Source organism: Euphorbia lathyris, chromosome 7 (assembly GCF_963576675.1).
Source record: "Euphorbia lathyris chromosome 7, ddEupLath1.1, whole genome shotgun sequence".
NCBI lineage: Eukaryota > Viridiplantae > Streptophyta > Magnoliopsida > Malpighiales > Euphorbiaceae > Euphorbia > Euphorbia lathyris.
In genome coordinates this window covers 64,835,978-64,908,066 of record NC_088916.1, presented here as the reverse complement: position 1 = coordinate 64,908,066, position 72,089 = coordinate 64,835,978, and the positions used below count along the sequence as shown (strand labels likewise).

Sequence of the window (72,089 nt, the reverse complement as noted above, 5' to 3'; positions counted from 1 at the left end):
AAGGTTGAAAATTGGGATATTTCAAAAATATCGCCAACAAATTATTATTATAATATTTATGTTTGTTTCGCCAAATATAATTAGAAACTTCAATTATTCTCAAATTTTCATATTCATGCATGGAAATATCAATATATATAATGGTCAAAAACTTGTTAGTTTTTTTGTTCGTTTTTCCCGTTTTCCCGTTTTTCCGTTTGTTGCATTTTTCCTGTTTTTCACGTTTTTAAGTTTTCACGTCTTTTCCATTTTCCGCTTCCGCATTTTCACGTTTTTTATATAATGGTCAAAAACTTGTTAGTTTTTTGTTCGTTTTTCCTGTTTTCTCGTTTTTCCGTTTGTTGCATTTTTCCTGTTTTTCACGTTTTTAAGTTTTCACGTCTTTTCCATTTTCCGCTTCCGCATTTTCACGTTTTTTTCATTTTTTGTGTTTTTGCGTTTTTCATATTTCATGTTTTTTCTCATTTTTCCATTTTTCGTGTTTTCGTGTTTTCATGTTTTCATGTTTTTCTGTTTTCACATTTTCCATGTTCTTCGTATTTTTTATGTTTTTCTCACCGTTTAATAAGAATTGTGGATAATAAATATAAATAATAAAAATATATATTTGGGCTAGTCGTAATGGAAACTCATGCTTATTTTTTTATGTAATTGTAAAAAAAAATTGAGTGATGTAATTATGATTCCATTACGACAAAAACAATATGACTTTTTTTTTTTGAAACAACAAAAACCATATGACTAATTCAAATATGATAATGAATATCTATTATAATATTCATTACAACGTACCAAACGAGATCTTAATAGTTTGAGTTTTAATGCACATGATAAATTTTAACTAATAAAAGAAAGCATTTAAAAAGTATCTAAACAAATTCTAACCGATTAAACAAAATAAATAACTATTTTTTTTTAGTCTTTACCATATACAACACTTTCACACTTTCATTAACTAAAATTGACATTAGGTGGATCCAAATCTATCAAAAACATGTTTATTTTTAGGACGGGTTTAGAATTTATAAAAATAGAACAGTTCTAGTTATCTTTTTTTATGAACATTGTAGTTATTCTGGTTTGACCTATTGTTTTTGAAAAGGAATTCTGCATTAATGAGCCCTTAACGGGCAAGAGAGTAGCATATTAGGAATCACAAAACTCGGTAAACTATTAAAAATAAAAGGACAAGTAATGAATCGAGAAGACTGTGTTGTCGCATGAGCCAACCCATCCGCTTGCCGCCGAATCCATCTGACTGAGTAAGAGTCGTTTGTTTCAAGAATCGCCTTGCATCGTGATATAGTGTCTCCGAACTCCGAATCATCTTCCGACGTAGAAAGGACTGCGTTGATTACTTGTTTTGCATCGGATTCGAAGATCACTCCTTGTACGTTCTGATTCTTAAGCCACATCATTGCCCCAAGCAGCGCCTCTGCTTCACACTCCTTAGCACTCGGGCATCACTCTAATTTTTGAGCACGCCCCATCACAAGTCTGCCTTCTGAGTCACGAACCACTGCACTGATTCCGGAGCATCCCTCTTTGTTAAATAGCGCTGCATCAGTACAGCATGACATGATTCCATCTTCGGGGGTATGCTAAAAATCACAGGTGTGATTCGGTGGGGATCCGCTGTGCGTCTGTCGGGCTCGCGTGACTGCTTGCTCATGGCGCAGCCTTTGCGCTTGTCTCCAGTCACCAAGAACCGTTCGCGCCACGAAGGAAATCTGGGCAGGCGGAGTTAGTTTCTGAGTCCAAGTGCTGTCATTTCGAGACCGCCATAGGCTCCATAAGTGCGTTAGGAATAGGGCAGCCATATCAGGATTTGAGGAAACTACACAGCGCCAGAACCATGCTGTGAGGTTTTCTGCGTTTATCGAATTTTCTGATACTAAGTTCCAAATTCCAGCGTATTGCCAAACTCGAACAGCTGTCTCGCATTCCAGAAAAGTGTGCCAGGCGTCCTCCCATGGGCCATTGCACGTTTGACACTGAGTATCAATCTGTAAGCCCCTCTGCTGCAGATTGCATTTTATTGGGAGGCAATTGCTGGCTAGTTGCCACCCGAAGTATTTAATTTTGTGCGGCACCTCCAAAGACCATAACACATCCCAGTGACCCGCCACATGTTGTCTTTCCCCATCCTCTAGTGATGTCTCCAGCTGGTAGGCTGTTTTAATAGAAAATTTCCCAGAAGGATTCAAGCTCCAGATAACTCTATCACTGATATCTCCCCTTCTAAACGGCAGTTTTGTCATATCCCGGATGTCTCTATCATCAAAAACTTCCTCCAATAACTCATAATCCCAGTCACATGAATTTGGAATAAACAAATCGCAGACTTTCAGCTGTTCTAAACCCTCTACTACAGATGTTTTAACACAACCGTTTGCTCCTTCTCTCAACCATTGATCTGTCCACACATTAACAGAATGACCATCTCTAACCTTCCATCTGATTCATTCTCTGATAATTAACTGAGAGCTCTAGACACTTCGCCATATAAAGCTTGGTGAGTGCCCCAATGAGGCATCCAACAAATTTCCCCTAGGATAATATTTAGCTTTGTATATTCGGCTGACAAGCGAAGTGGGATTGTTAAGAAGACGCCATCCTTGCTTACCTAACATGGCAAGATTAAATGCAGTAAAGTTGCGGAAGCCTAGACCTCCAAATAGCTTAGGAGCACACAATTTGTCCCAGGACAACCAGTTCATACCTCTTTCTCCAGATTTCTTTTTGCCCCACTAGAAAGAGTTCAACATTTTTTGCAACTCATCCGCTGTAGAGATAGGAAGTAGGAAGACACTCATAAAATAGGTAGGTATAGCCTGACCGGCGGCTCTTATAAGAGTAGCTTTACCTGCCTTTGAGATGCCTTTACCCCTCCAGCGTTGTAACTTCTGCCACAATCTGTCTTTAAAATGCCCAAAAATAGCTCTTTTTGTTCTGCCCATAAGAGATGGTAAGCCCAGGTATCTGCCAGTGTTAATTGGGTTATTGACCCCAAGGATGCTGGAGATTCCTTGGTTTAGCTCCCCGGCCACATTCCGACTAAACATTATACCTGATTTATTAAAGTTGATAGCCTGTCCCGAAGCCCTTTCATAAGTGTTTAGTAACTCCTTCAGAGCTCTAGCTTCTGCTATGTTAGCCTGACAAAACAGGAAGGCATCATCTGCAAACAGTAGGTGGGTAATAGCCGGGGCTCCTCTACTGACTCTACAACCATGTATTAGGCCTTTGTTTTCTGCATCAGCCAGTAGACTAGTAAGTCCTTCCACACAGATCAGAAAAAGGTAGGGGGATAAGGGGTCCCCCTGCCTTAAACCACGCTTTGGGATGATGGGACCTGCTAAAGCATCATTTATTTTAACCATATACTGAATAGAAGAGACACAGATCATAATCAGTTGAACCCATTTTTCAGCAAAACCCAATTTCAGCATCAGTTCTCTGAGGTAATTCCAATCAACCCTATCATAAGCCTTGCTCATATCTACTTTCAGAGCCATGTCACCCTTCTTCTTAGCCACATTGCTATTAATGCTATGAATTACTTCAAAAGCAATTAAAACATTATCATGGATTGACCGTCCTTTTATGAATGCAGATTTATTTTTAGATATAATAGACGGGAGCAGCGATTTTAGACGGTTTGCTAAGACTTTAGAGATAATCTTAAAGAAAACATTACAGAGAGCAATCGGTCTATATTCATTCAGTCATATCCGTTGGACTTTCACATTTCGGAATTAAGGTAATGATAGTGTTATTCAAACCAGGTGGAAAAGTACCTCTTTCAATCCAGGCTGACCCAGCTGTGAAGATGTCGTCACCCAATAGGTCCCAAAAGTGTTGATAGAATCCGGGGTTAAAGCCGTCAGGGCTTGGTGCTTTCTTCGAATGCATATCGAACATCGCTTTGCGGATTTCATCTTTACTGAACGGTGCAAGCAATTTATCGTTATCCCTGTCAGTTATGACCTATTATTAATTATTAAATTTACATATTAAATATTTATTTTTATCTATAGTATTTATTTTTATTCTTAAAAATACAGTCTTTTAGATTGATTTATTTGAATTGGGTATGAAATTGGATTCTTAAATCCAAATTCGTCTAAGTTAGAAGTAGAATATGGACTATGCTTGAATTATACTTGGGGAAAATTACATATAAATTCATCTTTTAAAAACTATTTACAACTATGTCAAGTCATAATATTTTATTATATCAAACTAGTAAAATTAATACTTTTAATATATTTTAAGGATTAGAATTTATAAATTGAAAGTCTAGAATATATTTTTCAAGAGTTTATAATTTATAAACTGGAGCCTAGAATTTTTAAATTATGATATAAAATCATAATATATAGAGAATAATAACATATTAAGAAGATGTTTGTTTTAGCTTTTCGGAGGAGCGTTTAGCGTTTCACTCCAAACCGCAGAAAAGATAGCGTTTGGTTAGGTTTATATAACCGCAGCGTTTAACATTTTTTCTGGAATCTGCAGTGTTTTGGAGCGTTTCATGAAAAGCTCATATTTGAAGCTTTTCATAAACAGCTGTTTGTAGTTATTTGTTATTGACAAAATTATCCTTTTTATTTCCACAAAATATGTTTATTTTTTAACATTATTTATATTTCTACAACATTTGTTGCGTTCAATAAATTTTTTATTTTTTATATAGATTATTTTTATTAATGTAACACATTTATTTATTTTATAATAGGATAAGGTGCAAAAATGCCCCTAACATTTATAGCTAGGAGTAATTTACCTTTAACGTCTAAAATGATGCAATTATACTCCTAATGTTGGCAGCCAAAATCAATTTTACCCTTAACATTGACAAGTTGGGTCAATTTGAGAAATAATAATTGAACTTTTTATACAAGCTGAGGGAGCTATCGGGACACTTTGAAAGTTCATGAAGTTCATGGGGCAAATGATGTATTAAGCCAATAAGAACTAAATATCTATGTTTTCTAATAATATTTGAAATCCACCCAACTTGCCAATGTTAGGGGTAAAATCGCTCTTAACTGCCAGACGTTAAGAGTAAAATTATTCCTAGTTGTAAACATTATGGACATTTTTTCACATTTTCCCTTTTATAATTTCATCTATGATTAATTTAAAACATGTCCATTTTAGATATTTTAAATCTGAACAACAACAATTCAATATAATTTTACCAAAAACTAGTAATTAAACAGCTAACAACTTATTGCAACTACAAACAGCTAACAGCTTACTGCAACTGCAAACAGTTAACAACAATCGCAACAGCTATTAGCTAACAGTTGAACCAAACGGACTCTAAGAATTAAGTTTAGTGATATGACTTAGTTGTAATTTTGTACTTAATTATGATATTCATGTATTTAACCCTTGTACTTGTTGAAGAGATGGTAGCCTGTCCAAGCCCGTCTTTTATGAGTTGGGCTTGTATATACTTATTTGATATTTAGCTTGATCCAGTCAACTCTTATATTATTTATATTTTATATATTATATCCTTAAGTTAGTGAAAACTATATATTGTTGGGAAAATTATACATAAATTCATTTTTTAAAAACTATTTATAACTAAGTTGACTTAAATCATAATTTTAAATTATGTAAAACTAATAAAATCAGTACTTTTAATATATTTTAAAAATTAGAATTTATAAATTAAAAATCTAATATTTAAAGTAAGTTTGGAATAAATCTTAATTATATTTTTGACAGCAAAGCAATGTTATTCTTGTTGGATTCTTTTTCAAGATTAAGTTTGGGATATAAATTATTCATATTATCATATGTGAGATATTGGTGTGAATTAGCTCCCAATTTCTGATGTATGATATACTTGATATAACAAATATGTTTGAAATCATTTGTTAGCTGAATCAGACCGGATTTATAATTGGATCATAGGTGATTTGGTCAAATCGGATGATTCGGATTGGTCGAATCGGATGACATAATAAATAATATTTATATTATATATATATATAATTAATTTGAAATTATCTTTATAAATTATATACAATTCAATATATCAACATGATATGTCAATAAAGTAAACATTTTTGTAATATAGAGCCAAGATATTAATATTAGGGTTGCTTATAATATTGATAACATTCCAAATTAATAGAAATAATGACACACTGTTATTCTTTCTAGAAGAAGGATTAATAATGATTAATGCATAGTCAATATATAATTAATGATAATTGATGCATGATTAATGCAGATGTAAATATACAATAACAAGGGAAAAGAATAAGCCTTTAAACACTATGACACGCCATCTGGATCGACCCATGAGAGCATCTCCAATAGAGGGTGCCCAAAAAAGTGACAGCTGATGTGGCATCAGGTTTGGCAACTTTTGAAGGGTGCCCATTATTGGAGTGATTGTGGGTGCCAAGGAAAGTTGCCAATTTTTGGCAACCGCTTGGCAACTTTGTTTAATTATTTTTTTAATATAAAAGTGGTCCCTCTCTTAGAAATAATAAAATCTGGAGCATTTTATTTTTAATATTTATAATAAAATAATAATTTGCAGGATTATAATGACAACTTTTCAAGCAACCTCTATTGGAGCATTTTTTAAGTAAAAGTTGCTAAAAGTGAAGTGGATGAAAGAGACAATAAAATATTATATTTTAAGATTATGTGTTAAGTTTTGGCACTCTTTTAGGCACCATCTATTGGAGATGCTTTGATAAGACACGTCATGAAATATTTGTGAATGTGTAATTATCAGTTTCCATTATGGTCCTGTTTGGTAAATAGTTGTTAGCTGATTACATTAACCGTTAGCCGATTAACCTTTTCGGTTAGCTGATTTGACTAGCTGATTGTGTAAATTTGTTTTTGTAAAACTTAGATTATTGCTAATATATGTTTATGTAAAGGCTTAATGCTTCTCCAGCCCCTTTAACTTGTCCAAATTGGTCATTTTACCTCTCCAACTCATCGAATGTCCTATTTACCCCATTAACTCCATAAAAATGGTATTTCCCAGCCCCCTAACTTGTCCAATTTTGTCATTTTACCCATTCTCAACTCATCGAATATCCTATTTACCCTCTTAACTCCATAAAAGTGGTATTTCTCACCACTTATGATCCTATTTACCCTCTTAACTCCATAAAAATGATATTTCTTATCCCTTTATAGTAGTAAAAAAAGTTAAAAAGATAAAGAACGAATAAAAAATACAAATAACAAGCACATTAATATAAACAAGTTAAATACATTATATGCAGAGATAATGTACTAAAATATGCCTATGATTTTTTGGGAAGTATCAATTTAGGTTCCACTTACAAAATAACATAAATATAGGTTTAACGTTTAAAAAAAGTTATCAATTTATGCTTCGATAACGGATTGTAAAGGGTGAAAAATACCACTTTTATGGAGTTAAGGGGGTAAATAGAACATTCTATGAGTTGGGGGGATAAATGGATAAGTTGAGGGGGTGAGAAATACCACTTTTATGGAATTAAGGGGGTAAATAGAACATTCGATGAGTTAATGGGGTAAAATGACCAATTTGGACAAGTTAAGGGGGCTGGGAAAGCATTAGGCCTTATGTAAAATAACAAATAAAAACATAGTAAAATCTTTATTTGAGGTTAAAGAGTAGCAATTAGAGGTAAAAATATATTTCAAAAGAGATTGAACAATAAGCTAACTGAAGAAGCTCATAAAACCAGAATTTTTCAAAATTAGCTTTTTAGACTTAATAAGCTGTTTGAAACCTTTTTCACCAAATACCACTATTAGTCAAATATTTAAAATGGCTCAAACCTCTAATTTTATTAGAAAAAGTTGTTTACCAAACAGGATGCGTGTATATATGAAATTGATCTTGTAGAGGCAGCGAACAAAAGTTGAAAACTTAGGGTCCGTTTGTTTTATCTGCTGTTTGCTGTTGCTGTTGCTGTTTGCTGTTTCCTGTTACGGTTTGCTGTTTGAAAAGGCTGCTGTTCCAAAAAGTAGGGATTCCCTGCTTTTATAAAAAGCTACTTTTCGGCTATAAAAGGTAAACAGGAGGTGTCTAACCAAACACCTTAAACTCTCCTTTTTAAAGTGAAAAGGCAAACAGGAAGTTGAAAAGCAGGTACCAAACACCCCCTTAATCAGTTTAGTAGAATCTATACACCATGTGGATCTACTATTCAACAATGAAATGAAATGAAATATTAAGAAAAAATTTAAATTAATTTTAAATTTAAATTTATTTTTTAATATAAATATACTAGTTGGACGGGTGATTAGGTTTGAAATTTGTTCTTTTAACCTAGCACAAGCCTGATGTGAATATAATGCGACTAGGTTAGGTTTGAATAATGGGTTAAGGTGTAAAAAGACAGCTAACGTTTTAGGTGAGGAATAATTTTATCTCTAACTTCTAAAATAGTGTAATTTAACGTTGGAAGCCAATAACAATTTTATCCCTAATGTTGGAAGCCAAGAACAATATTAAGTTTAGATATTTGTGAACTAGCATTAAACTATATAGTTTTCTATTAAACTAAAATTTGTTCATAAATGTTCTAATCGAGCCTGCTCGCAAGCTTTCGAGCTGAGCTTTAGCCTACTCAAACTTGGATTGTTTACGAACTGAGCTAGTAAATCATGCTCACCAACGACTCGTTGATAAATTGAGTCGAAACCTATAAAGTATTCAAACCTTTAATTTTAACCAAAAATCTCCTTACCAAAGGGAGCCTATGTGTTTTCTTTTCCCCCTAAAAATAACAATAAATGAATGAACAGGAGAGGGTAGGGGCCCAAAAATGAAAAAACTAGGGCAAATGGGCAATGGGAGAGGAAGGTGAATTAAATGTGAGATTGATTCCAGCAAAGGAAGCCAATTAGAACAAGTTAAGTTAGGTTTGAATAAGAAAAAGACAAAAGAGCAGTAATTAAAATAGTGATTTAATTAACCCTAATTAAGAAAGCAGTTGAGAAGAAAAAGAAGTAAATGCAGAGGGAGGCGTTATGGAAGAAGATGAGATTCCTTAGCATTAAAGACTCTTCTCTGCACTTTGTATTTCTATGGTCCTCTCCTCTTCCTTTTCTTTTAAGAGAGAGAGAGAGAGAATATTAAGTTAAGGAGGTGAGCCATTAATGAAAGGCCTGCCTGCCTGGTCCTAACCTAGGTACTCGAGGAAGGAACGAGGGTTTTTAATGCTCTTCTGCTCAATTTAAACCCTATTCTCTCTCTCTAACTTGTTTATATTCTAAACCACTTGTTCCCATTTTCTATCTTGTTCTGCTGCAATCTCTTGCTTGGAAGTGTCATTTTGATGTTGGCTCGGTTCACTCAGACTAAACACTTCTGGTTTTCCTCTGATTGAGCCGTGCCAATATCTTACTGCTCTTTCATTTTTCTCTTTTTCCTAATTCCGGTGAGCCTTCCATTTTCTGTTTCTTGCTTTCTTTTAATTCTATTTTCATCTGAAATTGTATAATTCTTTTCATTTTTCAACTAATCATCTGGTATCACACAAGTTCTTGTTTTCCAGTCTGTCAAATTTAAATTAGAATTCATTTTTTTTTTATCATTGTTTAAAAAACTAAAAATGATCTAATCTATGAATTGTTGAATCTAATTGATTCTAAATAATAGATTATTTTTTTTTGATGGAATATTCTAAATAATAGATTAAATGTAGTTTCTTAATCTTATGAAATTTTTATTCTTTGAGTGAACTAAAAAAATTTCATTGGAAGTTTATAAATATGAGACAAATAGAATGTCTTTTGCTAAAAAATATCAGATGTAATGGATTGGTGGAGTAGAACACAGTTTCATAATTGTTTTTTAATGACAGAAGAATCTAGATATAAATTAATAACAGTAGTAGATGATAACAAATGTCCTAAAGGTGTAGGATTTGTATATGTCTATTTTAATTAGATAGCGAGTCTCATACTTGGAGAATATAATCAAAACTCCGAGATAAATTTATCTTTCTCATCTCACTACTTAAATCCTTATATTTATATTGATTTGAGCATCAGAGTATCTCTTATTACGTAGATTCCCCACATTTGGCCTAGAGATATTTGGATTAAAAATATTCAGCTTTTATTCGAGATTAAGTCGCATCAAAGGATGTTATTAGATGTAACTGAATTATCAGGAGATAAAAAAAAATTTGAGGAAATTAGGAGATAAAATTAAAAGACTAAATAGATTTGGTAGTTAATTAAGTATTTTGTTATGTATAAATTTAATTAGAGGATGTAGCAAATTATAATTTTCAGTATTTATATTATTATTATTATTTATTTTTTAACTTAATTTTCATTATTTATAATATTCAAAATGATAACATTTGGATTACGTTTCATGTATCGGCATTTTTTGGTTTCAATAATTTATGTATTTGTAACAAAAATTAAAGAAAAAAAATGTTTTTGGATAAATTATCAATATAATAGAACGTCATTTTGGGCGTTGTGTGCAATTAATGAAAGATGTATTCGCTTTGAATTTATGTGGGAAGACATAACTAATTAATTAATTACTATACTAAAAAAATGTCTAAAATATTATACTTCCATCCGTTACGTATATGCAGTTGTCTATCCTTGTCATGGAGATGGATCTGTTGCTGTTATATATCTTTTTTTTTTCTTTTTAAGGAAAATGCATTAAGGGACTAAAATGTTAATGGCATCTACAAGAAAACTAGGTAATTTATCTTTTTTTTTTTAACAAAAACCATAAGGTTATTAGTAGGATGAGACTCTTTAGCTAAAATATAATACAAGCAACCATATTTATCTGTTGCCGAATAAAAGTGACGGAATAAGAGTCATATGAACATATAAGGAAAGACATTTTGCAATTAAGTCTCTAAACTCTGTGATATCAGGACTGGAGGAATGAATCACTTCGACCACAACTTTAGCATCAGATTCAAAAATAACTTGCTAATATCCTCTTAAAGAAGCCCAAGAAACCACGTCCAACAATATACGACAGATAAAGGCTGCTATAACCCGTCCTTTTGAGTCTCTCACAGCATTGCTTGATCCGAGAGCGAGAAGGGGGTTGGATCCACGTTGCATTTTAGCGAACCTGTAGAAGGAACATGCCACAATTGAGACAACAACTACACCTCTTGCATTTAATAGTCTTCTACCATCTTCAAAAACACTAACAGAGTTCCTGGTCTGTAATTTCAGTACCAAAACCGAAGGAAAATGGTAGGATAATTTTTTTCTGTTCGAAAAATTCCACGAGTAAACTTTTATTTTTATTTTTTTTAAATAATAATTTAATAAATATTTAAAACTATTTGAGTCTTTGTCTTGTTAGTAAATTTTGTAAACAGCAGAATTGATAAATTTTGTTTGGTTTTTTTTATGAAGTCTAATTAACTGGAATTGTGGAATTTTCGTGGGCTGGACAACTCACAAGTAATACGAATTTCACTTATTATGGTGAATCCTGTATGGAGTATGTATATAAGTATTTTAGTCAATTTTGTATAAATTTAATGTGAATCAATTATTTACTTAATATTTACAATTTAATTAAATATAATAATTATTTTGAAATAAAGGAGTAATAAAGAGAGATAAAGAGTATTCGGGTTAATACACATATTTGCTCCTGTATTTTCACGAAAAAACATAAATACACTTATATGAAATAAACCTACAAAATTATCACTGAACTTTCCACACCTGCAATTATACTTTAATCTAACAGATTTGTTTATTTGGCCTAAACGGCGTGCCATATCATTATGGCTAGAAGAGAAATAAAATAAACATTATACCACGTACTAAAAAAAAATAACCCCTGAAAATAAATAAAATAAATATTGCAAATTTAATAATTACTTCTAAAATCTCATGTCATCTCTCTTTTCCTACATCTGCCCTAAAACAATATCATCTCTCAACTTATCTCTCTTCGGAAATAGAACACCACCATCATAAACGTTACTTCTCCATTTGCTTTCCTTCGTCGGCACCACCACTTGGCACTTCCCCATTTGTTATTTACCGTCCAAACACTACCGGAGTAATCTGATTCAATTAATTTGACAGGCAGTTATGGCGTTGAGATCTTGTTGCTCGATAAAGTAAGTAGCGGAACCTGGTCATAGATGTGAGTGAGAGAAGAAGAGTCTTGAGTATCAGTTTGGCTATTATCTGAGTATCCGACGATTGATAATGAATCGCCGAGGAAGTCCTTGAGCTTTGGTGCTTGATGATGATGGGTTTCTGAGTCGATAAAGCTTGTGAGAATAGAGGTTTCTGCCATTGTTGTCGTCCCTTCAACTTCTTTAGAATTTCCCCAACTTGTAAATCAGTACTCACAAACAATTAGACTGCCTACTTGAATAAACTTAACTTCCATTTCTAAACTGGATTCAATCAATTAAACTTACAAATACTAAATTTCATGGTGCATCAATCGATTTTATTTTTCAATCAATACATTTTTTCTAATCAATTTAGACAGTAAAAATAAAAGAACCGAGAAAGGAAATGAATAAGTTGGCTGTATAGATGGTTGAGTCGGTAATGATGTGGCATACCGCCAAATAAATAGTTGTTAGATTAGGGTATAATTACAGGTTTTTGAAAAGTTTATGGATAGTTTTATGAATTTATCTGATACAAAAAATATATCTGTTTTTTCATGAAAATATAGAGACAAATATATATATTAACCTAAAGTATTCTATCCATTTCACTTTGTAACTTATTTTAGGAAGTAAGTTTTTTTTTTTAAAACAAATGTCATTTAAAATTTCAATAGTCTTTTCCCATTTTTATATTTCTGTTTATTATTTTATTAATGACTAATCATTATTTTAATATTATTTATTTACTTTGATTTTCAACGTTGGTAGTGACATTTTTTGTATTAGAGAGACTTCATTCGTGAATTTAGAGAAAAAAATAAATGAAGAGAATGGAAGATAGAGTTCGAACGTTTTGTTTACGATAGAGTGTGTTTTCATTCTCTTTTTCAATGAAAATTAGTAATTTGATTTTAAATTAATACTAGTATTTTTTAATTTATATGAAATTCTCTAAAATAATTTATAAGATAAAATGGAAAGAGTAATTTAGTCTATATTTTATAAATGGCTTAATATATTATTTGCTCTTTGAATTTGTTTAAAAAAATTAATTGATTCCCTGAATTTTTAAAGTGTCTGATAGTTTATTCACTTGTATAAAATGTTCAGTTAGCCTCCTGAACTTGTATAAACTGTAATCAATTAATAACTCGATTGCAGAAAAAGTAAATTAAATACAGAAGATGTATTACACGTGCTTTAGAATTACATAATTCACAGAATAAATTAAAAAGTTAGTTCTTACTTGTTCAATTCTAAAATTTGTCTTCTTTAATATTAGAACCACATACTCCGACCTTGGTCGTTTTATTTTTTTTAAGACACGTGCAATACACTTTTTTTTTTTGCAATCGAATGATTAATTAATTGCAATTTACGCAAGTTTATGAGACTAACTGAACATTTTATACAAGTTGAGTAAATATTGGGATACTTTGAAGGTTCATGAGGCCAATCAAACTTTTTATATAAATTCAATAGACAAATGATATACTACCTTGTATAAATTTAATACAAATCAATATTTTATTTAATTAAATGTAACAATTATTTGGAACGGTGATGGGAGTATTTACAAAGATTATGCAATATTGTTTTATTTCGGAAAATTATAAATCTGGACCAATCCAAAAGTCCATTGACATATATTTAGTCTAGTTCTTCGACTTCTTACCAATCTACACACTATAATCTTATTTGAACAAAAATACCCTCACCTTTCTCATTCCTCATCTCTTCAAACACGCGATAGCAGAAGTAAGAAACAAAACGGTGAAGAGCGAACGATTTGCAAGCGATTTCACCACGAATAGAACCTCCGACAACCTCTCTCCTCCAGAAACAAGTAATTTACAGTGTCGTTCTCATGGATAGGAAGAAAAACGAAGACCGCAACAAAAGAAAGGTAAATAATCTTCATGGTTTCGTTTTATACAGTACATTGTTGTATAGTTATATGATTTTACTGCAAATTTAGACAATATGTTATCAAAACCCATTTTGAGATTGTTATATGTGGAAATGGATGGATTTACAAGCGTCATTTGTTGTTGCTGCGACAACAATGGTGTTTGTTACATTTAACGGGACAACATGACAGATAACATAAGCTAAACTATGTCGCATTACATTTAACACGACAATACGACATAGTTTAGCTTATGTTATTTGTCGCGTTATATGGAAACGCGATAAATAATAGTTTATATATTATGTCACGTTATATGACAACGCGACATATTTTAGCTTATATTATCTGTCGCGTTATATGAAAACGCGACAACGTGATATATTTTAGCTTATGTTATCTGTCGCGCTATATGAAAACGTGACAACGCGATATATTTTATTCCTTAATTTTTGTCTTGTTAATTGTTAACGCAACAACATTATATATGCAGCATGATCAGAAGGCAACAGAAAAAAAACAAAAAGAGAAAGAAAGAGATAAACTTCATGTACCAGTATGCCATAAATTTGACAGTGCAAGTATCTAACATGTTTAATTTGGCCTCACGTGACGTTATCAGTAAAACATTGACCTCCAAACAATGCGAAATGTTTAGGGAATCATGTTTCAGACCTTATTTGGATAAATCATTGCCCCCTTTTCCTTGTTTATACACACCTTGTTAACTAGACAGATAAATCTGGTTGAACAACGTGATAAGGAGATATGTTTCAACGTTAGTGATTGTGGAGTTGAGATATACTGGAGATGAGTTTGGATTGATTACGGGATTACCCGTTGGAAGCACAAAGACAATTATGAAAGAGGTGAAGAAGATGGAGAACAATGGAGGATTTAGAAATAGGTATTTTGGTACCAAGGCTCAATTAAACCACCAAGACATAAGCAAAATTTTACTGGTACAAATTGGGCCAAGCAGGAAGCACAAAGACAATTACGCTGTGATTAGGAATATGGGTCAGGCCGATAACAAATCCCAGCGGGCCAACACAACATGACATGCCTACTAACAATGTCTATAAATACCTCTCAATAACTCCCACAATGGTATGATGAACTCTTTCTCTCCCTCTCTACTTTATTATTTGGCACCTCGCATAAGCTAGTACTAACTTGATCGTCGGAGTGTTCCCAGGAACAGATGCCCTCACAAAGACGTCGACCCCGGTAAAAGCACCTCGGAACTACTCCAAAGGCACCCCACTGTTATTGTTCAGTCTGATACCTAATTACGTTGTATGTCTATTCCTTCATCATTTCTTCGTGGTATAAAGGTAACATATAGAGGAATCAAATCAGTCAGATTCGTATGACAATAGTCTATAAAACACATAACATCCTCGTCATCTTCAATTGGTGCTCTTCTTCTCAGAACTTTGTTTGGGTCGTATGCTGACTGCATGGACATATGTAGATCAAATGGGGTTGCATCAACACCTACTGAAGTGTAAAGTTTCTTTTTTAACTTTTGCAAATCGGTGTTAGTTGCAAAACGGAACAACTTCGATTGACCGTCCATGTATGTCATATTATCTCGAATGATTTTCCAATGTCTGTGTCGCGATAGTATACATGGAACAATTCCAGTCGACATACTTCTGCATTTCACAAAAAAAAACACATTAACAAACAAAACACAACAATATTTTAAACAACAGATATTGTCGCATTATGATAGAACGCGACAATGCGACAATACTTTAAACATTACATATTGTCGCGTTATAATATAATGCGACAACGCGACAGTCCGTTAAACATTACATATTGTTGCATTATGATCTAAACTCGACAATGTGATAGTCTGTTGGCTACTGAAGTTTGTCGCACTATAACATAACGCGACAATATTGAAATCACTTCTCATTGTCTTATTAGGTCACAATATTTCAATGCGATAAGTGTCGGGAATTGCAGAGACGTACTGATTTACGCCATTTTCAACAATAATGCGAGTTCCAATGGGTTTTCTGGGTTCGATGTTACTGTTAACTAAGCTAATTTCATTTGCATTTGACATATATATCAAGTATCCATCATCTTACAATATTGTATGAAATTGAAATGTAGGTAAGGATCAACCCAAAACTTATGTGATTTTTGAGTGAGAATGTTGGATGAACAAAGATTTCCCTCTTGGATTGTATTGTTCTCTTGATTGTTGTAGAAAATGAAGAGAAAGAAAAGAATGGAAGAGGGAAACCGATAAACAGGGCCGGCCCTGGACCTAGGCCCTGGGTGCGCCGGCCTAGGGCCTAAGGCCGGAAGGGGGCCCAAAAAAAATTTGGTTTTGTAAATAAATTTCTTATGTTTTAAGTATTATAAATAAATTCAAACTAGCGTAATAGTATTGCATTGTCTTCCCAGCTAAAGAGGGCATGAGTTCGATTCCCACATTTGTAATTTTTTTATATATTTTTAATATATAAATGTTATGGGTAGTCAAGAGTAAGAAGACAAGTTTCATTTTATTACCTCATTTTAGAATAACTATTTTTAATTTGATTAAATTTAAAAATTAAAAAAAGTTTCATTTTATTACCTTAAACTGATTAAATTTGAAAATTAAAAATTAATTTATGAAATGATATTAATAAAAATCAATTAGTAAATTTTATATTAAAAGGGCTCTTACTGTTTGTTTTGCCTAGGGCCTCTAAATTATCAGGATCGGCCCTGCCGATAAGAAGGGAAGAGGGAAACCAAGTTCTTTGATTTTGTTTGCAGTAAAGGGAGAATGAGAAAGATGAGAGTATTTTTGTCCAAATGAGATTAAAGTGTCTAAATTGGTAAGAAATTGGAAAACTAGGGTAAATATATAAATGAGCTTTCAAATTGGCACAGATTTGTAATTAACCATTTTTTTAATTCTTTTAGGATTAATTAACAGTTTGAAAAATAAAATTAGATGATATATTTTCATTAATGGTAGAGATAGGACGAGGTAAAATAGAATGCAAAAAGCATCATTAGGCCATAATGATTTTTCATTTCTTGGTTCATTAGTCCTTGATTTTTATTTGGATACATTAAGCCACTGATCATTTATTTTTTGTTTCATTAAGCCCTTGATGACCAAATTAGTAAGTTGTGAACATTTAATTTTATTAAAAATACGTTATTAACTTCATCTGTATTTGAAATTATTAAAAAAAAAAATTACAGTTTTTTTTTTTAAATTACGCACAATACGCTTACATTAAAGAAGAAAGAAAAATCTCCACCAAACCCGGATGTAATTCGAACTCATGACCTCTCTAGTCATAGATAAGCTCTCAACCACTAGGCTAAGAGATTCACCACAAATATTTTTTACAGTTTGAATCAAGGTTTGTACAGTTTTCCTATACACACATTACACATCCAAAATTACTTTCAAACAATTAAAAAATACAAAATTCGAATGCAAGTACAATGAATAACAGTCTGTTAACCGAATTTTATGTTCAAAATTACTTTTTTTGGTCATCAATGGCTTAATGAGATAAAAAATAAATGATTACGGACTTAATGTATCCAAATAAAAAATCAAGAGCTTAATGAACCAAAAACTGAAAGATCAGAAGGCTAATGATGTTTTTTTTTTTTGCCAAAATAGAATAATGTTCTTTCTTCTTTTTTTTTTTCGAACTTTTGGAGGGTGGGAGAATATTTATTTATTAACAATGTTAAAAAAAATACAAAAGGGTAGTTGAGAGAAGTAAATATGAGAGGATGGGAGGATGGGTAAAGGAGTAAATACTGTGACAGAGGAAGCGGAAAGCATTCGTTTTGCATTTATTAACAAGAATGACTGCTCTTCTTCTAACAAAGATTCCCTCATTTATTTCTCTCTTCTGCCCCTTCCTTCACTATTCTTTTCTTTTCAAAACACCACTTTATTTCTTTTCTCTATGCATTTTATTAATTACTCCCTTCTTTTTTAAATCACATATACTTTTATTTTAAAATAATTATCATATTCAAATATTCATATAATTTGGATTATATATTCCATGTTTCATTTCTTCAAGAAAAAAATATTCTACATGTTTCACAATACACAACTTCTTTTTGAGAAATTTTTTCATTATTATAATGTTTTAATTCAATCAATACAATCTTATCCCTTTTTTTTCTGTTTTTCAGGTATAAAAGACAAACACCGCTTTAAAAACACCTAGGGGGCATTTGGCTCGTGCATAAGTAATGGAATGAAGTCAAGAAAGGGAAACAATGAGAATGAATGGAATGACTGTAAATTCTCTTATCTGTTTGTTTCAGTTCCACAAATGTAATGATATACACCTGATTCATTTTGTGGTTGTTTAGTTCAAATGAGGTAATAAACCATAGTTGTGTTTTTAACAACAATTTCTATACATATATGTGTCTCTATTAATATTATATAAGAATTCAAATTATTTTTCAGGGTAAAAAAGTAAAAATAAATAAGTATAGGGATGAAAAGTGAAATTAATCTAGGGATAAAAAAGTATAAATAAATAAGTACAAGGATCAAAACAAAAAAAATAAGTAAAATTTAGTTTAAAATAGTTTTTGAGGAAAAAAAAATTAATATACAAGTACAAGTATCAAAAGTGAAATTAATCTAAAAATATATGGATCAAAATAAAAATTAAAATGTAAAATAGAGAGTAAAGTAGAATTTTATGAGAGTAGAATTTCAAGTTAGTAAGAGAGTGGAAAGAGAATAAAAAACCTTAGGGGGATTGGGAAATAAGATTAGAGGAGTTAGGGGTAAAACAAAGCTAAAAAGTTAAAAAGAAAGGTTAAGGTGCAAAAATACCTCTAACGTTTTGGATCAGGAGCAATTTTACCCTTAACGTCTAAAATTATGCAATTTTACCCCTAATGTTTGTAGCTAAAAGCAATTTTACCGCTAACGTTGATAAATTGGATCAATTTCAGACACTATTCTAAAATACAGTTATTTTTTTTCTTTGTTTTGCACCAATTGCATACCAATTTGTTCTAAAAAAAGGATATAATTTTTTTTTTGTAATTTAATAATAAAATTGAAGATTAATATTTATAAATTCGGTGAATTTTTTGAATTTTTTTTGTCTAATTCGTACAAAAGACAGTATATTTTTCTTATTTTTTTCACATCCCAACATATGTTTGTGATTTGCTACTAATAAAATAACGTATGTGTGAAGTGTAGATGACAAGATTCATGAGCGAGACAGTTTGATGAATTATTTTTCAAATTGACCCAATTTATCAACGTTAGGGGTAAAATTGCTCTTGACTTCCAACATTAGGGATAAATTTCACCATTTTAGAGGTTAGAGGTAAAATTGCTCCTGATCCAAAATATTAGGGGTATTTTTGCACCTTAACCCTAAAAAGAATGATTGAATTAAGGGATAAAGTGCAAAATAACCCTAACATTATAGCCAGTAGCAATTTTACCCCTAACGTCTAAAATGATATAATTTTACCTCTATTATTGGCAGCCAAGAGCAATACCCTAACGTTGGTAAGTTGAGTCAATTTCAGACGTTATTATAAAATACGGATATTTTGTTTCTTATTTTGCATCAATTGCATATTAGTTCGTTTCAAAAAAATCTTATTTTCTATGATTTAATAATAGAATTAAAGATTAATATTGATAAATTTGGCAAAATATTTTGAATTTTTTTTGTCCAACTCGTATATAGACAATGTATTTTTAATTTTTTTAAATTTTTTCACATCTAATCATATGTTTATAATTTTTTTACTAATGACTGATAAAATGACTCATATGTGAATTGTAGATGACAAGATTCCGAGAATACAGTTTGATAAATTATTTCTCAAACATTATGAATAAAATTACTCTTAACTATTAATATTAGGGATAAAATCGCACCATTTTAAATGTCATAGATAAAATCCTAATTATAAACGTTAGGAGTTAGGAGTATTTTTATATTTTATTTTTTTTTGCCTTTGCATGGCAACTTAAGTTTTGTTTTTTCTCCGTGTCTTTCAATTGTATCAATTTGTTATCTTATTTAGAACATTCTATTTGTTGCTTTGTTAAACTCATAAGAAATATTTATTTGATGATGCTTTCATTTCATTTTTTATTATTTCTTTAGGGGGCGTTTGGTTCATAATGAGTAAGGGAAAATGAATCAAGAAAGGGAAACTAAAGGAAAGAAAAGGAATAAGTATTCATACCCCTATGTGTTTGGATATGCTTAGGAAAGGGAATGCAATTCCACTCCATTCCTTTTGTGGATGTTTGGTTCAAATAGGGAATCAAAACTATTTTTTTTAACTTCATATGTAATAAAAAAAAAATTCAACTCTTTTACTATAGTTTCCATAAAACGTAAAATAATTTCATATATAATCTCAAACAATCCAAAACGCCACTCACTTGCTACCCTTAATAATATAAAGTTCATACAAATCAAAATTATTTTTCAAGGTAAAAAGGTAAAAATAAATAAGTATAAGGATCAAAAGTGAAATTAATCTAGTGATAAAAAAATATAAATAAATACAAGGATTAAACAAAAATAAAAAAAAAGTAAAATTTAGTAAAAAAAAGTAAAATTTAGTCAAAAATATTTTTTGAGTAAAAAAATTAAAAATATATAACGAAAATGAAATTAATCCAAAAACATAAAGAAATGTAAAAATAAAAAATATAGAGACCAAAATAAAAATAAAAAAATAAAATAGAGAGTAAAGTAAAATTTTATAAGGAGTGTAGAAGTTTAAATTAGAAAGAGAGGGGAAAGGGAATAGAAAACCTTAGGGGGAAGTGGGGAATGGGTTAGAGGAGTTAGGGGTAAACACAAAACTAAAAAGGGGCAAAGGGAATCATTGAATTAGCAAAACAAACACCAACAAATGGAATGAAACCTCCCATTTCCCTTACCCTTTCCTCCCAAACCAAACGCCCCTTGTTATATTGGATTTGAGTTTTTTCGTTTTTTTTTTTGGTATATATTTTGTATTTCTGCTCAACCAAGGGATGCACTTTTCCTACCTTTTCTGGTAATTGTTAATTTTGCTTTGTTTAATTTAATATGTTTGCTTTCTAAAAAGTAAAATAATGGCTGACTACTCTTGCATTGGTTTCCATTTTAACTTTGAGATTAGGTGGATGATAGTAGCTAATATTCACATTTAGTACTTTATTATATCTTAAATTAGACAGATATCATATTCCTAATTACATTCACACACCTATTCTTATACGGGATAATTACTAATCTAACCCAATGAAGGACCCCACTTTACATATCTAACACACCTTCCTTTCATTTTACCAAATTAGACAAATAAACCCATTTTGGACAAAACTACCCTTATTTTAGTTTGAAGGTTCATCTCCTACCTACCGCTGCTTCCACTTCGACTTCCTCACCTGACCTTTCCCATTCAACTTCATTGTGGTTCATCTTCTTCAGTTTCAGTTAGTTTCAACTGCATTTTACGTTTTGAACTCATCACTATATATAAGCTGGGTTGTTCTTCTCTACATTTTCATTTTTATTTTCATCTCCTACCTCGACACCAGTTCCCGTTTCGTTCTTCTGCGCGCGGAAGTTATGGCGAGAAAACGGAAGGCGACGGCGGCGGCGGCAAGCGAAGAGGAAGGACGGACGAAGCATAAGGTAAGCATGCATCATCTTCTTCCCTGTTGTTACCGCCATTAATGAAGATTAAATGCGCTCGAATGCGCTTGTATGTTAACTGTATGTAAATATGGTCGCATTTGTTACCTAAATGCGTTCAAATGCGACAAGGAATTATACGTGAACATAGTGTCGCATTTGTTACCTAAATGCGACAAATGCGACGAGCCATTCCATTAAACTGTCGCATTTATTACCTAAATGCGCTCAAATGTGACAATCTACACCCTGAAACATTGTCGCATTTGAGCGCATTCACAGACGAATGCGACATGATTGTAAGACTTATACATAGAATATGTCAGTTTTGTTAGAGAATTTAATGTGTGTATGTTTAAAATTGTTACAGCATGATCCCAGTGAATCTAAAAAGAGAAAACATAGTTCCATTTTCAAATATCCCAAGGCGGTTAATTCGGATGCTCAAGTAACAGTGAGGTTTAACGTGGATTCTGGGGTCATGATAAAGAAGTATTTAAGTGAAAAGCAGTTAGAAATGTATAGAAAAACATGTTTTGGTCAATATTTGGATATGAAGGTTGCTAGTTTCTCTTCTGGAATAGTGCATCATGTCCTATCACGGGAGATTAAACATAAAGAAAGGAAACACAGGGAGATGTGGTTCAGGGTGAGGGGAGTTGATATGCGGTTTGGAGATTGGGAGTTTGGCTTGATAAGTGGTTTAAGGTTTAGGGTAAACATTGGGGAATTCATGGAAAGAATGTATGAATTAGAGATGCCGCATAGGTTGCGAAATAAGTACTTCAAGCAATACCAGACAATAACGACAATTAACTTCTTGGAAGTTTTGCAAAGTGTACAATGGAAGAAGAAGGATGCGATTGACAGATTTAACCAAGATGCTGTGATGATTGCCATGTTGTACTTTGTGCATGGCAATGTATTGGATAATGCTAACGAGAGGCATGCAAAGGATTGGGTTTTGGATCTTGCAGATTATCCAAGACTGTTTAATGAGTTTCCATGGGGGACGTTGGCTTGGGAGGAGACATATAGGTTCTTGGACTGGGCCATTAGCAAAAGACTGAAGCAATTAGAGGCAAGTGCAGCGGGAAATATGAATCGTGTTCTATATCAACTTATCGGATTTGCACACGTATTCCAGGTATGATTTGTGTATATATGTTTGGTGTATGAATGCGCCCGAATGCGATTACCAAATTTGCATCTGTGTCGCATTTAGTGTTGAATGCGCTCAAATGCGACAAGGTTGGGTTGCTAACCTTGTCGCATTGGAGCGCATTCAAATATAATGCGACATGATTGGGTTGTAAACCTTGTCGCATTCGAGCGCATTCAAATGGAATGCGACAAGATTGGGTTCTAACCTTGTCGCATTCGAGCGCATTCAAATGGAATGCGACAATGTTATAATTCTTATCAAGGGATACCTCTTATTTGCAGACTTGGATTCTTGAGTTGTGGAATGTGACTCATGCATATTACACGATGAGAAGTGGCAACCCACTTCCACGCTTGCTGAGATGGACCCAGAGAATAGTCACATCAAACAAAGCAATCAGAGAAACGTTTTCTGTAAGTGGAATGAGATTTGTATGTTTCTCTTTATTTTGTATTTGTTTACCAATACATTGCTATTTTTATTTTTTGCAATGTAAGGTTGCTGATCCTCCAGACGCGCGTCTTGTGGTTGAGGATGATGAGAAAGAGTTCGATTGGTACACGTATTTGGTGGACCATGTTGAAGGACGGGAAGCTGATATAAATGCAATATTTGCCCCAATAATGAAAGGTAAGGAGAAGGTTGAAGCTGAGGAAGAGGAAGGTGATGGGGAGGAGGAAGGTGATGAGGAGGAGGGGGATGATGAGGAGGGTGATGATGAAGAGGGAGGTGATGGAGGTGATGGAGGTGATGATGAAGAGGGTGGTGAGGAAGGAGATGATGAAGTTGATAGATATATCATTGCATCATGGTCACAAACGACCAAGATAAAACAACTTCAAAAAGTTCTAACGGATGTGCTTGATAGGCATCATAGGTGGTGCAATGGACAATTTAGCAAGGTCGACAGTAGGGTGGGCAACCTAGATGAACGAGTATCATTGATTGAGGGGGATATAAAAGAATTAAAGGCGATGGGTCGACCCAATGCTAATGTGGAGAATGAGGAGGCTGAGACCAGTAAAGTTCGGGAGGAGCCGATGGTCCAAGAGGAGCCGATGAAAGATGGAAAGGAACAAGAGGCAGCTATGGTTCAAGAGGAGCCGATGAAAGATGGAAAGGAACAAGAGGCAGCCATGGTTCAAGATGATTTGACCAAGGGCAATGAGGAGGTTGAGAATGTTATTGTCGTACTAGACGATTCTGTGCCCGAGGAAGTTGCGCAAGTAGATGAGGTTGTCCATCTTGATGATTCTGTGCTTGAGAAAGTGGCACCAAAGTTGCAGCAAGAGGTACAAGTTGGTTGAATTTATACATATGCGCAAGAGGTACAAGATGTTGCATTATAGCTTGTCGCATTGGAGTGCATTCCTCTCTAATGCGACAAGATGTTGCATTATAGCTTGTCGCATTGGAGCGCATTCCTCTCTAATGCGACAAGATGTTGCATTATAGCTTGTCGCATTGGAGCGCATTCCTCTCTAATGCGACAAGATGTTGCACTATAGCTTGTTGTATTGGAGCGCATTTCTCTTCAATGCGACAAGATGTTGAATTACAGCTTCAAGGATGAATTATTCATTACCATGTTTTTCCTTTGTAGGTGGTTGCTCCAAAAGAAGATCAAGGTAGAGGGACCGGGAAAGATGAAGATAAGGAAAATACTCGAGGAGGTATAGTTCCAACCCGAGGTGGAGGCACAGTTAGAGGAAAAGGAGCAGCACGTGGAAAAGGAGCAGCACGTGGAAAAGGTAAACGGGTTGCTAAGGTTAGCAAGTATTTGAATTCGCCGTGGACCGATCCATTAAAGTACACCGATCTAGTAGCATTATATGGTGGCCAAATCAAGTCCGGATTTGAGGAAAGACCAGCTATTTGTAATGTTGATGATCAGCGCCACCGAATAGATGCATGTTTGATAGAGGAGCTAGAAGCGTGGATCAACGGGCCTGAATCAACTGAGGGAATACGTTTGAAAGGTTTAGAAATGTACAGTTTAGATGCAAAAATTTTCAATACACTTCGGGATGTGGGGACGTATATCTGGAATGAGGTAACATTAATCAATCCAATATCCTATTCATTTGTAATTATGTGACTTTTACTGTATTAAATGTTTACATAATCTTGTTGTAGCATATCAATGGTTGGCTGTATTTACTGAGACGACAGTCAGTACAAACTGATGTGTCTGCAAAATGGACTACTGTTGATACTGACTTTTTTGGATGTATGTGCCAAGCCATGTTTGTGAGGGGGTTCAATGAACCGGGGTGGGATAGTGAAGACTATTTCGTACGAAGAGTAAAAGGTGATGCAGATAATTTTGTACGCCCTTGGCACACAGTGAAGAGAGTGTTTATTCCGATAAATTACAAGAAGAGCACTGGATCATAGGAGTGTTAGAGTTGCGGTCTATGCACTTATATATCTATGACAGTCTTGTATCAAACATGTCGGAGCAACCTTTGGATGCGGTCCTCCAAACACCCTTGCAAGTCATTGTTAGAGTAATGGAATTGAGTGGCTATTTCGTAGATGGACGGGAAAATGTGCGACGGATGATCACTTGGAGTAGAGTTCCAGGGGTGCCACAACAAATGTCCGGCTCAAATGACTGTGGCGTTTGGACTTGCATAAACGCACAATTCTTAAGTGGATTACATGATCTCCCGCATGACGACTCTTATGTATATCCATACAATTCTACGGATGGCACTTTCTTTCGTTTACGACTTACGGTTGAGTTGTTTCATGGACGTTTGTTAGACTTCAAATGATATTGTAATCTGATTCATGATCTTGTTATATATGTAATATTTATGTAATATTTGTTATAAACCTTGTCGCATTTGAATGGAATGCGCTCAAATGCGACAAGAAGTATTCACACAAGGAATTTGCTGAACCGCATTTGAGCGCATTCAACACTCAAATGCGACTAGGATTGTTATAAACCTTGTCGCATTTGAATGGAATGCGCTCAAATGCGACACGAAGTATTCACACAAGGAATTTGCTGAACCGCATTTGTGCGCATTCAACACACAAATGCGACTATGATTGTTGTAAACCTTGTCGCATTTGAATGGAATACGCTCAAATGCGACACGAAGTATTCACACAAGCTAAAGTATTGTCGCGTCAAATACAAGATAAATTTGTTTGTCCCCAATAGAATCATACAGTATTAAAACAAGCACATGCTAAAGACAAATGATATTAATGAACTCGATCATAAATGCTTCGAGGTAGTAGTGTTAGAACAACTTGCTGAACTTGAGATTACACTAGGAAGCCGAGTAATGTTTGGAAGCATGGATGGACAATTCAAACGATTATGACCGATGCTTCCGCATCTGCTACACCTTGTGCGAATTACATCTTCACCCACGGATGGCCTTCTTTTTTGACCTTTTGGTCGACCAGCAGACCGCCCCTCCTTCTTGGGAGGAAGCACTTTCATAGGATTCTCGTTCACTTTCCATTCTGATTGATGACCAAGTGGATATATCGACTCACCCCATGCCAACTTAAGTGACTCGTTGGTGTAGTAGCGATGCACCCACCTATAGGCGTTATCCATCCTATGTTTGGAAGCAACTTTGCATACGTGTTCACATGGAAATTGGGCTAGTTGCCATTTCCTACACGTACATGTTCCTGCATTTAAATCAACAAGTCCACCCTTAATCCGATCACCGATTTGAAAGGTGTGATTATCCACAGGGAAATATGAACAACGTATCGCTGCCCCTACACGCTTTATCATCTTTTCTTCCGGCTTCCTTGCCAAATAGCCCACACGTTCTTCTGCAGAAACATATTAATCTCGTAAATAATTACGTATGTATAAATAAAATAAAATAAAATAAAATACACGTTTATAACCTGCTTCTGTACGTCTCTCGTAAAACCATTTTTGTAGTGTCATGCGTATGAACTCAACCAACATTGTGATTGGTAGACGTCTAGCCTCCACCATTAACGCGTTGAATGATTCTGCGACATTCGTTGTGATAATGTTATACCGACGACCACAGAAGAATGCACGGGACCATTTCTCTTTTCCAGCTTGCAGTAAATATTCGGCAACACCGGAATGTAGTGAACGAAGTGTTGCAAAGGATTCCTCAAAATCAGATACCCGATAGGATTTTGCACATTTCCAAAACGCCTCATCTATCTTACGAATTCCATGAAATTTGGCCTTAACATTTTGTTGCAGATGACGAGCGCACACCCCGTGAACAGCATTAGGAAAAACCAAACTAACTGCATGTATAATGCTTTGGTTCCGATCTGATATAATGGCTAGATCTTCAACATCATTCAGACACTCTTTCAATTTATTGAAAAACCAGAGCCATGATTCATTACTTTCTTTCGGTCCAACTCCAAATGCAACAGGAAAGATCATTTTGTTCGCATCAATACCAACTGCAATGTATAATATGCCGGGATATTTACCTTTTAGAAAAGTTCCATCAACGGCAATGACAAGTCGAATATGTAGTTTAAAACCTCTCAATGATGCACCCATAGCCATAAAGAAAAATCTAAATTGATCATCATCATCTGTCTCGATATGTGTCACGGTACCCGGATTTGTACTTTTCAACATCTCACAGTAGTCCGGCAACAACATGAACGATTCCTCCGGCGAACCACTTTGTGCTTCCAATGCCCAGTGTCTTGCTCTCCAAGCTTGCATATAAGAGAGATTAACGGAAAAATCTCGTTCAAAATCGAAAACAATATCCTTTGGTCGATGCACCCGATTTTCCAAATCAAACCTGCTTCGGAGTAGTATCCCTGCAACACGTTTCCCCGCTTGCCTATGGTGCGGACATATCTGATCTCTCCCACAAGCGTGCATGTCCATACCATCTATTCTTGAAAGCCTGAACAAATTAGAACCTGGAATGACGATCCCTCTAGCCCTCCATTTACATTTGCCCACATCCTTACATTTCACCTCAAACAAAGACTTGTTTGATTTGTAAACCTTCCATTCAAACGAATTTTCAATTGCATATTTTCCAAGTGAATCTTGCAATTCAACTTTGTTTGAAAATATATCATTGACCCTCAAAGTAGTACCTCCGTTTGATTGTTTAGGTGCAATCATATTCACGGGCGCATCGCATGGCTTTGGACACCATCGAAACGGATCAGTCATCCTTTTCATTCTATCTTCATCGCCATCCTCATATGGGATACGTTGGACGCATTCAGATTGCTTAACTGTTTCATGAACACTTTTAAAAGGAATTTCATTCTGAGTGGTATCTTCATTCTCCACATTGTCACCATTATCGCAACAATAATCATTATCATAATGCTCATCATAATGATCATGATTATCATTATTCATATAATCATCGATACCATTTCCACAATCGTTGTCATCCTTACCATGTATAGGAGCATCCAATTCGATGGTGGGATCATTACTTACTACTTCCGTTGGTTTGCTTTGACCAACATGTCCATCCTTGTTAGGTCGCAATGCTGAAGCTTGTATTGTTCGCATGTTTAGAGTAACATACAATGGAAACAAATCGGTCGGATTCATTCGGCAATACTCTATGAATCCCATGACATCTTCATCGTCATCAATATCTGTTATCCCACCACGCAGTTTATTTGGACCATATGTCGCCTGCATGGACATTTGGAGATCATACGAGGTTGAGTCAACGCGAAGTGCACCATAAACTTTCTCTTTCAACTTTTGCAAGTCAATATCTGTTGGCAAAACCAACAACTTCGCTTTACCACCCACGTATGTCATCACAGTTCCTTCTGTGGTCCACAGTCCGTTCCAAGATAAAAAAACACGTACACCTCTCTTTGGTTGACATACTTCTACATTTAGTAAAATGGACACGTGATCAAAACATAATAAAGCCAATTCATATGTAAATGATGCTCAAATGCGACATGATACACCAAAATGCGACTCAAATGCGACATGATACACCAAAATGCGACTCAAATGCGACAAGCTATACCAAAATGCGACGGCCAAATGCGACATGCTACATCAAATGCGACCGCCAAATGCGACCGCAAATGCGACATGGATATGAATGCGACAAGCTATATGTTAGTCCTTGTCGCATTTGATTCTCTGTGTCGCATTTGAGCATCAGAATGCGACACATAGGAGACAATGGAGGAATCGGAAAATGTCAAGATTCAAGCAAATGTATTCGCATACCAACTGTGTATTTCTAGTAATGTGAATGAAAAATGAAGGAATGATACTTACATGAATTTGAATGGGGTATGGATGTCTTTAGATCTTGGGTTGAGTTGATGAATTTTGCTGTGAGAATGTGAAAGTAAATGAAAGGGAAAGAGGAGATGGTTGTTATATGAGAACAAGGGTAGTTTTGTCCAAAATGGGTTTATTTGTCTAATTTGGTAAAATGAAAGGAAGGTGGGTTAGATATGTAAAGTGGGGTCCTTCATTGGGTTAGATTAGTAATTATCCCTTCTTATACTTCATTAATAAATCATGCAGTAAATGTCATACCCAAATTGGTCCAGCCATATACCTCTCAATGTAAAGTTCGTCCGTACAGGATTATAAGGCACCAATCGATTTCATTAAAAAAATTGGGTTTAAGATTTATATATATAAGTTAGGATCAGTCTGGTTATCTACGATTTGATGTTGCAGTTGTTGGAAAAAACTGCTTTTCTAAAAAATAGGAATTCATAGTTTTATGAAACGCTACTTTTCATGTATAAAAAAAAGTAAAAAAGAGATATATAACCAAACATGTAAATTTTTTTTTTTTTTTTAAATGAAGACATGAAAAAAAAAATGAAAATAAACAACACCTCTTTAATTACAGTAATACTATCACGGTCCAGGGTTGTATGAAAATAATATATTTTTGCCATTTCCTATAATATAATATGCACATCTATTCTTTTATTTGATATACTGAATTTTCATATAAATATAATAATTAAAAAAATTTATCAAGAAAATTAGTTTATCAACTTGGATTAAAATTGTATTACTCAATTCATTTGTATCTTAAGAATATATTTTTACCTTTTAATTAAAAACCACTCCTTCTATATCTTCGATTACTGAATATTTCCCTGCTTTTCTCAAGACTTTTATTTGCTCATTTTTATCTTCAGGAAGAGTACATGTGGTAAGATAAAAAAAAAATTGGAAAAAAACCATTCTTTTGTCAAGTCAATTACTAAGATCTCTTCCTGGTTAATACTGGCCATGGAAATTCATTCAATGTGAGAAGAACCTAAATGAGATCTGTTTGGGGTCGAAGCTAGATTTGCCAAGTGATCAGCCTCCTCATTCTCCTCCCTTGGGATTCACTGAATTTCTAGACTTCAGCCTTCAAACTTTCCTTCTTGCAACCATGTTTTGATCATAGTCAAATATTCCTTCATTGCGTCAATATGAGCTTCATAGTTTTCAGATTGACAGACCACGAGCTTAGAGTCACTCTTTAAAATAGCTATGTCCAGCTTTATGATGTGAAGGATTCGAAGCCCATGAAGTAAAGCTTCATATTTAGCTACATTGTTGGATGCAATAAAATCTAATGTTGCAGCATACCGAAGTTTGATTCCATTGGGTCCTTGTACAAAAACTCCAATGTCTACCCCATCCTTGTTTGAGCTAGCATCGACGAAGATTTCCCAAACTTCCGAAATCTTTAGGATAAGACCATTTTCTTTTGGAATCGGATGTCAAATTCTGTTAACTTCAAGGCTCATTCAACAATTCTCCCCAATGTTTCCGACTCTACAGAAACTTCCTTAAAGGCATATCAGTTCTGACAACAATAGAATGACTATGAAAATAATGCCTTAATTTCTGTGCAGCAATAACCACACCAAAAGCAAGCTTTTCAAGCTTCAAATATCTAACCTCCACATCCTTTAAAACTCTACTATATAATACACAGGGAATTGCTTCGTCCCCTCCTCTCAAATTAAGACCATGCTAATTGAATCTTCGGCCACACTTATATACAAATACAATGTTCCGGGTCGACTAAGTAATGGAGGCGAAGCAAGACAGCTCTTTAATTGTTCGAAGGACATTTGACATCCAGCCGTCCATTCAAAGTTTTTTACTCCTTTCAGGCTCTTGTAGAAAGACATACCGAATGTCTTGATATCTCCACCAATGACGACAGAGTTGGAACAAGCCTATGGTAATAGAGACATAATGCATTGTAGGCCTTACGAGTACTAATATTGACGGAGCTTTCGGTATCGATGAATACCCTACGAACCTTGAATTCCTCCAGCAAAATTTCAATGACCAATACATCGTCTGCATGTCGCGCGAAGTTGCCGAAAGAAAACTCAAACTTTGATTCGGCTATTTATTCCTGATCTTTATGAATTCTCCATCGTTTTACTGAACGATCTTCCTTGGCCCTCCGGCAATGACATTAATGACTCCACGGGGAGCCCTTTTTTCATGTTGTTTGCCTTTCGAATCCTTTGATTTGATTGCATTTTTCAAAAATCTATCCAATTTTCCTGCTTCGGCCATTTTATTCAGTTCCGCAGCTAGTTGTTTGCAATCTCCGTATCATGGCCTTCGCTTTTATGTTAAATGGGATGGGTATTGGATGCAAAAACTATAGATGTTAGGGTAATGGGATGGGTACGTGTAACTAAAAAATAAACGGGTAAGAGTTTAGGATTGACACTACCCACGATGTACCCTACCCATTGTCATCCATAATGGTATGATTGTAATTAAGTAAGAAAATAAAATAAAAGATAATAAAATTAAAATAATAATAGAAAATTTTAAAAAAACTAAGTTCTCGTTTGTTTCTAAAAAACATTAGTTAAGAGAAAATTTTGTGTTGCAAAATAAAATATTTTCAGTATTTAACTACAACAGTGAAAAACATGAAAAAATTGTGGGTGACTGCTATTTTCAAATTGGCAGAAATGAACGGTTCCAAAAGTTTAGAAAAATGTATTGCTCTTTTCAAAATGGTAAAACATTTTCCTCACTTTTTTTTTTCAAATTTTCCTGTTGACTAACCTAAAATTTTCCGTTGATTAATTTTTCTAAATAAACAATTACCAAAAAATCATGAAAATATTTTTCTGCATAACATTTTCTGACAAACACGCAAAACCTAAATATAGAAAGGGTTGTCGAAAATGTAATTAAAGAAGCATAAGAGATGGTCCATTCAAGACAAGGAAAGGAAAAAGAAATTGGGTCAATTACATGAATATCATAATTAAGTACAAAATTACAACTAAGTCATATCACCAAACTTAATTCTTAATATGTCATTATTCTCTATATATTCTGATTTTACATCATAATTTAAAAAATCTAGACTCCAATTCATAAATCATAAACCCTAGAAAATATATTCTAGACTTCTAATTTATAAATTCTAATCTTTAAAATATATTAAAAGTACTGATTTTAATAGTTTGACATAATTCAAAATTATGACTTGATATAGTTGTAAATAGTTTTTAAAAGATGAATTTCTGTGTAATTTTCCCAAAGAAATTTGGTTGGACATTTAACCCCACCACAAAGTCGTCCAGGATGACGCTTGGGTCATGGGTTAATGATCCATAGGTCGATCATTGACCCAGGAACCCTATATCCTTTCTGATGTTGTTTCTCCGACCCTTTATTTTCTTCGTTGAAATCTCGAACCTTTTGATTCTTTCAACGACTTCCAATCATTTCTTTGAACTCTATGTCATAAATTAACATTCTCATTACGATATTTGATGATCCCCATTGCTTTGATTTGAGCTTTTTTAACTCGATTTGGATCAATTATATGTTTAATATATTTTTTTTATCAACTTTATACCCTCATCAAGAGTCAATTTATTCATTCATCCATTATCATCTTTTAGAATCGCTATTTACTTGGACATTTTATCTTGATATAAGCCACTCCTAACTAAATGATTCCATAAAAACTGCTTAATATATAAAAATAAAAATATCAAATACTTAGGATCTGTTTGGTTCAACTATTAGCTAATAGCTGTTGCTATTAGCTGTTTACGGTTGCAGTAAGCTATTTGCTGTTTGTTATTAAATGTTTAATTATTATGTTTGATAAAATTATATCGTAATGTTTTTGTTAATTTATAAAATGTCTAATATGAACATGTTTTAAGTTAAGCAAAACAAATAAATTATAAAATAAAAAATATATTATACAAATTGATAAAAAAAAATTCTAAATAAATCAAAAAAAATTAAAATTAAGTTTTTTATTCTCTAGATGTTATAGAAATAGTTAAAGAAGAAATATATTTTCAGGAAATAAGAAGGATGTTTTGTCAATAGTAAATAACTACAAGCAGTTGTTCATGAAAATCTCCAAAAAAAGATTTTTCGTAAAAAGTTACGAACACTGTAATTTTTATAAAAATATTAAACGCTGCTGCTATATAAACCTAATTAAATACTACATTTCATCCGGTTTGAAATGAAATACTAAACGCTCCTCCAAAAACCGAAACAAACCATCCCTAACTAATAAAAATTAAAAACATCAATACTTCGGATTTTCAATTATTTCTATACACTGAACCACGAAAAGTATATACTAAAAGAGAATAGTTTCTTTCTTCAAAAAAAAAAAAAAAAAAAGTTTCTAGATGAACCCAATTCATGGAACAGGACAATAATACTTTTCTAATTCGGTGGTGAGCAGCAGCAGTTTCTCTTATGTAAGCATAACTTGGCATCAAGTGTAGTATTCCATTTGCCCATCCTTCAGGCCTTATCTTATCTACCCAATTAATTAATTGAATGGGATTGCCTTTTCAAGCAAGCTGATTTTAGATTTGATTTGATTGTAGGATACACTGTATAAATTTATAGGCCAACCCCAAAAGAAAACACACAAACAATGTCCAATTGGGCTGATCTTCCCTCAGAATTACTTCAAGAAATTGCAAGAAAACATACCGATTACGTCGATTATCTTTATACTCGAGCTGTTTGCAAGTCATGGAACTTAGCCATAGCAAAAAGACCACGCAATCTTTCATCTCAACTTCCATTTCTGTTACTCCCGTACTACCGAGAAAACCCAGGCCATCGAGGGTTTTATAACGTCGGCGACGAGAAAACGTATTCTCTGGAATTGCCTGAAGCTTTGGAAAAGCGCTGCTGCGGATCATCCCACGGATGGCTAATAATGGTGGAAGACACTCCATCGATTTTCCTCTTGAATCCCTTAACCAGAGCTAAAATTGAGCTTCCTTCATTGTCTACTTTCCCTACTTTCCCCACCGATTTGGTGTATTTGAACTCCAGGAACTTGAACGAGAATTGCATCATGAGAGAAAAGCTCCATATCCGAGATACTTTTATAGTGAAAGCTGTGTTATCTGCCGATCCATCAACGGCGAACGTTTTCATCGCGGCGGTTATATACGGATTCAACGAAAATTTAGCGTACTGCAGATCGAACGATAGCGAATGGAAAATCATAGATCCGCATCGTCGTTACAAGGATGCGCTGTTTCGTGAAGGAAAACTCTACACAGTTGATCAAATCGGCAGAATTTCAGTATTCGATGAGGAATCGAATTCTATGATTCATATCGCAGATCCGCCGCCGGTTTCGCCGAAAATCAGATTACGGCAATGGTACTTGGCGAGCTGCAATGAAGAAAAAGAAGTGTTAGTGATTGCTAGGTACAGAAAAATAGTTCCTGATTATGAGTATAAAACAGAGAGATTCGAGGTTTACAAATTAGAAGAAAGCGGGTGGAGATATATGGAAAGCTTGGGGGATAAGATGATCTTCTTGGGAAGCAATAGCTCACTATGCATCTCAGCTGATGAATACAGTAGAAAATGTAAAGGAAATTGCATCTATTTCAGCGATGATTATGTGAGATTAGGCAAGGATTATGCTTGGGAAGGTCATGATTTCGGAATATTCGAGTTGGAAGATGGAGAAATCAAAAGCCTCGGATTACCCTCTTTTCCGATGAAGCAGCCATGTTTTCCTCACATTTTTTATTTCGAGCTCAGCCTTTACCGCACTGCAACTTCTTTCTTCGTCTTGCCTCCTCCAGTTTGGGTTACCGTTAGTCCATGAATCATACTAAGTGGAATGGGCCTTACTTTGGGCCTAACTTTGAAACTCAATGATAAATGAATGTAAAATATAAAGTTTATCTTTATAAGAGTACTTTCAAGTTTGATTATCGTTAGCAAGTTTGGAATAATAATATTTAATTAAAGGAGGAAATGTAAACTTTTGTAGTTTTATATAAATATTACTTTTGTGGATTTCAAAACTATGTAATTAAATATTAAAAAAAATTTAAATAAATATAATTAATGAGTTGTTTATTAGTAAAGTTTATAAACAGACTTAACAAGCTACTCACGAGTAGCTCGCGGTCAGGTCATGAACAAAGTGATGAGCTCGAATTCATACAACCCTAAATATACCAAATGCGAATTGGGTGGGCTTATAAATTGTTCTAGAATACAATAAGGTTCTATTATAATGCTAGAAGAGATTCATTTAAATATCTAAAAAATTGTAGTGCTTTATCGTTAGATTTGTTCACAATTCTGGATACCTGATCTGTCCAGTGTCCGTTTAGGTCCGTGTTTTCTAGACCGGGTTTGGACATGAAAATTTATCTTTAGACTCACCTCGGTCCAGACCTGTCTCTGTTTTTGGACGGATTTGAGATTTATAAAAATAACACGCTAAATTTATATATTTATATATTAATATTTATTTTTAAGTATAAATTTAATTTTTTATTGTTAAAAATTATACATATATATTTAGGTGGGGTTGTGATTTGATTTTTGAGCCTGAACCCGTAAAATAACAGCGGACTGGACTAGACTTGGGCTGAGCATTTTTAGACAAAAACCCAACAGGTCCAATCCGAGCTCTGTCCAGTCCGACCCATAAACAAGTCTACTTATCGTTAAGGAATGAATAGAAATTTGAATCTATTCAATAGATGTCTATAATTAAATACAGAAATCGACATAACAAAAGGTTCCATAGTGCTTCTACATCCAAATTCACTTTTAAAAATTTATAGGTTTATAAATTAAGGATTTAAAATATTTTTTTAGAGTTTATAATAAATTGAGGTATAGAGTTTTTAAATTAAAATATAAAATTATATTTTATATATTATATATAGAAAATAGTAACATTTTAAAAATTAATTTTGATTATATGATTTGATTTAGTTATAATTTTATAATTAATATTGATGTAAAAAGCCTAGGAAGAATCCGTTTAGCCAGTTAGGCTTTTCTGTACAATGTTAGGTCTTATCGTGGACGGTCCACATTGTTGTGTCCAAGCCCATTTTGAGCTGAATTTTCTTTTTATTATGGGTATTGCTGCTCCGGAATTACTTACTACCGTCTCTTTTTTACAATTTCGCCTTTTATATAATTTTGAATAAAAATTGAAAATTTTCTCTCCCGAGCAAAATTGATATTCTTAAAAAAATGGATCCAAGAATTTCGGAAATGGACGATTTCAAAAATGAGTAACAAATCAACCCGAAAACAAATGGTAACTTTATCTCCACCATTATGGTGCACCTAGGGCGGTAACGGTGACTGTTCCTATTCCAAGCTTAGAAGTAGCCCTTTGCATGGAAATGTGTTCAACTATACCTTTATGGGTAATTATTACAAAAAAAAAAAAAAAAAAAATGCCCCATTTAGAGGATTAACCCAGATGGGTCGTGGTGAAAGTGTAATGGACCTATAGTTACTGTGCTCTGTTTAAAAAAGATAGAGCATCGGTTGTGTAATTAGCCACGCCTCCAAAAAAGGAGAAGTGTAAAAAGAACAAAAGAGATTCTTTTCCTGTGGTCTCTCTCTGGTGTCTGGAAATCGCCATGGAAACTCTAAGCTCCTCTCCTGCTATCGTCTCTTCTTCTTCCTCCTCCTCTCCTATCTCCTTCTTTTCACCTAAGAGAATGGATTCTCCTATCAGACTCCTTCGATTTCAGACCTCTTCCAAAAGTAAGTTCATCCCCCTCCCTCTCTGCCATCTCTAATTTATTTGTTTTCATCTTCATTTTGTCTTGCTTATTTGTTTTGTTCAGAGAACGAAAACGATCCTGATCTTCGATCTGATTCCAATAATTCCGCAATCGTACCCTTCTTTAACAACCCCACCCTGTCTAAGGTGAATTTTAATTGTCGTTTCCGTTCCTTTCTGATTCGTTTCAGCTCTATTTTGATGTTTATTACTCATTCATGGTTTCGAATTGTGAATTAATGATCTCTTAGGACGCGGCGATGGGATTGGTTCTTAGTGCTGCTTCTGTTAGAGGCTGGACTACTGGTTCCGGCATGGAAGGACCCTCGGTGCCCGCCGGAGCGGACGGCGGATCCAATTTGGAGAACATTTCGACCTTACCGTGGTCTCTGTTCACGAAATCTCCACGCAGGAGAATGCGCGTTGCTTTCACCTGCAACGTTTGTGGTCAAAGGACTACTCGGGCTATCAATCCCCACGCCTACACCGATGGTACTGTTTTTGTTCAGGTGGTTCTCTTTCTCTCTTAGGTTTTTTAGCCTCTCATGATAGCAATTTTATCCTCTTCTAATTTATAATTTGTTTGTTTCGATTGTTAGTGCTGTGGATGCAATATTTTTCATAAGCTAGTGGATAATTTGAACCTGTTTCATGAGATGAAGTGTTATGTGAACCCTAGCTTCAATTATAAAGATGCAAAATGGGATGTGGGATTCAAGTTATTTGATATGGATGACAAAGAGGATGATGGAAGTGATGCGTTTCCAATCTAAAGAGGTGAAACGTTTGGTTTACATTGTACATTCAAATCTTATCTTGGAACTGTTATGTATATGAATTGTTATTGTATATAGGGTCTTTCTTTTACAATGGTGGATTAGTGTAACTAATAAAATTGGATACATTTCAAGCTGAATAATCTCATACTTTGAAAATAGAGATTTGGAAAAAAGAAATCATGAATTCTGTTGATCATTCTCGCATGTTCAATAACTTCTTAAATTGCTAACTGAATATATGAAATTAGTTGGTTTATGTTCTGCAAAAGGCATGGGCATTAGAAAACAGATCTTTTCAAAATGATTAATCTTCTTGACATGTTTTTTGTGAAGTGAACACATGTTTCGAATGTGCCTTATGCAACTAACCATTTGCATTACGTATTGTGATTGCTTGATCAATGAGAGATAGTGTGAAGTAGGGGGCATTGTTAACATTGATGAGGTGTTTGTTAGAAGGGATATAGGAGGTGGGATAGGGATAAAAAACACGAGATAAGTTATCCCGTGTTTGTTTGGGAGATAGAAGAGTGAGACAGATGAGGGGTAAGTCTCTTATCCCTCAAATTCTATACCCGGGAGGGGGTGGTATAAGGAGGTGGGATAACCTCCTGCTATTTTAATAGGATGGAAAAGTCGATCTTATCCCTCAAATTAATGTTATGTAGTTTAAATAAGTTTAAAATAGTAAAATGTATTATTTTATCTCTATCCCTATCTCACATACCAACCATTGAATAATAATTCTCGACTATCATATTTTTATCCTTATCCCAACCATTTATCCTTGTCCATATCCCAACTTTTATCCTTATTTCTATCCCAATAGAATACCAAACGCCCCATGAAGACTTTTCTGGCTCACTGTGGGTGACATTGTTAATTACTATGTTAGAGAAGTTGGTCTTGGTTAGCATGTGCTATGTTAGGGAAATTATGTCAATTATACAATAATGTTATCCATTAGTTCTTGCTTTTTCTTTATCTGATGCAACATTCTTTTGTATTTTATGTCTGTTACATTTTAGGACTTGGTTTGACAAGTGATACTGGTCTGCGTTGTTGTTTCCGTTTTTCCTATGAGCAGTCCCTTGTACTGGAGAATGTGGTTTTGGAACTAGAGTTAGGGTTAGAGAACAGTATTTGGCTTTTGGATGTCTGCACTTTCTTCAATTAGATTAGGTTTAGTATATCAGGGCACTCTGTACTTGGCCAAATAATCCAATTGACCTCGTAAACTTTGGAAATGTCTCGTTAGCTCTTTAAATTTGCTTAAAGTGACATGATTAGTCCTCTAACTCCTACATGGCACCTTAAGTGCAAGATTTGGGTAAGTTGAAGTCCATATCACTTCAATCAAGTTCAAGAAACCAATAGGTTACTTAAAGTAAGTTCAAATGGCCAATAGATCACTTTAAGCAAGTTGAATGAGCTAATATGTCACTTTAAGCAAGATTATGGAGCTAAGTAGACATCTCCAAAGCTCAAGAGGGCAATGGAGAGTTCATTTTAGGGAGGTTCTGCATACTTTGAAGTTAGATATCTTGCTTTTCTGGCACTGAAATTCATGTGCTTTTCCGCAATGAATGCATAAGCTCAGTGGATGTTTAAATTCTATAGAGAACAATCCTTGTAGGCAGTAATTTTTGGTCTACAACATGAATGGGGGAGGGTTTAGAACGCAAATGATTCATATGGAAGTATTGCTTTGCAATTCTGGGTTTTGTTAAAATTTCCATTGAAGGCCCGGAGTGAGTCGTAATTTCTCAATACGTGTTCCATTTTTACTGCTTGTTCGTATTGATGGAGAAATTTATGCAGTGGCACATCCTTCTATTTTTTGTTTTTTTTGAAGTTTATAATCACGGATCCAGGAGGCAACCACTTGTCGTTGGAAAATGCTAGAAACTGTGTACAAAACTTTCATAAAAAGCATTAAAAAATATCAATTTTGGCATTATAGTCGGATGGTTTCCTCTGGATGGGCCTTCTCATCATTTTGACAAATTGCTCTCGGCAGCTTTTAAAATATCTGGAGAGAGTTAAGCTGAACCACATTTTTGTAAGGTTGTAAAGCATGTGACGAAACATGGTGAAAATGCCTGCATTTGTGGAAGCTCAAACTTGTTGAATTTTTTGTTTGGTCCTAGAATTGAGTTGCCAATGTTGATCCTATCCACTCTTTTATAGTAGAACATTCAGTTGCTCAAAATAGGCTATTCATGTATAATCATCTTTGCCAAATGTTTGGCCCAAAATTTGGAAAAGTTTGTTATTTCGCCTTGGCCTTGAGATTGCAATCTAAACAAAAAGGCATCCTAAACCATTTTATCATTTGTGATCTTTTAGTTTTGGTTAAAATAAACCTTTTTTTCCATACTAGTTAGTTATAAATATCCAATTCAGTTTAAAAAAGCATTTCTCAATGTATTTTTTCGAAATACAGTTCGAAATAAGGTTTTAACAGTTTTCATCACACAAAATGTTTCCAAAATGTAAAAAGTGCAGATCTTCGAATACATATAAAATGAGGGTAATTATATTTATGGCACCTCAACTTTTCCCTAACTTACATTGTGGCCTTGACTTCAAAACTAGACATTATAGATTTCGAACTTTGCAGATAAGTCTCCATTGTAGAGTTGGGGAAAACGATATTGTGTTTGATGTCATTTAGATGTTAATCCATCCGTTTTATATTACATGTCTTTTTAGAGAGTTGTATAGAAATTAAGAATATTAGGAAAAGACTTTGTTGCTCCTTATTTATCGATTCCACTATTTATTTATTATACAATAAGTCCATTATTCTAATTACTCTCTATAAACCCATATTTTATAGTATAAAGAAGTTGACTTAATGTATATTGATCATATCAAAATGATATGTATTATAAAACAAAAAAAAAATCTCTAGAAAAATATGTAATATGAAACAGAATAAGTATTTGGTTAGAAAAAAGAAATTGGGTTATTTAGAGAGAGTTTTGAAAATGATGATTTCCAAAAATAAAAACTGGTAGTTCCATTAGAAATGTGGTTCTAAACAACTTTGATATCTAGACTTTTCCATTTTGACGTTTTCATCAGTCATTTGGACTTGGTCAGCGGTAAAAAAAAAAAGGACCATTATGTTACTAAAGTTCAAAGTTCGGAGGCTATTAATGTCCGATTCTAAAGTTTAGGAGCCGAAATAAAAGTAAGAGAAAAATTCAAGGGCTACCAGTGTAATTTACCCTATAAAATGAGTAATGACTAATCCACCAAAATCAGAACCATGTATCATTTTTCCCCCTATATATCTTTACTTTTCAGTTTTCACCCATACATCATACATGACATTCTGAATCCCACTTGGACACTCAAATGTATCAAAGCCAAGCCATGTCATCAAAACAATATCCAAACTAGCCAATAAGAAAAAACCCTTCATGGATAACCCTTATTCACCATACCATCCATTATCTAACATTCCTGAAATCTAAACCACACAAAACACAAAATCTCATCCTCCTCACCATTATAATCCAACACACCCAATTCATATCAAAAGGGCGACAATCAACAAGAACACACAAAACCCCCCTTCCAAAAATGGCTTCCATAACCTCAGCAGCAATTTCCATCCCATCTTTCACAGGCCTCAAGACATCAAACATCACCACAACAAAAGCCAATCCCACTGTCAATGTCAAGGTTCCATCAAAGCTTGGAGTGAGAGCTTCAATGAAAGAGCTTGGTGTTGCAGTGGCAGCCACAGCTGCAAGTGCAATCCTTGCAAGCAATGCTATGGCAGTTGAGGTTTTACTAGGAGCAAGTGATGGGTCATTAGCTTTTGTTCCTAATGAATTCTCTGCAGCAGCAGGTGAGAAAATTGTGTTCAAGAACAATGCTGGGTTTCCACACAATGTTGTTTTTGATGAAGATGAGATTCCTGGGGGTGTTGATGCTACAAAAATTTCTATGCCTGAAGAGGAGTATTTGAATGGTCCTGGGGAGGTTTATGCTGTTACTTTGACTGAGAAAGGGACTTATAGTTTTTACTGTGCTCCTCACCAGGGTGCTGGTATGATTGGGAAAGTTACCGTTAATTAGTTTTGTTTCTTCTGTATGCATAATCTCATTTTTCTATGAGGTAGGAGAGTTTTATAAGTCTTTTTATGGTTTGGAATCATAAGATTGTTAATGTATGGATACATCAATTTGTATAATGCCTTTTTATGTTTTTTACTTTTATAGTTTGACATTCTTTACTGTTTATTCCTTTGTTGTTCTTAGGAATAAATGTATAAAACTGTGCAATGTTAGCCCTAATGTTCCATAGAACAAATTAAAGGGTTTATATAACAAGCGGCCCGTGCTTAGAGGACACCCCACAAGGAAAAACAACACATGTCCTTTCCGCTAAAGGGCGGTGATCTTTGTGAGGAATGAGTGCTTATAATAATCTTTCCAATTTAGACTCTACATATGAAAGCATGTGATATCAAGTAGAGCTTAAAGATAGCACAAACATGCAGATAATGAATTTCTATTGAATATACCGTTCGTGTTAACATTGCACAATTTTGTATATTGACTCTAAATTTGTTTTCCCTTAATAATCATATACTAATTTTGTGTTAGATGAAGCAATTTAAGATTATTAACGGCAAATCCAATAGAAATCAATTTCCTGTTAATTTAGTTCCACATTTGCGTCACCTAAACTACAAATTTAACCAATGGTTCTTGAAAAAGAACTGTTTAGATTCCATGAATGAAAATGTACAATATTAGCACTAACATTTGTTTCATTTATAAAACGTTAGTGCTAACATTGAACAGTTTTATACGTGGAGTCTGAATTTGTTCTCCCCGGTAACTTTGTACTTTATACCTAATTTATATGAAGCTCAAAAGGATCAAAAGCAGGATATAGAAGCAGAATATGTTTATTATGAACTCTGCATTCCTATAATACTATACAAGAATGATACAGGGGCATTCATTCATTCTGTTCTACCATCAGATTGGACTGAAAGCTCAAAAGGGCTCCAACAGTCTCAAACCATAGACAGCGGCTCAACAATCAATGCAACACTAAAACTAAAAGCAGAAAAAACTGGGTGAGTTTCTTTTCTATGTAGTTAATGAATCAGGAAGTGTTGATCGAGATCCAAGAACTTTTCCACCAACATCTGGGAAATTTTCATGTCCAGGCAAATTGCTTACTTTACCATTGTTATCTATCTCCAATGGGTATTTTAGAATATGCCCTTGAAGTGGTGAATATGTCTCATCTGTGAACCTTCTCCAGTTCTCTTCTGCAACTTTGTTCACTGTCTTCACACAATCCAAATCTTCTGGCACGTCGAACAATTTATCCACTAATTCCAAATGTTCTGCCCACAGTGACATTCTGTATCCATATACCTGAACCCACATCAAGTTTGAATTGGTTAAATTCGGGTTAATTACATCCATGTTTCTTCAATTATAAAAAAATAAAACGGAATTGCTGTAAAGAGAAACCACAGAGGTGAAGTTGGTTCGGTCCAATTCGGGGAATTGAAAATCTCTAAAATTGTACCTAGTGGGAGTCGACGGTCTAGTTCAATCCAGTTTTGGATCTTTTTATTCGAGTATTCTTCGGTTCGGTTGAAGAATCACCAACATAATTTTTCAGCAATAGTGGAAATTTGGAAATCTTCTAAATTGTACCTAATTTAAGTCAATAGAACAATTCCGTTTGGTTTTAAAAAAAGTCAACCGTTTAATACAATTTTTAATCTTTTATTCTCATATTCGGTCCGATTCAAAAATCTCTAATATCTGTGCTCAGCCCATCGACTTTTGTTTCTTCTGTTATACTTTTGACTGAAATAAGCAAACTCTTTTACCGGAGATGCCACTTGGGTGCCATATCAACTAGTTTTAATTTCGTAGGATATGAAAAACCAATAAAAATTAAATCTTTTTCTTGCATTCATAGTTCTCGTATAAAAAAAGGTATTGACTCGAGATCTAGGTGGTATTTTCGATAAACGGGTTTGCTCATTTCCGCTCAATAGTACAGCAGAAGAAACAAAAGTCAAACGGGGAGTGAATTATCGCTGGTAATTAAAGTGTTATGGTAATTTCTTTCCATTTCTAATAGTTGCAGAATTCATCCAATTCATAGCTAAACGACAGGCTAAAGTTGCAAAATCAAGTAACATTGAAGTTGCAAATAGATACCTGGCCTTTAGGATGCCTTTTCTTATTGCCCCAAGTATGATTGGGCTGATATGCGCCCATTGCTATTTCGGTATCTCTTGATCCCGCCATCGACCGTTGATTAATGTTGGCAGAGCCGACGATTACATATTCATCATCAATGATCATTCCTTTGGCATGAACGTAAATCATAAAACGTTGATACTTTTGAGAGGGCGTAACCTGAAATGTGGTTATGTCAGAATCATCACAACTCAAAAGGAAATTGGTGTTCTGAATTCTATCCTATTGCTTTGCAAAAGAACACGAGAACATGCAATTGAAGAAAAAGATAGAGAAGCATGAGTGTCACTTAAGTTTGGACAATGTCTCTTGCATTTTGTATCAATAAAAAACTTTGAATACTTCTAGGCCAAATTCTCGTTGGAATTACTGACTATGGCGCTTAATCAATTCTCAGTGATTGCTTTGCATAAGACCACACAAACAGAGAAGGATAAGAACAGCTCTTTGCATGCACCAAATATTGTTAACTAACACATCTTACGTCTATATGGGCTTTTAAATCTATTCAGAGAAACATAAGTTCGAAATAGTGTAGTTACCAGTTCTCCGGAAACGTTAGCTTTATCGTTTGAATTCGACTTTCCTTCAGGAATTTCTTCCCTATTTCCAAGGCAATAGAAATTTAGGTAGTCTTGTGGATGGGAATCCTCCATATTCATGGATTTTAATTCTTTTGCTATGAGATCATACATCATTCGGATTGTTTGTCCCTGTAAGAGCAAGAAAATTTGTCAGTCACATGGCTAAATTGCATATTCCAAACAAAATCAGTCATGATTCTGCCATGGAATTCATATTACAGCCCTTAGAAAGACAAGTTTTTGACAGGTACGGGTAAAGCTAAAATTACTACTCCCTCTGTTCCTTTTTATCGGTCACTTTTAAGCAAAATCCAAATTCCATTTATCCATTGCTTTTAGACTTTCAATGAAATTTTCTTTTTTTTTTTCAAGCTCACTCTTATTTTAGGGATTTTGATAGTGTCTTGGTATTTAGAAAATGTATTAAATCCATTGTTTAGAACCAATTAGATTTAAGTTTTTGGATTAAAAAAAATTCAGTGTTACTAAAACAAGAGTAATTTAGTCTTAACCACTCAATTTTATCCCAAATTTAGTGTTATTAATTGTTCTTCATCCTAACGAAAACAACAAAAATGACATGTATAAAGGAATGGAAGGAGTAATTAGCTGTAAAAATGGGGTGTATTGTGCATTTTCTTTTATCAGTACAGAAAACATAGTTTCCCAACAGAAATACAGAAGTCTCTTATTCTTCAACTTTGTTATCCCTAAACCTAAAGCTAATCGGTAACCCATATGTCACTTACCTGCCAAAATAGAATTTCTTGCACAGCGACAGAATTGGGAACACCCTCAGGCCACATTGGAATGACAACATAAACAGCGAATCTCTCCTTCGCTCTGATTTTACTAATAATCTTCAATGTCAATTCCATAGGAATTAGATTATCAGCCCCTAATGATACCAAAGAAAATAACTTGACGATACATAAAAAAGACCAATTTATAAGGGGCAAAGAAATTTCAAAAATTGCAGAGATGTGAAGTATATGCATTTATGGATTTAGTTGTAAAGAACAAAATCAGCATGTGTTTTAAGCCAAGAACATTTTTGCTTACATGTTTTTCCTATGATTGCATGCTTATTCGCGCAGGAAAACTTATGATTTTGTTAGAATATACTGTACAAATTAATGTAAAATGGAGGATGTTAAGACCTGCTTCCTTGTAAGCTGGCCATGCATAGGATGATCCAATGAAATACTGATTCTCAATATATACGAAGTGTTGGGCAGATCTGATGGCCTGAATATATGCTGTTTGAATGCTCTGATCAATCACCAGACTTTTCGCACAAACAAGGTTCTGCAACATTAAAAGAATTGCATAAAATTAATCAAATACAAGACGTAAAAGGATCATGCAAAGCAATGAAGAAGTCATTATTTTATTATGCTAATCTACCTGAGCTTCAGCTTGATGAACAGACTTAGGAAACCCTTTCAAAGATCCGGAATCTATAGATCGAAAAACCTGTCGGTTGAGCAAACCGGTAAGATTACATATCATAGTAGAAATACACATAGAAGCTTTAATAGGGGAAAAGCATACTAATTAACCTGAACATTCCAATTTTCAGGATCATCTTCAGTGCACACCCATAATCTAGGATCATCTTGTGGCAATGATGGACCAGGACTAAGAATCCATGATATTCGTTCTAACTTTATTAAAGAATCATCATTCCAATGAGTTACCCTTTTGAAACGTCGACCGAACTCCGACCATTTTGAGGCCTTTTTCCAACGCTGCTCAAAGTTTGTAAGGATATCATATGCAGCGGGTCCTTCAATTTTGCAATGCCAATCATGCCACGGTTCCCTTGGACCCTTACTTCCTGACTATCATTTAAGAAGAGAATGAGAGGAAACAGAGACTTCGTCTTTAAAGCTTAATACATGGCGAAGATGGAAGGAAAATGATAAATTTTCACTCACAGGAAAAGTTGGATTATGAAAATCATCCTGAAATACAGTGTCAAGATCCCGGAACAAGCGATGCTGAGGTGTATCATATCGTCCATCACAAAGATCCAGACCTCCCGTAAATGCAGTTATCTTCCTATAGTTTCCAGATGCTTGTGAATCAACTATCACACATTTCTGGTGATGTGTAAAGAGGGTTCCAACAACCTGAACATATACATGGCCACAGTGAAAAGAAATAAGATACTAACTTTATGATTTAACTAATTTGATGCATGCGCATTTTTTGAATAAATGACACATTGATTTGGACTTTTTTTTTTTTGAAACAACATTGATTTGGACATTATTTTAGTTAATTTGGAGAAATAAGTGAATGATCAGATAACTAATGCTAAGAAAGTGATAACAAGTTCCCAATAAATCACTGCCACGTGGACCTGCGGTACAGAAAAAGGTCTCACCCATCACGTGGATACTTAGCCAAATAGGCTAGAATGGAAGAAAATCTAATGTCCCCGTTTCAGTGTCCCCTTCCATGTCCCTCTCACAAAAAGTGGTCCCGTTTTATTGTGTAGGTCCCCTTGACTCACAAAATATATTATTTTAATTAAGTAGGGACCATTTTTTGTGAGAGTGACATGGGGACAACAGATTTTCTTCCGGCTAAATGATGCCCTCCCTATCAAACTTAACAAGTGTGCTCATCACACTTCTACATAAATCAAGCCATCAATACAAAGCTTCTCAAGGTTAAATTACGGGTCACTAGAAAAATGAGACCCAATATGTAATGATGATTATATCTAGGTAAAAGAAAAAATACTCCCCCTAAGTTAATGAACACCTTCTCTTGACTAACCTAATCATAATTGGTCACCGACTCTATCCTAACTCTACATCTTGCAATTCAATACCAAGAAACTGAGGCTCATACAAGAAATTTATTAAATCACCCCTTTCATTGACATTAGAAAGCATTATTAATTAATCATTTATTAGCTAGGATTTGTCAAAAGGAAATTAATAGTGAAAAGCAAGTAGGTAATTAAGAAATGATAGAAACAAAAAGTGGAACACTGTATAAGCATGCCTGTTGCTTGAAAATGCTAAGCTTACTGCTGGCATAGCGTGGAGCTAACACACAATTCACGGAAGAATGCTTGAAGAACTTGCGTGTTTCTTCATCATGTGTTTGCATCACTCCAGCCTACATCACAAATTCCATTTTCAGAAAACGCAACCAGAAATTTGATAAATATAATCAAAATCTGAAAAGGAAATTAATACCGTGTTAATGAAAAAATTTCTATGAGAAGTTTTATCATCCCAAACAAGTAATAGAACTCGAACACCTTCTTGAGTTTTGTACTTCAATAAATCCCCCAAATTTAAATGCCCTCCGTTCGGCAATGGCTTCGACGGCTCCCTCACTAATTTCACCGGATGATAAACCGACCAACCCACTATATACACCATATGATGCGCCTCCAGTATCGCGTGACATATATCCTCCCAGCATTTCTCGTGTTGGAATACCTCTCCTTTATTATCCAATTCTATCTCCGGCAACAACGCGTCCGGCACGTGTGCGTCCTGATACAGAGTAACTGAATTCCCGTGCCGGACCGGGAAATAACAATTGTGAATTCCATATTCCTTCGGACTTGCGCCAATACCTAATTTATACAACGGATTCTCCTTGCATTGCACAAATTTCATTTCCACACGAACTGCACAGTCTGGTTTCGGCGGTTTTCCGTGAGGACCGACTATCGGTAACCAATCACTAATTGTTTCCCCCGACATAATATCCTCAACCGGTACAGTTGCTATTCCGATCATATCGGCGCCGAAAACGTCATTATCCTTGACATGAAACTCCACATGAGAGGCCGGATGAGCCACCGGAATCTTAAAATGTTCGTTCCAAAAAGGACTTTGTGAATTCGAAATAACACGAGTACGAGCCACCGTTGCTCCGGCGAGGCAAACTGTAACATAAGGATCGCTGGTGATAATTCTATGGTGGTGGTCACGTTTCTTCTCCAAAGGCTTCCGGCATTGGTCGAACGCAAATAGAAACCGCCGTATACGCTCCGTTAACAAATCCATGTTCGGCAACCACCGAGCTTCAATGATTTTCAAATCAAGATCGCCATAGAGATAAGTTGTTGCATCCAAATTTTCTTCCGACATTGATATATAATAAATTAATTAAAAAAAATCCTATAATATATATAGAAACGGTAGTGTGGAAAAATGGAGTTGGCTAAGTGAAAGAAAAATCCGAGAACGACGACGAGATTGTCTCGGTTTAATTCTCCGACGAAGCCAACTGCGGAAGAATGCAGGTAGGGGGGAAGGGGGGAGGGGGTTGAGGAAAATAAGAAAGGGGGAAAAACTGCAAGAGAGATGGTAGGGGTGAACACGTGGATGGGTGATATTGACGAAAATTAGGGATATATAATAGGAGATTGTTTCAACATGGTTGAGTTGAGACTATTTTAATCAATTTCCTTCTGTTTCTCTGTTCTTCTTCTTAAATTCAAGTATGCTTTGCCATAACAAACTTCAAAGCTTTATTGCTCCATGTGACCTCCATTTCCCATTTCCAGACTGTTTGTTTTTGTTTTCGATGCCGCCGTCGCAGTTTACAATTTATTCTATTCTAAAACCAATGTTGGGTAAAATATGTTCCATCCTAACTTTATTTCAAATTGGAAAGTTGGTAGCTAGATTCAGTTTAGCACAGTTTAAAAGTTGAGATATTAATTCAAACTTAAAATTTAATAAATTTGTAGCTTAAATTTGAGTTAATTTGTAAAAAAAATTTAGGGAATTATAAATTTAAACCAATTCCATTAAACCAATTCCATTAACAAAAAAATACTATTAATTCTATATAACCTAACTTCCAACAATCTCATCTTCCTTTCCAGTTATTTCAAATTATTAAAACAAAATTCATCAATCCAACCCAAGATCTAATCATACTCGTACATCATTCAAGTTCAAGTAAGTATTTTTTCTTCATTTTACACACATTATTCAAATACGCAGTTGGTTAGTTGAATGTTGTTGCGTTGAACCCGTCATTTCCGATTTCCGATTTCTCCATTTCTCTCGATATGTCGCATTTAGTTGTTGTAAATGCGACATATGTCGTCGCATTTGCGCCAACATTGCCCCTGTTGCATTCTGCGACAACAAATACCAACCTATTTCGATGTCGCATCCAAGCGCATTTGCGACAACAAATACTAGCCATCTGATGTCGCATCCAAACGCATTTTTGGCAATTGCTTGTTGTAGCATTTGTTTGTTCCTTGTAGCATTTGTGACAACATTGTTTTGATTATGTGTTTGTTTTATAAATGCAAAAGTATATCAACCAAAGTTAAGTGTAAGTGTTTTTTTTTCTTGGAACGACCAATGGAATGTAGTGAGAGATGTGATGACATACGTCGGTGGTAAATCGAAATTGCTGGTTTTGTCAATATCAATTGATTTGTAAAAGTTTATACTGCCATGCGTGTTGATTCAACCTCATACGACCTACAAATGTCCATGCAAGCAGCATACAGTCTAAATAATGTGTGTGGAAGAGTAGCACCTATTAATGACGATGACGATGTTATGGGATTCATAGAGTATTGCCGAATGAATCCGACCGATTCGATTCCACTGTATCTTACTCTAAGTCAACGAACAATAGATGCGAAAGTATTGCAATATCATAAGACTTAACAAATAAATGTCGAATAAAGATGTTTTTTTTTTAAAATTTCATTCCCTTATGAAACCATTTCATACATGATTCGCTTTGTCCCGTTAGAGTGTGATAATATTAGGTAGCCACAAAACTTATATTCCTTAAAGCATTTCTAATAGAGGGCGTTTGAAAGAGTGTTTGGTGATGTGATAATAGTTTTGATAACTCTTAAAAAACGTCTATCCGTTGAAATCATGGTGAGTGTTTGAAATGCAAAGTTGCTTACTTTTTTTAATATAAAAATGATTTAGTTGCTTGATCTGTTTTTATGATAACATTTTCATGAAAATAAATTATATATATATAGTAACAATTTGTTGAAATGATGGTGGAGTGCTTCAAATACAAAATTGCTTATCTTTTTTTAATGTAAAAATGATTTAGTTGCTTAACGATTTGTTGGGTCATAATGTCAATTTGCTTGTGTTTTTTAATAAAAGTTAGGCAAAAATGGTGTGGATGAGTTAAAAATGAAATGTTATATTTTCGTATAATATATTAATTTTGGGCAATGTTATAACAACAACCTCTCTAAACTTTACAAGTTGAGCCAAAGGCTCTTAGAAATCCTTGTGGGGGGAATGTATTCTAATGGAAATGAGAAGAATAACAACTGATGACATTGTACTCCTCATCTACAATCCTACCTCAAATCATAACCGGAAAATATATTTAATTAAATTTGTTTTTTGCCTTGGATTAATTATTAGGGAAAAATCAGTTCAACATTTATGAAAATTAAATGTTGGGTGGGTGAGATTTGGTGCGATTAATTTACAGGTATGGCCGCTGGGGAAACCTGGAAAATTCCAACTTTGGAGGATGTCACATGCAATGCAACTACCACAATTTTATAATATTAAAAGATTTTTTGCTATCTGCATTTTTCATACTTATACCATAACAGCTGGTGACAATTTGGAACCAATACCAAATAATTATTCTCCAAATCTAATTCATGTTACTCCTAAAAACATAATCAGCATTGTGAAATTGAATCTTGGGATTTTTCATTACAAACAACAAAACACAGAATGGCAATTAAATTTACATTTTGATAGAATCTTACAGACCCAACATTTTAAAACTGTATCTAATACAGCAAAAATTTGTTGTTATCAGCAAACTCCCCTTCACATTTATAGAGTGAGTTCACTACAAAATAGAGCAAACATTGCTTTTAACACCTAACTATACAATTCCTAGTGTTGTTTTCACTTTCCACTAATTACCATCCACAAACTACATTTGGAATCTGCATCCTCATTCTTTTTCTCAAAATGCTAATTGAATGAGATAGCAACGGCATCGCTTCTCGAAATTCTGTTCAGGAATTTCCTATATCTATAAATGCACACATATATAGTGGGAGGTTTTCCATACCAAGGAAGAAAACAAGTTGCGGCTCGAGCCTTCCTAGGCTTCTGCGTAGTCGCTATTGTGTGCTTTCTCCTCTGCAATTGGAGGCTCCATCCTTATCATCATACTTTGAATCAAGGCTACCATCTATATATGCAACAAGATAAATGAGTATAATAGCACAATCTAGATAGCCATACACAAATGACATACTCAAGTACCGATGCAAAGCCGACACACATGATACTGAAACCAGGGAAATCAAATGGTGCTCTTTCAGATAGGAACAGAGCTGAGAAGAGAATTGCCTTTCATTAGTTTTTAGTTGATCTTTTGCCTGATAATAAGAGAAGCTAAATTTCCACCAACCTGTTAAAGGAGAGAACAATAATGGAGAAATAACATTGGCAATAGAACCTATGCCCGAAATGCATCCTTGAGCCTTCCCCTGGAAAAAAAAAAATTGAAATGAAAAAAAAAAAGAAAGAAAAAAGATCATGAAAAATGCTTTAAGATCAATACGAATTGGAGAAGCACAGGGCAACTTCAGAAATTTATGTGAATAAGGAATGTCATATGCTTAATAAGAGGACGTGTTACAATTACACATCATCATGTTAGCTCTCTACTTTCAAGCAAAAGCTAATTAATTTTTTTCCTTCTCATTTGTCAAATCAACAAGGGAACTCCGATAGAAATTGCAGGATCATTATTTTTTTTGAAGAAAATATACTTGAATCAACAAGAGATTTATCTTTCAAATTCAAACATACAGTTGATCTTTTCGACATTTTTTAAGGATTCTACCTGCTCACTGGACCCAACTTGCTTTGATACAATTGTTCGCATCTGCAAGTCATTTTGAAAAACTTAATAAAAAATTAATGTTTTAACTAATGACAAATTTATGTTGAGAGATAAGATGCTCACGCAGGGTTGTGTAAACACGAACAAAATTGAGAACATTGAAGCAGCATAAGGGACCTAAAGTAGAGATTTTGAAATAGTTAGCAACTAAATCATAATAGAAGTTGTCTAAAGCATAAAGCGCAAATACATAAGGAAAATTGATACAGCCTGCTACACCATTAATATAAAAATCACATGGAATGAACAGAGAAGCTTGAAGTAGCTCTAGAAGTAGCAAAGACATACCCAGGAGGACCACGCAATGCTATAAAGAATTGTCTGCATGCAAGCACATAATTAGTCAAAACAAGTATTCATTATAACTACATTACTTCATATTAAGAAGCGAAGAGTGAGAATTCAGACACTTGCATCAACCATCAAGTATTAGTAAATGGAGAGCATCCAAACATAATTAAGCAAAACAATACTTACATGTGCACATGTAAAAAAGAGTCCTAATGAGAGCAACTTTCCCTCTCCTAAAAGTGGAGCCAATATGGGCAAGAGAATCAACTGCAAGTTCACAACAAGTTTCAGATCATCTAAAAATTGAATAAATGCACTAATGCATAAAACTGAACACAAGATTTGCAGTAAAAGAATGAGTGCAAACAATACCTGTGAAAAGGTTCCAGCGACACCAGAAATTACCATTAGATCAGCAAACTGATCCTTATTAAAGTGAAACTTTGCCTTCAAGTAATACTGCAAACAAAAGAGCAGAAGTTCAATTTCAACACTTGCTCTGCATATAGGAATAACATTTGGTTCAAACAAGCTTTCTCATATGAGGACAAAAGTTACAACCTTCAGGTTTGAATTATGGAGGCTTATACCAACACTTTAAAAGTCTTATATCTCCTTAGTCAGGCATGAATCTGTTATTTATTGGCACTCAAGGAGCATTTGTCGAAAATAGGGTGTAAAAAGCATAAGCACTCCAAATGGACAGAATCAACATATGGTCCTCTAATGTTTCTTAGAGCCTTATCATTAAATATCTGAGTTTGTGTAACACCAGTGCAAATTTGGTTTCGAAGCTCACCTTCTAATATACAAATCTTTAAACCTGTACTTAATTGGTTTTTTGAGCCTGAAACAACCATGCATAGAGTGCAAATCCTACCTCACATATTAAGTAATTCCTATAAAAAATCTTGTCCGAAGAATTCTTTTCCCGAGCAATTCAATTCTGTTTAAAAAAATCAACTGAAATAATTGTTGGTAAGCCAATGTGTTTGGATATCCAACAAAATGATTCATTTGGAAAACAGAAAAAGCAGTACCTATATTATGATGAACTAAAGTGCTATGAGTTTTCAATATGTGGCTAATCAAATGAATGGATTTGTTGCATTTTAGGCTCCTAATCACAGTGATAATAAATGACAATTTGGGAAATGAGGAAGTCACCATTAATGAAGCATGAAGGCCAACATCCGTAAGATTGCTGAAAAATGCAACAACAGCAGCTTGGGTGAAAGTAACACTGCAATAGCATTATATACATTATTAATCATTCCAGAAAGAAAAAAAAAAAAAAAAAAAAAAGAAGCAAATCCTGAGCAATTTTATCATTAAGAACAACCACTAACCTGCTCCTAAGCAAGCAACTCATATCCTCCAGGGAAGGCATTGTTTTGAAAACCTGCACTTTCTTAGTTGACTTATCAACAACATCAACTCTACACTTCCCATTGGAGAGTATTGGTGTAGAAAGGTTTTGATCAACGATGGAGTCCTGGAGAAAAACTTTCATGTAAACCAGGGACACGAATGCCACTGACGCCGAAACCTAATCAATTAACCCATGGATTACCCGTTAATCAAAGCAATTGAGAAATTGAGAACTAAAACCGATTAAAGAAGAAAGAGAGCGACCTTGAAAGTGGAGTCAGTAGATAGGAATCGAGAAGAGAATGTTCCGCAAACAAACGCCGATGATCCAATCCCTGAAAGTACTCCAAAAGCCGTGGCTCTCCGGCCCTCGGCAACATTGTCCGCCTGAGAATTATAATCTCAGATGACAAAATAAAGTCTGTTTGGAGGGAAAATTAAAAGGAAATTAGATATTACCACATAAGCAAGGGCAAGACAGTTGATACTTCCGTCGCAGATGATGGAAGTAAGAGTTTTGAGCACATAATAAGCGTAGAAGAAGTATCTTGTTCTGCTATATGCTAATGTAGCTGCAAAATGGGGAAGAAAACACTCTGATCTGAATACTGCTTTGCTTCCATAGCCATTTTTGTTAGTGAGATATGATAGTTTTTTGGGCCGGATTTAGACAGAAAAAGAAGCCCAAATACAAGTCTTGTTGGGGGCCTATTTACTTATAATCATACTAAAAGTCAACAAATAAGACTAAAATATAGGGGGAAATCAAACGTTTTTTTCATAAAATAAAAATAAAAAGAAAGTATGAGAGCTTCATGAATTTTCACATACATCTTAATGAGCAAGTGAATTTAGATATGGGCTTATTAAATTTAAGCTTCAGATCTAACGGTGAATGAACAAATTCTACATTCTCATTAAGATGCATGTGAGAGATTGAAGAGAAGGTTGGTTAAATTATATAAGGGGAATTATAAAAATAAAATAAAAAAAAATTACCCAAAGGAATAATTGCAAGAGCCATGGGAAGAGCAAGCAAAGGTTTCCTTCCATACTTGTCCGAAAGGTTACCTACTAAAGGCATCATTACCAATGACCCCACCCCTATTATCTGCAAAATTATCTCTAATTAGTTTTAATTTTAAAGCTTAATTAATGAAAATATGAAATAAACTCATAATGGTAATTGGAGTATAAGGTGAAAAAATCCACAAATGTTTACCGTCAGAAGCAGTTTTACCGTTGAAGTAATATAATTTTATTCCTAATTTTAGTAGTCGAGCAATTTTATTCCTAATTTTAACAAGTTGGATCAATAACACAAATTTTTTCTTTATTCTGCACCAATTGAATATCAGTTGGTTCTAAAAAATATTTTATATTTCTTATAATTTAATAATAGAATTGGAAATTAATATTTTTAAACCCGATAAAATATTTGAATTTTTTTTTTGTCTAACTCACAAAATGCAGTATATTTTTTTGTCACGTCTAATCTTATGTTTGTGCTCTATTAATAATTAGTGATAAAATGACGTACATGTGAAGTGTAGATGATAAAATTCATGATCGAGAAGATAGTTTGATAAATTATTTCTCAAATTCACTCAACTTATCAACTTTAGGAGTAAAATTGCTCTTCATTAGCAATATTAGAGATCAAATTGCACAATTTTCAATGTTAGGGATAAAATTGATCGCGTTAAAGGTATTCTTACACCTTATCCCTTAATTAGAAATATAACAATAAAATAATGATTATAATACGTAACATATCATGTGAACGGGTAACCATTTAACTTTACATTTTCTAATATAATGCCATTAAAATTCAACGATCGTCTCGTCGATAACCTCCAAATAAAAAATTATAAGATATTCTAAGCAATTTTAATTCTTCAAGATTATCGTTTTGATGTCATTTAATTGTTATTTGATTGGGAAAGTAACTTTTTAGAAAAAGCTATAAAAATAGTGATTTTAAAAAATAAAAAATACGATTTCATGATAAATGCAGTTATAAATAACTTTAAATTTAAAATTTTAATTTTGAAGTATTAAGTAAAATTGAGTAAACCAAATACATATATAATTACTGTACCGTAAAAATAAGTAAACCAAATAAAAACAATAAATAAAGTGAAGTGGGAAAGAGTTTGAATACGTAAGGCACATAGTGTGCAAACACATATGTAATGCATGATAACGTGTAAGAGTAGGATTAATTAGGGTCTCCATAGTGGACACCTTTTTGAAATAAATTAAATTCTACATTTAAATTGCGTTCCACCTCAGACTCTAACTAAAAATACTAATACGTATTATTAAAGCTAATTTCTGTATTTATCTTATAACTAAACAACCAAACTACTTTCCAAAATAGTAATGTTTGCTCTAATTTTTCAAATTAGACACTTTAGTTTACTTAAGAAAATAATTTGTCAAAGAAAAGAATATAGTAAGGGATGAAATTGAAAGAAAATAAAAAATAGGGTACCGCTTGTTGAAATCCGGTGAGAAAAATGGGAAGGGAGCAAATAAGTTGATGAGGAGGACAAAGTGCAGAAACGGTGACGTCGGTGATCACCGGAAACACCATGAAAACTGACAAGTTATAAAGAAACACTGTAATAAAGAGATGCCTTAACTTTTCCATTTCTTCTCTCTTTCTCCGACCAACTACTTCGGTCTTCAATAACCACCTTTATATATATTTTTTATTATTTGACATAAAAGCTCTTGCTTTCGTCATGAAATTAGTGTATGGGTAAATTACATTCATGATACTTCAATTTTGTTATTCTTTATGATTTTTGAACTGTTTTTATGACTTTTGAACTAAAACACTATATAAAAGTTCTTGAATTTTGTCTTTTACTTTTCTATTTTCTTATGTTTTTAAAAAAAATAAATAAAATTGTTTACAATCACATTTCTAATTGAATTATTGTTTACGATTTTCTAAATCAATATTTTAGAAACTTTTTCTCTTTAACAAACTTTTTTTTATATATATAATCATACAACATCTAAATTATATCGAAACAAAAAAAATTAAAAAATTAAAATTGTTTAAAATATTATTTTCAACGCTGTACAATAATATTAAAGTATTACATACTCACAACCATTCAATACATGCTACATCATTCATTTAATAAACTTCATTTTATTAAACTATCTAACTCCAATGGTTAAACTTTATGATCATTCAATCATAATGAATCCACCAATAAAAAAGGATCCACCAATTAATTGAACCAATCAGATTGTTTTAAAAATAAAAAATATATATATAATAATCAAAAGCTCGATAAACTTTGAGTGATGCTTTCAAAAAAAAAACTTTGAGTGATTGATAAATGTCCAATATATTAAACTCACTCCAATAGAAAAGAGTTCAATAAATAAGTATAATTAGTGGTTCATTGTATTCCATTGGAGATGTTCTTATCTTGATATTAGAGTAGTTATATTAGTTAACAGTAAATGGTTTTTTTTTTTTTGTTAGTAAAAGACATCGTTCAGAAGTTTTATGTCCGATTTTGAAGTTTATAAACCATAAAAAATAACAAGGAGAAAGTTGTGTGCTTGTAATTTCGCACTTTGATACTTGAAACTATAAAAAAAATTATAACAAAATTTTACTGGTAGTTTTCAATGTTTAATAGAAATAAGGTATAAAAATACTTATAATATTGAAAGCATCAGTTACATAATTTGGTTTTAATAGAATTTGAGATTAATACTTTTAAATTTGTCGAAAATATTTGAATTTTTTTCTAACTCGTAAAAAAATATAGTATATTTTTTAATTTTTTTTGTATGTATATTCATATGTTTGTGATATATTATAAAATACCACATATACTAAATATAGATAACAAGATTCGCAACTGAAAAGAAAATTTGATAAATTATTTTCAACAAATTTATTGAAGAGTAAATTTGTAATTGCTATTTTAGTATTACTCTTGAAGTTGAAGTTGATGACTTTGAATAAAAAATCATTTTTATCCAATTAATTTGTTCATTCAAATAAATTACAAAGTGATACAAAAAAATGTTACTATTGTATTAACCGATCAACTTTTGATTTTTATGGAGGTCAAATTGATGATGTGATGTGTTGATTTCGTATTGACCGATTATAATTACCGGCTGTATATTTTAGTGAGAAGCAGGGTCGTCTCCAGCATTTTGGAGGCCCTAGGCGTATTGTGTATTTTTTTCCATATCTAAATCTAATACTATTTTAGAAATAATAAATATTAAATAGTAAAATCAATAAATTATTAACTACAATTCAAGTCATATAATAATAACATAAAGCTAAAAAATTATTATTCTTCTTGCTTTTGTACTTGTAAAATCGAGTTTTCTTTTATATATTTAAAATCAAGTTTCTTCTTACCAGGGCCGTCTTAAATATTTTTGGGGCCCTGTGCTAAATGGAAAAAAAATTGAGCCATATTCATTAAAAAAAATTAATACTTTCATATAATAATAATGTTTCTACAAAATAAAACACAAAAATACTTTTAACTTGATTTTTAACATAATAAATATAATAAAAATAATTAAATTAGTGTAATAATAATAATAATAATAATAATAATAATAATAATAATAATAATTGGACCCCTTAAGATTCTTAGAGCGTTAATTTTCTGGATAAGTTAACATTCACATAATTTTTCACATAATAATTTATTTAGATTTGTATAATAATAAAAAAATTGGGCCCCTTAAATTTGGGGTCTTGTGCGGGAGAGCTCCTTATACACCATTCTCCTACTCCCCTGCTTCTCACCAGTAATGCGAGAAGCAAGCAGACGAAAAAAGTATTATGATGAAGCTCTTAGCTTAGTGGTTGAGAGCTTATCTATGACTAGGGAGGTCATGAGTTCGAATGACATCCGAGTCTGGTGGGGATTTTTCTTTCTTCTTTAATGTAAGCGCATTGTGCGCAATTTTTTTTTTTTTAAAAAAAGCAAACGACAAAGTATTAATTTCTGGAAATTAATCTTGGACGGCTGAACTTGAACCTAATCACAAGATTCTATGGAAAGAAAGAGACGAATTTATCTTCGAGATTAAAAATTGGTTGAGTCGCGTATTTATTATGAATTACAAGCTTAAATCACTATTTGGACATCGATTGATCCAAAGAATCTTGCCATTTGGCTACTGAACTATCCCAATTGGTGTAATTTCAATCCAATTTGGATGGAAGCTTAATAGAATTATTGACATATGATGATATTTTGATAACTAGACTTGATAAATTTTAGTTAAGAGATTTGTTTCTTGTTTTAATCTCATTAATTATTTGGGTAAATCAACTTTAAAACGTACGGCATCTCAAACTCATATGTCAAAATATCACCACATATCATAAGGAAACAATTTTATCAAGACTTCATCAAAATTAAGTAGAATTTCATCAATTTGAATTGTTTATGGTCCAAATGTGGCCAAATATTAAAATTTTAAATAAATCAGAGTCTAAATAATATTTTATAACAAATTACAAATTGTAATTTATAAGTGCATTTTGTCTTGTAATTAAAAAAATAAAAAATTTAAAAATCACTACAATAACAAAATAATAGTTTATACATTGTTTCCAAATATGAAAAAAAGTTCAGAAAAAATCAGTACATGTGTTGTAAAAAAAACGAAAAAAAATAAGAGAAAAAATGAACCAATAAATGTTGATCCAAGGAATCATCAAAATTGAGTGAAATTTCATCAATTTAAATAGTTTATGGTCTAAATGTGTCCAAATGATAAATTAGTGGCCAAATATTAAAATTTTAAATAAATCAGAGTCTAAATAACATTTTGCATCAAATTATAAATTGTAATTCATAAGTGAATTTCATTTTGTAATTTATAAAAAAATAAAATATTTAAAAATAACTACAATAACAAAGTAATAATTTATACATTCGTGTTGTCAAAGAAAGAAAGAAAAAAAATAAGAGAAAATGTGAATAAAAAAAATGTTAATCCAGAGAATCAAACTCTTACCATTATAAACATATCCATTATGTCTTTACTATTCAGCCTAACAGTATCTTTTGTTATATATCTAAATCTATATATCTTTTAACTATATATTTTTTAATAATTATCAAATTTAAAAAAAGTTCCGATCGGAGGCCCCTGTAAGTCGGAGGCCCTAGGCGGCCTCCCCCTAGAGCCGGCCCTGGTGAGAAGTCATTAAAATGTTGTATACTTTTATATCTAAAATTGAAAAATTGAAAGTTATATACCAAAATATGAAATATGATAAAAGTTGGACACCATATATGTAATTTAGGATTTCAATGTAATAGTATCATTTTATCATAATCTTTTTTTGTGAAAACGACCAAACAAAACTTTTCTTTTGAACTTTTATAATGGGTGTCAATTTGGGTACTATAATGGTAGAAAATACGTCTGTGGGCGGGTTTGCCTATGACGCAACCGGCATGAGACCATTTTGTAAATTAACCATATAAGTAGAAAAGGGTCCGGTGGTGGCTGAGCGAGGCTCATCCATGCTTACCTCACTAGCTCCACAAATAGAACCACCTTGCCTCACCCTCAACGTGGCTCATTTTTGTATAATATTAAATTTTGTAAAATGAACTCTTATTATACTACTACTATTTTGTGAACATTTATATTTATTGTACCTGTCAAATTAATAAATAACCCATTTGCTAAAGGTTGAGGCCTATAACAAATTCTAAAGATTTTTACGATAGAAAATTTACATATAAATTCACTTTTAAAAAACGATCTACAATTATATCAAGTAATGATTTTGGATTATGTCAAACTAATAAAACCAGTGCTTTTAATATATTTTAAGAATTAGAATTTATAAATTAGAAGTCTAGAATATATTTTCCAGGATTTATAATTTATGAATTAGGGTCTAGATTTTTAAATTATGGTATAAAATCATAATATATAAAATATAATGACATATTAAGAATTAAGTTTGGTGATATGACTTAGTTATAATTTTGTACTTAATTATGATATTCATGTATTTGACCCTTTTACAATTCTATAAGTAAATTAAATTAGAATCGGCCTTTGGGCTTCTAATTTAATGCAGGATTTCGCATGGTTTAAGTTGTTAGTTTGTGCATAATGGAGCTGAAACTTCTTATGATTAAGACAACAATGGCTCATGTTATTTCTATTTCCTCGTGTATCCATTCATATTTTCATTACATTTTAATTATATGTTAGATTAGATTAAAAGTTCAAGATGATAGTTAAATTTTAATTATAGATTTTTATATATTTGAATCCTCGAGTTTTTTAGTTTAAGAGACTTTAATACCATATCATGGAACCAGTTGAACTCAAACTCAAGATGATAGTTAAGATTCAATTATAGATTTTATATTAATCTCTGATATAAAAATCAACTGAACTAAAAACTTAAATTCATAGTTAAAAGTATAATTATTTTTATTTAACTTTTTTTTTTTTTTTTTTTTTGTAAAAATGAGTTATTTTAGTGATACAAAATGGATTTTTGTGCTGTATTAAAACATTGTCCAAGTGGTGGTTGGTAGGAATTTTTACCCCATAATTAATCGGATTTTTAAAGAGCAATTAAAAAAAAATTATAAAGTGCTGAGTTATGTGGAAATTAAAATGTATTAATCACAAAATTAATGCAACCTAATCACTTGAATAAATTTATTAAAAGCTATTCCAATATTTATGTTTCTAAATTGTTTCAGGTGACTTTATGTATCTCTGTCTCAGAATTTTGAGTTAAATGTTAAATTAACAATGCATAAACTATAAAAATCCAAGTCTGATCTAATCAAATTCTAAAATTAAATATGAAGATCCTAACAAATAAAAGTGAGATCCCCCTTTAATTAAGGTGCCTTCTATGGTTACTTTGTTTTTGACAAAGTATCATTACTTGGTGTGTTTTCACCATTGGATGATGGAGTATAAAATTAATCCAATGGTGAAAACACACAAAGTAAGGCTTACTTTGTCAAAAACAAAGTAAGCATAGTCTTTACCTTTAATTAAAGAACGAGCCGAATAAAAAAAAAAACTAAAATTTTATTATAGAGAATCAACTTTTAGTTTGAATATCGTTGCTAAATTCAGAACAAACCACTAAGAATCAAGAGCGAATTCAAAACAAAACACTCAAGAATCAATAGACGAAAATATGTTAAAAATTGATGATTTTTTTAGATTAGCATCAACGACGAATAGTTTTGTTGCATGTTCATCAAACCCATTATACTTTTCGAATATATTGAAATTACTGACAGCAATTATACATTTAGTGACAGATATGTCCGCCTGTAATTTTTTCCACGGCAGAGTATGGACCCTCCGTGACCCTATCCTCTCCCCGGACCGTCTAAAAAAGAAAGTTAAACATAGAAGGAAAAACATACCGTTTGTTGGAATCCAGTCAAGTAGATGGCTAAAGAGCATTCATTTTCTCCGGGACAAATTGCAGCCATAGTAACATCAGTGATCGCCGGAACCACCATAAACACGGCATAATAATGCAGGAAAACCGTCGCAAAAAGATGGCTTAAACCTGACAAATTTTTCATCTCTCTGTTTTTTTAGAAGAGAGAATCCTTAAATTAAAACGCAGAAAGCAAGAGTTGATTTATAAGTGAAATATACACTTCTTCTCTTTATATAGCACTTTTCTGTGACATCATAACTATTGTGCTTATTTTGTTAATTTTATTAAAACAGGACTTTACTTTATTTATGTAATGCATTACTCATTTTTTCCTTTTTTTTCAAAGCCAAATTGCTGGGAAAAGAACAAGAGAATAGCTAATAACTTACGTGACTCTCTAACTTAGCCTACTTTTACAGTTTAGTATCTTAACTTTTTTATTTTTTTAACAAAAAGTACTCTATTTTCACTAATTTGGCCATAAAATAAAGTTAAATGTCTGTATATTTTGCTCTTAATACATGGAGAAAATTTATATAATGGTAAAATAGATATCTCGTTTTATTTTATATTGATAGGTATTTTAACAGTTTAGGCCAAATTTGACGATTTTATTACAATTAGGGGCATAGACAAGGCCAGGGCACCTCCGGCTGCCGGAACCACCTTGATCCCTGGTAGTTTCGCCTCCTGTCTCAAAAAAAAAAAAAAATATTGATGTGTTAAATTAACCCTCCCAAAATGGCCCATTAAATGTTAGGCTTGTCCAAAATTCAAAATTTCAATATTTTAGGCTTATCATGTACTCTCTAAATCCAAATTTCTAATTTTTTTGGCATGTTAGGCTCCCTTTAAATCCAAATTATTATTTTTTTTGGCTTGGTAGGCCATCTCAAATCAAAAAAATTAATTTTTTTTACCTGTTCGGTCCGCCCTAAATCCAATTTTTTTACATGTTAGGACTATTAAACGAAATCTAGCTTAATTTTGAGAAATTGTACACTAATACTTAAAAATTGGTTATTGATCATTCAAATTAAAACACGAATATATATAAAAAAAAATTGAGCAAGTTCGATTTAGCAATTTTTTTTACGAAAGTACATGTAAAATCGGCCCCTCCAACCGAATAATCTTGTATTTATCACTTATTATAATTAAAGGTCTATTTGATTATATATTATTTATTATTGGTGTTATGGTGTTTATTGTTTGCTGTTATTCGCGGTTTACAAAAGATTGTTGATTTCCTTCTAGTTATTAATATTTATTTCTAATAATAACTTAACACTTTTATTTTAAAAGTTTGTTTAGAGTGAAAAAGAAAAAAAAATGTTATAAAAAGAACCAAAGGGACATTTAGTGAAATTTGAATTATTCTTATTATTATTATAGTTGCAAAATAAAATTATGAAAGTGATGTAAATTAATTAAGGATGCTTAGCTTCCAAGTTGATACAAGAAAAATAGACCTTTACTACTAGGCCTCTTAGCTTAATTTTTGAGGCGTGTAATTAGTAACTACGCAATGAGGCGTGCAAGTTTGAGGTGTGGTCAATCAACTAAATGTAATTGCTTATTGATTCTTAAATTTAAGATTCATTAATTTAGTGACAAAGATGCTTTATTATTACAAATGTTTAATTAAATTTGGCTTAATGCTTCTCCAGTCCCATTAACTTGTTCAAATTGGTCATTTTACCCATCCAGCTCATCGAATGTCCTATTTACCTCCTTAACTCCATAAAAATGGTATTTCTCACCCCCTTAACTTGTCCAAATATGTCATTTTACCCATTCTCAACTCATCGAATATCCTATTTACCCACTTAACTCCGTAAAAGTGGTATTTCTCACCACTTATAATCTTATTTACCCTCTTAACTCCATAAAAATGGTATTTCTTATTCCTTTATAGTAGTCAAAAAAGTTGAAAAGAGAAAGAACGAATTAAAAAATACAAATAACAAGAACATTAATGTAAACAAGTTAAATACATTATATGTAGGGATAATGTACCAAAATAGGCCTATGATTTTTAGAAAAGTGTCAATTTAGGTTTCACTTACAAAATAGCATGAATATAGGTTTAACGTTTAAAAAAAGTTATCAATTTATGCTTCGATAACGGATTGTAAGGGGTGAAAAATACCACTTTTATGGAGTTAAGGGGTAAATAGAACATTCTATAAGTTGGGGGGATAAATGGACAAGTTGAGGGGGTGAGAAATACCACTTTTATGGAGTTAAGGGGGGTAAATAGGACATTCGATGAGTTAAGGGGGTAAAATGATCAATTTGGACAAGTTAAGGGGGCTGGGGAAGCATTAGGCCATTAAATTTTGGCTTAATACATCATTTGCCCCCTGAATTTGTCCAAAATGGTTAATTGGCCCCCTGAACTTTCAAAGCGTCTCGATAGCCCACTGAACTTGCATAAAATAATTCAATTAGCCCCATGAACTTGCATAAAATGTAATCAATTAATCACTCGATTGTAAAAAGTAAGTTAAATACGGAAGATAGGTTGCACGCATCTTAAAAAATTAAAACGACCAACGTCGGGGTATGCGATTATAATATTAAAGAAGAAAATGTTTTATAGTTGAATAAGTAAGAAATTCTTTTTTAACATATTTTTATCTATTTTGTGAAGTATGTAATAGCATTCTAAGGCACGTGTAATATATCTTCCGCATTTGACTTACTTTTTTACAACTGAATGATTAATTGATTATATTTTACACAAGTTCAGGAGGCTATCGAGACACTTTGAAAGTTCAGGGAGCCAACCAACCATTTTGGACAAGTTCGGGGGCAAATGATGTATTAAGCCTTAAATTTTTTTTTTGATACTTTTATATTTAAAAGGCCTAATGCTCCCCCAGCCCCTTAACTTGTCCAAATTGGTCATTTTACCCCCAACTCATCGAATGTCCTATTTACCCTCTTAACTCCATAAAAGTGGTATTTCTCACCCCCTCAACTTGTCCATTTACCCACCCAACTCATAGAATGTCTTATTTACCCCCTTAACTCCACAAAAGTGGTATTTCTCACCCCTCACAATCCGTTATCGATGCCTAAATTGATACCCTTTTTTAAACGTTAAACCTATATTGATGTTATTTTGTACGTGGAATCTAAATTGATACTTCTCCAAAAACCATAGACCTATTTTGGTACCTTATCCTTACATATAATGTTTTTAACTTGTTTATATTAATGTTCTTGTTATTTGTATCTTTTATTCATTCATTCTCTTTTCAATTTTTTGGCTAGTTAAATTTTGATTATCTAATTATTGTAATACAATATTATTGTATTAAACACATGAAGAATCAATATAATTATCAAATTAAAACAAAATAAAAAAGTTGATATTAAAAAAATATATTTTCAAACTCATTTGAATAAGTCCTATTAATTTTGCACTATAAAAGATAAGAAATTTCACTTTTATGGAGCTAAGGGGGTAAATAGGACATTCGATGAGTTGGAGAGGGGTAAAATAATCAATTTGGACAAGTTATGGGGTTGAGAATTACCATTTTTATGGAGTTAAAGGGGTAAATAGGACATCTGATGAGTTGGATGAGTAAAATGACCAATTTGGACAAGTTAATGGGTTGGAAGAGCATTAGGCCTATTTAAAACAATATACACTAGCGATATGTATACACATGTCCTCTTTTACAACGTGAGTTGTCACTAAATAAGAATATCAACCCTCCTCAAACACGTGACCAATAAAAAGACATCTGAATCTGACTTTGATTAGAACCTATCAACCTCGCCAAGGATTAAGGAATCCCAAATCATATATGATGCAAACTACGTAAAATACGTCAATAATCTAATTGTCTTTTGAGGAATTCAGGGAGAACATTGAATTGGTGGATTTATTCTTAGGCATCCTATAAATACGACCTAACACCATAATCAAGGTACATACACACATCTATTGCAATTACTCCTAATTGTTTGATAGTTTGTCTAAACTTTGCTAACTTAGACATCAGAGTGGGGTCGTTGGTCAATAGCCTTACGCTTATCCTCTTTATGTCGTACCTCAAGTACCGGAAAGATCCCTTCAGGCAATGAAGTATTGTCCCACAGATTCTCTCATACCAAATTAGTGAAGTGAGCGTGCATCGAACTAACCAAACGACCACGACTCATCAAGGAAACACAACTATTCCAACATCCTCGTAGCAACCTAGCACCTTTCGGGACGCCAGCAACAACCCAATAATTTTCCTTCAGATAACTCTGGACATCGATTGGCGTATTGGTGAATGGTTGGGGTCCATGGAACGTTCCAACAGAGAATTCATGGATCACATCACCAAGAAGCTCCATTATACCATGAGCACCGTTCAATAAGTCACAAACGAGCAAGCAACCATGATAAACGAACTCCAGAATAAGTTGACGATAGCAGAAGAGGCCATTGGGTTGGCGAAAAAGCAAGATTCCACCAAACAGCATACAGATTACAACTATTCACGGAGGGGGAACATATCTCAAGAATATCATAAAGAGGGCGAACGAGGAAAGGCTCACAACAAGCAGCAAAACCCTCGTAGAGGCTACCGTAAACGATTCTTGCCATTTTCTTCCTCTCATAGCAAAAGTAGTTGGAAAGATTCCTTCGGGGAAGACGACTCTCCCCATTGCCTACCATGGAGGGAGAGGAACATGCTAAATCCTAATCATACATGAAAAAGCATACGAGAAATCTAAGTTCTTCATGATATCCAGTATGCAAATTCAAAACTCGAGGGTCCTCAAGTGGATTCAAATCCCCCCCCCCCACAATAGAAGTAAGGTAGCAAAAGGCTTTATGAGGTTCGGCTCTACCGAGAGGAAACGTCAGGGGAAGAAAACAGCTACTCCAAGATCTCACAAGAATCAATGGAAAAGACCTAAAAGTACATCCTTCGATAACACGGATAACCATGAGACCAAGGAAAAAGAATCAATGATAGAGCTCATCCAAATGGAGTTATGAAACACATTTGGAAATTCAAGTTTGGATGCTCTAATGCTAGAGGTAAGCAACACTAGCTCCCCTCCTTTATGCACACCTTTAGAGAGAACCAATTACCCGGGGGTTTAAATACCCCTACAGAAAAAGTACAACAGGTCTGGAGATCCCATGACCCATGTTAAAAAAATCGAAAAACACTAAAAACTACTAAAGCCACTGATGTCGTTATGTGCGGCCTCTTCCCCACTACTCTAAAAGACGTGGCATCTTATTGGTATGAGCAACTACCTCTCAGATCCATTCGATTCTTCGATCAGATGTCTAAAGGATTTGCTCAGCACTTCATCACCTCCATCCCTGAGAGTAAAACAATTCAAGGTCTCAACTACCTAGTGCATGAACCATGAGAGTCCCTTTGGAAATGGGTAGAGAGGTTCCAAAAGATAGCATCCAGGTCTGAAATCTTAGCGTCGATGTTGCGGTATATGCCATGGAAGCAAACTATAGGAACAAAACCTTATCCCAAGAGTTAACCACAAACATCCTATAACGTTCCAAACTTAATGCAACGAGGTAGAGATTTTGTCAAATGGGACAAGAACATGCATAATCCCTTGTTAAAAAGCTCTAGTGCCAAGGATTACCTAGCTTTAAAAGGTGGTTCTAAGCAGCATCGCAAAGGAGATAGGGCTAGGGAGCATCAAAGGCACACAAAACAACCTAAATGGAGTTTCATACCTCTTAACGCTCCCAAGAATGAGGTAATGATAGCTCCCTAATTTATAGTATTTCCAAGAGTAATTTAGATTGTTTTAATTTAGTTTTTTGTTAATTTTGGTATTAGTTTGATAGTTTTTAGTTAATTTCAGTATTTTCCACTTCTTATGGCATTATCAGTGTTTTCAGGGATCTTTGGGGACCATTGAGCATTTCCGAACCAGACCAGGGACCATTGGAGCATTTTTGGACTATCCATGGACCATTTGAGCACTTTTGGACTCATTAGGGACCATTAGAGCATCTTTCGGACTCATCAGGGACTAAAAAGGAAAAAACCGGAGCAAGCTGCCCCTTTGGGAAGCTTATCTCGGCGAGACATCACCTGTCTCGCCGAGACTAGACCTTGTCTCACCGAGACATCCCTCGTCTCGGCGAGACGAGGTGGGGGAAGGCGTTCCCAGTGCCTTCCCCTTGCTGAGATGTGCGAATCTAAGTCCTGGGACCCACCAAATTGCTATTTTTTAATGCCTAAGTTGCCCCTGTACATCAGGGATTCTCCCTAAAGTCTATAAATAGGGAGCTAATCATCATCTTTTAGATGACTTCTTTCGGAGATACCTAATTTAATTTCGGCTGTAATCAGCTTAGCTTAGCTTTATTTTCCCGAAGCACTTTTTCCAGCTTTTATAAATTAATTTTATTTCTTTTAAAGAACAATCTGAAAGGTGGAGCATCGACTTCATTATTCTATAATCATAACAGATAAACGGGTTTTAGATCTTCTCTTCCCCTATCTCGTATTTATTATATTGTATTGAAGATGTTTTCCATTGTTTCTACATTCCCTATTGCTATGATTAGTTTGTCTATGAACTAATCCCCATCCAATATGGGATGGAGATGAAATTGATTGTATGATTATGTATGATTAGGGACCTAGGGTTTATGTGATTTCCTTTAATTGATCAAATTATGCATGCTTAATGCCTTGAAACTGGCAGGAATAGGATTATAGCTAAATACGAAACCGATAGAGATTATCTAGTCTGAAATATATATGCTTGATGCCTTGAATCTGACAGAGATAGGATCATAGATAGATATGAAACCTACAGGAGATTATCTAATCTAAAATTGCATGATTTGGCCTCGCTAGGACACTAAGAGTGCGGCTTCGTGGCTGGACTACGACTTTAGTCTTAATTACCAGAAAACATAATGCTTTACATGTCCTAGATTATATGCCTAACCAAGCCGTTAGCTGAATGCATGTAAATAGGTTATATGAATCTTGATCACGTTCGTATTTCTTGTTAGGGTAATTACCGTCAATTATTAGCAAAACATAAACTCGAACCCCCTAAAACCATACATAGGATTTAATCAATGAATTCCTCATCCTAGATTGTAACTTCCACTGATTCACAATCTACCCTGTTGATTTGTTTGTTTTGCCATTTTACTTTAATTAATTGTTTAATTAGTTTCTTAACAAACTCAATATTTATTCAGCTCACTAAACAGATGGATTAGCCTATTAGATTTACTAGTTGTGATGATAGTCCTTGTGTTCGATCTCGTGCTTAGCACATTTACTACTTGTTGCGATAGGATACACTTGTCCTATTAAATGCTATATATTTTGTGAGCATCATGTAACATACTGGGTGGAGAAAAATAAACAATGCACCAACTACCCCCTAGTGCTAAAGAAATTGGCACACCATAGCAAAGAGGATTACTATGATTTCCATAAAAAAATGAAGGTCACGGTACTAAGAATGCACACAACTAGAAATCGAGCTTGAAAAGATGGCGAAAAGAGGTATACTCGATCATTTCTTGTGAAAATCAGCAAAATCACTCAAGGTAAAGAGAAATAAGTCTTCAATCAAGGATCAGGCCCCTCAAGGATCAAGGACCTCACTGCAAAGAAAAATAAAGATTACAAAGATAGAAAGCGACAGTAAGAATCACCCATTGCGTTCTGGTTTTAAAAATGAAAAAACATTCTGAAGTTGATAGGTCTGAAATATACCTATTTTCGTATGAATTATCATGTTTATATTCATGCATTTAGCTTAGTTTATTAAATGTTTTGGAAAGATTTCACTTGTTTGTTTATGATTTGAACAGCAATAGGTTAAAGACAGGCAATATCTTAATATGAAAGAATATCAACACAAAAGGAGCAAAATACAACAAAAAAGACTGTTTCTAGGGCAAAAGAGGAAGTCACGGTGACCAGTCAAGTTCGCGACATCAGCAAAAACAATCCCCTCGAGCAAAATCATCTGTCGCGATCGTGACACTGCTGTCATGTTCATGACACCTCTGTCTCGTTCGTGATAGCCACGTCTGTTCATCACATCTCTATGGAGGGAGGCCTTCCAAGGGACACAACTTTTCTACATCTATATAAAGGGGGTTCTACATCAATCATAAGACAAGTACAGATAATGAGATTACTGAGATATTTCAGAATCAGAGACACATTTCTAAGTATGAGATATTAGAGTATCTTATTTAGAGTTTCCATCCATGCACCGAAAGAAGTAAGGTCAAGAGATAAGCTTTATCGAGATGCAAGAAGAAGATACAAAAGAGAAGACGACACTGAGGCTTGACAAACCTTACAAGGATAAGTAAAATGATTGACAACCCCTATATTGTTCTTTGTTACAGTCTTTTTCCTGTATTCTTTATCTTCAATTCATGTTCAACATCGTTAATACATTTTCACCAGACATCAATCAATCAAATGCAAATTATTCTATGTTCGATGTTTTATTCTTTATTGTTTTATGTCTATTCTAGGGAAATTCATAAAAGCAAAGCACAGAATTTTTATCAGTTCATAAATCTAGAATAGGTTCAGTTTATGAAAAGATAATCATACTGTGAAACTAAACTTGTTTATTTAGTTTATAAATCCTAATTCACTACGATAGGTCGAGGAGTTAGTATTATTAATCTAATTAAACTTAAGTTTCTTAATCCTAGATCGAGAGATTGGATTAAGAGTAATTCTCCAGTATGACTGCAGAAGATTGACATTATTAATAATTGTTCATTTTGTTTAATTATTATCAACTTGTATCAGAGCTATACATGAAACGAATCATAGAATTAGTTTAGATTAGATAAATTAGATTAAATCAATCAATCAATTAATGTTTTTCTATAAACCTCGAGAAAATGAATAAAGAAATAATATACATTAAGTATCAATTGCGTTCGTTGTGGGATCGATATCTTTATTACTACAACCGAAACCGTGTACTTGCGAAATTCGCCTAACAGAAGCAAACCCACAAGGACACTCTAGTGATAGAAATTACCATTAAAAGTTTCACAGTCCGCAAAGTATTTATCGACACAATTAGTTTCGCCAACATCATCACGTGTAAAGCATACGAAGCTCTGAAAACGAACTCAGACAGGTTAATTCCCACCATTTCTCCTCTAGCCGGCATAAGCGGCCACATAGTACCATTATTGGGTAGTATAAAATTAAAGGTAGAGATCAATTATGGACATCCAAAGTGGAAAACCAAATCATAGTTCCTCGTAGTTGACATTAAATTTCAATTTATCACCATAATTGGGAGAACCCTACGTTCAAAATCAACTAGTTCTATTTTCATTTGCCAACTAGCATGGCAGATACCCATTGAGGGGGGCATGGAAATAGCTCACGGGAATTAGACCATC

General features: G+C 33.5%; 5 protein-coding genes across 6 annotated transcripts; 3 read left to right on the top strand and 2 right to left on the bottom strand.

Annotated features, from left to right (window-relative positions):
• Positions 1-33,698: 33,698 nt before the first annotated feature.
• Positions 33,699-35,230, top strand: LOC136200916 (F-box protein SKIP23-like). The gene has a single exon (XM_065991421.1). The coding sequence runs from the start codon at positions 33,834-33,836 to the stop codon at positions 35,034-35,036; it is 1,203 nt and encodes a 400-aa protein (XP_065847493.1). The 5' UTR covers positions 33,699-33,833; the 3' UTR covers positions 35,037-35,230.
• Positions 35,231-36,748: 1,518 nt separating this feature from the next.
• Positions 36,749-37,952, top strand: LOC136234772 (uncharacterized). Its single transcript, XM_066024246.1, has 4 exons — positions 36,749-36,958; positions 37,042-37,124; positions 37,229-37,486; positions 37,577-37,952. Exons 1-4 carry the CDS (start codon positions 36,832-36,834, stop codon positions 37,748-37,750), a joined length of 642 nt encoding a protein of 213 aa, XP_065880318.1. The 5' UTR covers positions 36,749-36,831; the 3' UTR covers positions 37,751-37,952.
• Positions 37,953-41,291: 3,339 nt separating this feature from the next.
• LOC136201292 (plastocyanin A'/A'') lies at positions 41,292-42,014 on the top strand. The gene has a single exon (XM_065991923.1). It carries the CDS (start codon positions 41,351-41,353, stop codon positions 41,849-41,851), a length of 501 nt encoding a protein of 166 aa, XP_065847995.1. The 5' UTR covers positions 41,292-41,350; the 3' UTR covers positions 41,852-42,014.
• Positions 42,015-42,672: 658 nt separating this feature from the next.
• On the bottom strand, positions 42,673-49,182 carry LOC136201217 (phospholipase D delta-like). The gene is made up of 10 exons (XM_065991834.1): positions 47,820-49,182; positions 47,623-47,739; positions 46,542-46,736; positions 46,164-46,445; positions 46,009-46,077; positions 45,762-45,909; positions 45,351-45,499; positions 44,560-44,730; positions 43,976-44,176; positions 42,673-43,171 (listed from the first exon to the last, which is right to left on the bottom strand). Exons 1-10 carry the CDS (start codon positions 48,726-48,728, stop codon positions 42,878-42,880), a joined length of 2,535 nt encoding a protein of 844 aa, XP_065847906.1. The 5' UTR covers positions 48,729-49,182; the 3' UTR covers positions 42,673-42,877.
• A 2,096-nt stretch (positions 49,183-51,278) lies between these two features.
• Positions 51,279-62,867, bottom strand: LOC136201349 (uncharacterized). Of its 2 annotated transcripts, XM_065991998.1 has the most exons (14): positions 62,640-62,867; positions 55,192-55,303; positions 54,652-54,764; positions 54,457-54,579; positions 54,171-54,370; positions 53,989-54,064; positions 53,194-53,280; positions 53,008-53,088; positions 52,819-52,851; positions 52,594-52,647; positions 52,471-52,512; positions 52,033-52,111; positions 51,885-51,955; positions 51,280-51,810 (listed from the first exon to the last, which is right to left on the bottom strand). In XM_065991998.1, the coding sequence occupies exons 1-14, from the start codon at positions 62,802-62,804 to the stop codon at positions 51,721-51,723; spliced, it is 1,326 nt and encodes a 441-aa protein (XP_065848070.1). In that variant the 5' UTR covers positions 62,805-62,867; the 3' UTR covers positions 51,280-51,720. The 2 variants fall into 2 exon arrangements, with proteins under 2 accessions (XP_065848071.1, XP_065848070.1); XM_065991999.1 differs by lacking the exon at positions 51,885-51,955 and having other exon boundaries at positions 51,279-51,810.
• Positions 62,868-72,089: the final 9,222 nt, after the last annotated feature.

Excerpts from the sequence above, each read along its gene's own strand:
- LOC136200916 (XM_065991421.1), top strand. The coding sequence starts at position 33,834 with ATGTCCAATTGGGCTGATCTTCCCTCAGAATTACTTCAAGAAATTGCA.
- LOC136234772 (XM_066024246.1), top strand. The coding sequence starts at position 36,832 with ATGGAAACTCTAAGCTCCTCTCCTGCTATCGTCTCTTCTTCTTCCTCC. Across the intron at positions 36,959-37,041 it reads ATTTCAGACCTCTTCCAAAA|AGAACGAAAACGATCCTGAT; the intron begins GTAAGTTCATCC and ends TGTTTTGTTCAG. Across the intron at positions 37,125-37,228 it reads ACAACCCCACCCTGTCTAAG|GACGCGGCGATGGGATTGGT; the intron begins GTGAATTTTAAT and ends ATGATCTCTTAG.
- LOC136201292 (XM_065991923.1), top strand. The coding sequence starts at position 41,351 with ATGGCTTCCATAACCTCAGCAGCAATTTCCATCCCATCTTTCACAGGC.
- LOC136201217 (XM_065991834.1), bottom strand. The coding sequence starts at position 48,728 with ATGTCGGAAGAAAATTTGGATGCAACAACTTATCTCTATGGCGATCTT. Across the intron at positions 46,078-46,163 it reads CTGAAAATTGGAATGTTCAG|GTTTTTCGATCTATAGATTC; the intron begins GTTAATTAGTAT and ends CTCAACCGACAG. Across the intron at positions 45,910-46,008 it reads TTCATCAAGCTGAAGCTCAG|AACCTTGTTTGTGCGAAAAG; the intron begins GTAGATTAGCAT and ends TTAATGTTGCAG.
- LOC136201349 (XM_065991998.1), bottom strand. The coding sequence starts at position 62,804 with ATGAAAAATTTGTCAGGTTTAAGCCATCTTTTTGCGACGGTTTTCCTG. Across the intron at positions 55,304-62,639 it reads TGACTGGATTCCAACAAACG|ATAATAGGGGTGGGGTCATT; the intron begins GTATGTTTTTCC and ends ATAATTTTGCAG. Across the intron at positions 51,811-51,884 it reads TGTGTGTCGGCTTTGCATCG|ATGGTAGCCTTGATTCAAAG; the intron begins GTACTTGAGTAT and ends TTGCATATATAG.